Source organism: Rattus norvegicus, chromosome 15, assembly GCF_036323735.1.
Source record: "Rattus norvegicus strain BN/NHsdMcwi chromosome 15, GRCr8, whole genome shotgun sequence".
NCBI classification, from domain to species: Eukaryota; Metazoa; Chordata; class Mammalia; order Rodentia; family Muridae; genus Rattus; species Rattus norvegicus.
In genome coordinates, this window is record NC_086033.1 from 53,393,178 (window position 1) to 53,465,266 (window position 72,089).

The following is a 72,089-nucleotide window of genomic DNA, read 5'->3' on the forward strand; positions in this document are numbered from 1 at the left end:
TGGATTCCAGGAGCCTAAGGCAAGGAGTCTCTGAGTGCAAGGTCATCTGGGACAAAGTAAGTCCCAGATCCAGGCGTGGTGGTATCTGGGACACAACTTCTGCTGGAGACCTACATAAGGACATTGGAAGAAGAAAGACCTTCTCTCTTTCTCTCTCTCTCTCTCTCTCTCTCTCTCTCTCTCTCTCTCTCTCTCTCTCTCTCTCTCTCTCTCTGCTTGCCACTGCTAGATCCTTGGACTGCCATTCATAGCTGTTGCTGATTATTGTTGGGGAGTTGGACTACAATCTGTAAGTCATCAACAAATTCCCTTATATAGAGAGACTACCTATAAGTTCTGTGACTCTAGAAAACCCTGATTAATACAGAAGTTGGTACTTGGAATGGAGTAACCTGTGACAATCTGACCACATTTTGGGGAGGACTATGGAAGGACTTTGGAACTTTGAGCTAGAAGAGCCACTGGGATGTCAAGAGCTCTGTGACATGTTCTATAGGAGCTTGAAAGATAATTTTGATAATGTGGAGGCCTGGCTTGTGAAATTTCATAGGGAAGATTAAAGACTCTTATCAGAGCTGTTATTTTAATTGTGATGATTCTGTGGTTTTTGTTAGCTTGGGCTGGAGAATCAGCTGTGATTAACAAGATACCAGAGCTACCAAACTGAGATGTTTGCATTACTAGGACTACTGATGCTGGTCAGTTAGAGCTAAGGAATTAAGAAGAGACCAGCATCATTGAGGTGACATCTTCTGGGAAGTGCTTTCTGAGAGTCTACAAAGGGCAGAGCTGGAGAAGTGACCCAAGCCCTTGGAAGAGCCCAGAAGATCATGAGAGGATCCCAGACATTGGACAGTTAGAGATTGATTTCACTTTTGATTGTGACTATGCCCTGATATTTTCACCCTTGAAGTAGGAAAGTATTTTAGTGGAGCTCACAGTTAAGAGACTTTGAATTTTAAAAAGATTTTAAATTTTAAAAGATATTGGATATTTTAAAGGGAATGAACTTTTAATATATACAGACTGTGGGACTCTTAAAGTTATTTAGATGTTGGGGATGAATAAGAAAGTAAGGGTTGAGGCTTAATAGTGATGTGTCTGTGTGCCAGGTTGACAAGGGGTCAATTGTACTGACTGGTTTTGTGTGTCAACTTGACACAAGCTGGAGTTATCAAAGAGAAAGGAGCTTCAGTTAAGGAAATGCCTCCATGAGACCCAACTGTAAGGCATTTTCTCAACTAGTGATCAAGAGGGGAGGACCCAGCCCATTGTGGGTGGTGCTGTCCCTGGGCTGGTTGTCTTGGGTTCTATAAGAGAGAAAGCTGAGCAAGTCAGGGGAAGCAAGTCAGTAAGTAACATCTCTCCATGGCCTCTGCATTGGCTCCTGTTTCCTGCCCTGTGTAATTTCCAGTTCTGAATTCCTTTGCTGATGAACAGCAAATGTGAATGTGTAAGCTGAATAAACCCTTTCCTCCCCAACTTGCTTCTCGGTCATGATGTTTGTGCAGGGATAGAAATCCTGACTAAGACACTACCCTTGCCCCAAAAATCTCATTTGTGTAGTTAGTTATAATAGTTATATTATTTTGTGTTGCTATACTTTCTCTATATTTGTACAAATGATTCCACTAAATGTTCTTTCATTTGAACCTATCGCCTGTCTCCTACTTTAAGACTGGGTAGGATCAGAGTTTATGAACCACATAGAAGAAACTTTATCTCTAGAGATTCAGGTGGGAAAAGTTTTAAGAAGTGGCACTGTTTGGTTTCATTTAAATTGCCTTCCTTTAGTTTTTCTTATGGTCTCCCAGGCATGTTCTTATGGAGATATGTACGCAAGTAGCTCCCACAAAACAAAAGGCTGTGATCAAGAAAACAAAACAGGTGGAGATCAAGTACCCAAATAGATGATGATAACATCTGCTTCTCAGAGACAGCTTCCAGACAAGCACAGGGTTGCATAAATATAGAAGGCAGCAGTTGGAGGGCTGCTTCTCTGGCTCATTTGCTAGAGAAGACTATAAACCAGATAATATTGCCATTATGACCAATTTCTCATGATTGTACTCTCAATTGATGTGGCTCAGGGGAAACTAACATTGTATATATTTATGCTAGTGAAAGTAATTGTTAATTTATGTAATGTTCAGAACTAAAACAGTTCCTTAAGGTATACTGATAAAGGACATAGTTTATACATAGCTGGTGTGTTAGTCAAAATCTGGGGAACAAAATTAAACAACTCTAGAAAAAAGAAACCTTAGCAGTTGGTGTTGTGGTAGTTGAGGAATTCAGGTACTTTTAGAGATAATGAATTTCCACATGAGACCCCTGCAAAGCACATTCAGTCACCTACAATCTAGAGCACAGAATGGATTAGGTAAGATCAGTCTAGTTCACTCCCAAAGCTTCTACTCCAGGCTCACAAACACATTCTGGAATTCCTTCTTAGAAGATGAGAAAACAACAAACTATAAACAGATGCCAACTCTGTCCTGATCCTTTGTGTGTATGTGTGTGTGTGTGTGTGTGTGTGTGTGTGTGTATTTGCACACATGTGCATGTGTATTATCTGTGGGAGTGAGTATGAATGTGTGTTTGTGTTTCTGGGTTTGTTTGTTTTTTCTTATTCCTCTCTCATGCATTACATTTTGATTGCAGTTTTCACATCACTTCACTCTTCTCAGTCCTCCCCACTACCTCCTGTCTCCCTGAGATCTACTATACTTCTGTTTCTCTTCAAAAATAAACAGATTTCCCAGGGGTATCAACCAAACTCAGCATAACAAGTCACAATAAGACTAGGCCCAAACCCTCATACCCAGGCTGGACAAGGCAACCCAAAAGGAGGAAAAGGATTCCAAGAGTAGGCAAAAGAGTCGGAGCCATCCCCCACTCCCATTGTTGGGAGTCCCACAAGACCAATGCAGAGGACCAACTCAAACCCATACAGGTTCTGTGATTGTGCCAGTTCATTCTCTGTGAGCCCCTAGGAGTCTTAGTTAGTTGATTCTATGATTTGGGTTCTTATGGTGTCCTAAAACTTGAGACCCTACAATCCCCTCTCCCTATCTTCTGCAGGGTCCCCCTGGTTCTGCCTGTGGTTTGGCTGTGGCTATCTGCATCTTCTCCCAGCAGTTGCTGGATGATGGCCTCTCTGGTGACAACTGGACAAGAAACTGATCTATGAGTATAGCACAATATTATTAGTAATCATTTCAGTGATTTTTTTCCCTAAGTCCTTTTTAGTTCCATCCTTGGTCTTTGATCTGTCCAGTATCTAGTTCTTGGCTGTCTAGGTGGTATCAGGTCTATCCCTCTTGTTGTGTTAGTCTCAAGTTGGACCAGTTATTGGTTGGCCAATCCCACAAATTCTGTACCCTCAATACTCTAGCACATCTTGCAGGCAGGACAGATTTTAGCTTCAAGGTTTAACTACAATCTGATGCCTAGTTCTACAAAAATGTTTTCATTCATTGAGATAGAGTCTTACTATGTAGGTGTGGGTTTGGCCTAGAATTGACTTTGCAGATAAGGCTGGACTTGAACTCCCCAATCATCCTTTCTGTGCCTCTCCCAAGTGCTCTGATAACAGGCATGATCTATCAGCCCCAGTGGTAAATAGATTTCTTTTCTCTCAAGACAGGGTTCCTGGCTGTCCTGGAACTCACTCTGTAGACAAGGATGGCCTCAGAGATCTGCCTGCTCTGCCTTTGAGTGCTGGGATTAAAGTCATGGGCCACCCCCTGGCTACCAAATAGATTTTTATTCACCTAGATGCAAGTTGCATACATATATTGTCTGTAATTGTCATTTACTCCATAGCATTAGATCTGATCATTTACAGTAGCAATTGTAGGCTTCTAAACCCTAAAATATGTGCTACCTGATCACTCACACAAAAAGAAACATTTTATGACTCACTCATAATCTCAGCCATTAACAGGAATTTTTTCTGGCCCTCTAAAAAGTGTAATGAAACGAGATCCAGCAATGTGGCTCAGTCGTTAGAGATGTTAGTTGTCAAGTTTGGTAACATGAGCTTGGTCCACAGTACCCTCATGGTATGGGGAGAAAGTCAACTCCTACATGTTGTCCTCTGACAAATGTATATCCTAGAACCTGTGTTTCCTACCAAAACAATATTCTGAAGAAAAAATTATGAATTGACATTCATTTTCTTCTTTCTCTTAAACTCTGTAGAGATAATCTTTATAGGACAAGACTGAACTCAATAATAATAGAGTGGGAAAGGAAGAACTCAAGACAGCACTCAGAAGACCCAAGCCCATCTAGCAAAATTGTTTTATATTTAGATAGTAGTCTCTCTATGCTCTAAACTACAACCATGAAGAATCCACACTATTATCATTGCAAACACTTCTGTGTATTAAAAATAAAATAATGATAATTGCCCATGTTTTAAAAAAAATCACTGATAACAATTAGATAATCCTTTTCATACTACTCTTTTCTAGAGCAATCTAATTAAATTCATAGTTTTGGTCTAGTGATATGCTAATCAAAAATGAACATTTTTCTTTGGCCTAGTGATCTAAAGCAATAGATAGCATATGGACAAAAATTACTGTTAAAAGTCATAGAAAAAGTCTTGCATTGTAATAACATTCAAATACAAAATTTAGGATATAAAAGTTAATGTTACATACTTTTTAAAAGATACATGTATAACCTCATAAAGGTGTGTATAAAAAAATAAAAGTATGTAATTCCAGAATAATATATCTGTGGCTGGAAAATAAGTAGTGTATCTTTGATTTGAAATGTTTGGGACTAAGAATGCTTAGATTTCAGATATAATATTTTGAATAATTGCATATGGTGTCCTAAATTTCTTCTAACTTATATGTTTATTGATAAAATCATTTCTTGAGAAACTAGTGTCTTGTTAAAAAAGTTTTTATCTAGGCCTATGTCTTGAATATATACAAGTTTATACTCAGCAAGTTCAGAGTTTCATGTCTTACATATCAATTTCTTTGATCTGTTTGAAGTTGGTTTTGGGGCAGAGTAAGTAATACAAATCTGATTTTATTCTTGTACATGTAGCTATCTGACTTTTCGAGCACCATTCGCTGAAAATGCTGGGGTTTTTCTTTCTTCTCCAGGGTATATATTTGACAACTTTATCAAGATCAAAGAGCTGTAGTTGCATGGACTTATCTCTGGGTCTTCAATTTTATTTCATTGATTGTGCCATGCTGTTTCTACTTCTATGTCTCTATAGTATAAGTCGAATTGCAGTGTGATAATGACTCAAGTACTACTCTTTCTGCTCAGAATTGCACTGGAGAAAAAAACTAATCTTAAACAGTGCTGAGAAACCTAGATCTCAACATGTAAAAGAATGAAACTAGATCATTATCTCATATGCTGCATTAGAAAATCAACTCGATCCCAAATTGACCAAGGATCTCAATATGAGATCAGAAACTCTGAAAATAAGAATAACATAAGTCAAATCACTCATTCCAGAAAAGCAGGTAGGCTGGCTATAGATCCTTACCTCTCTATCATCTCCAGATTTAATCCTTTGACTGAGGCTCACAGCAGAACGCCTGCTGGAGTTCTCTCTACCTCCTATTTCCAGTGAATCACATAGATCTTCCCCTTCCAACCTCTTAACAACCACCTTTGCTTTGTCCCATCCTTCAACTCCACCAGGCAATCCTCAGGAACCCACAGGCTGCTCTGACCAGGAAACCCACACTAACTACAAATCTTTATCTCTTTCCATACCTATATGTCCAATGTCCCAGGATTATCCCTAGCTCTATAACTTCTGCTGAATCTTCTTTCCATTCTATGTCCAGAGGACTAACTAAGCAGGTCATAGATTGGACACTCTGTATTCCATCCCTCTGGGAAACACCTTACCCACCCAGGCCTTCCCCATTCTTAAATGTTAGGTCCCTATACCTGGAAACTCATTTTACCTGGAGCCCTAGTAGCAACACTTATTAGGACCCTAGAAGAATTCCTGTTAAAACACACCTACTACCACCTGCCAAAAACCAGAGAAGAAACAGAAATCAAGCAGCAAAAAATACACCCATCAAAGACAAGATTAGATACAAGCATGTAGAATGTCAATTTCCCCAATCCCTATTCGTAGATGCCATCAAGTAAAACAAAAACAAAAAATAAACAATAACAGCCAGGACTATATGGCTCCAATAGAGTCCAGTAATCTTATTACAGCAAGTCATGAATGTGCAACACAGCTGAAACACAAGAAAAAGACATTAAATCTGCCTTTAAAATTGGGATAGAAGTCCTTAAGTCCCTTAGAGAAATATAAGAAAACACAAAGGAAAGAAAGAATCAAAACACTTCAAGACATGAAAGCAGAAATGGAATCAATAAAAAAACCTAAACTGAGGGAAATCTGGAAATGAAAAATTTAGGGCCCAAACAGGAACCACAGAAGCAAGATTTACCAACAGACTATAGGAGATAGTCTGTTAGGCATTGAAGACACCAAAGAAAAAAATAAAGACATTGATTTATAAAGTCGAATCTATACAATTTCTAATGCAAAAACATCCAGGAGAACTGGTACACTATGAAAAGATCATATAAAGAATAACAGGAATAAAGGAACGAAAGAAACCCAGGTCAAAGGTACAGAAAAATATTTTCAACATAATCATAAAAGAAAATTTCACTAACCTAAAGAAGAGGATGCCTATAAAAGTCTGAGAAGCATACAGAACACCAAGGAGACTGCAGCACAGAACAAAAGCACTGTAAGTATAGAACAAGGAAAAACTAAAAGCTGAACGGGATAGAACTACACCTGATCACTCAGTGGAGACTCTAAAGGCAGAAATGGCCTGGGCAAATGTTCTCCAGACTCTAAGATATCCAGCAAAACTTTTAATTACAACATATCTAGAAAACAAAGCACTCCAGGATAAAAAACAAATTTAGGAAATATCTATTAACAAATTCAGCCACATAGAAGGGGCTGGAAGGTAAACTAAAATCTAAAGAGGTTAACTAAATCCAAGAGAACACAGGGAACAGATAATCTCAGAACTGGAAACTTCAAAGTCAAAAGAACACACACACACACACACACACACACACACACACACACACACACACAAATAAAAGAGAGAGTTGAGACAGAAACACAGACAGAGGCATATAACAATAACAAGAATCAACAATATTATCATCTCAACATCAATGATCACAATTTCAATATATAATGAAACAGACTAACATAATAAATGTGAAAACAGGATCCATCTTTCTGCTGCATCTAAGATATACACTTTAACATTAAGAACAGTCATCACCTCAGGATAAGGGGTTGGAATAAAGATACTCCAAGCAATTCTAATATCTGACAAAACAGACTTTAAATCAAAAGGGATACTACACATTCAACAAAGGAAAAGACCATCAAGAGGACATTTCAATTCTTAACATATATGTCCCAGACACAAAGACACCCAAGTTTGTCAAAGAAATACTACTAAAATTAAACAAGAAATACTGGAACAAATTGATATTATAAATCAAATGGACATAACAGGTATTTACAGAACATTCTACCCAAACACAGTAGAATATTCCTTCTCAGCACTTTATAGAACTTTGTCCAAATTTGACTGCATACTCAGAAATTTAAAAAGTATTAAGAGATACAAGAAAATTGAAATATCTCCCTGCGTCTTATCTCACCACCAGAGATTAAGGCTGAACATTTACAACATGATTCCTTCCAATGACTGAGCAATGATTCTCTCCAATGAGAGAGAATAGGACTGGATGCCCTCCTAGCTAGGGGACTAGGGGAGAAAAGAGAGAGAGTGGAAACCTGAGGAGAGAGTCCAGGAGACACGATGAGTAAACACATGGAGCAGAGAGAGCCAGATACCTAGTGAAAGTGCAAGTATTTCAGGAATTTTGCCTGGGAGGTAGGCAGATTATTTTAGAAAACTAGAATAGATTAATAACTGCTCAGTTGTTGTGCCAAAAGTTATAAATAAATATAATAGTCCAGTCTCAATTATTTGGAAGCTAACCAGATTAAGACAGAAACTTCTACCTTACTTATAAAATTGCTTTTAACAGAGGCCTAAAAGTGAAAAGATGATGAACTGAAATAAAATAAAACAGTTAATTGAATATCTGAAAAAACTCCAAAGTCTTCCAAACATATGGAAACCTAGTAGTGTAGAAGCTTCTTAAATATATATACTCATACACAGACACAAAGCACTTTGAAATAAAAAATTAAACAGAGAATAACTACACGAGATATATTCTAAAAATTTTTCTAAAGGGGATTTAGAAAGCTGAAATGAAAGCAAACTCAACAGTAAAAGTTTCTGGGGGTTGTAGTATAAGTCAAAGGTCTCTGTAGAGCTGAGTACAAGAAATAATAAAATCATGCAATATGGAAACCTGCTACTGTAGAAGCTTTTGAAAATATATACATATACACTTACAGATATACACATACATTGCATCACACACACACACACACACAGAGGGAGAGGGAGGGGGAGAGAGAGAGAAAGAGAGAGAGAGAGAGAGAGAGAGAGAGAGAGAGAGAGAGAGAGAGAGAGAGATTAAATGAAGTTACTTTATAAAGGTGGAAGAAAAGCTCTCCTAAACACCATAGTGTAACAAGTAATAAAAGCTCAATGCCAGACATGCTTTCTTCTTTTGAAGCTGTTGACAAGTAGAGTCTCAGAACCTCCAAATATCATAGAGGATTGTCATTGGTACTGTTTAAGCTCCAGAACTTCATGGGAAAGCACTAGTGATGAAGGTATTATGTACTTGAATCATAGAATATAGGGAAACTTTGCTAGCACTAACTCAAATGTCCCATCCCTATTAGGTACTTAGTGTTCACAGTATGTGATGTATGCTACTAGGACAGAAAAGTAATTATTAGCCTTCCCTCGCTGTGAACCATGAAAGCTATAGTAACTTAATCATCCCAGAAAGATATACTTACTGGTACAATAGTGGTGTGAATGTTATGGGGTTAACCAACAATTTTCTACTTGGATATAAGGCCTACTACACATGGCAGATTGAATGACTAGCATTTTTAACAGGTCTACAAACCCTGTGGCTAGGTAGGTCATAGGCACAGGAAAACCTACTATGATTATTCTGCAAAGTGAACATAGTATTATACCAGCTTCTAATGACTTATTGTTATACCTATAGATTAATATGCTATGATCAGAGAAGCTTCTTTTTATAATATATGGTGATTATCAGAGACCTATAATTGGTCAACATGCCTAGAATAGAGAATCTCAGCCCTAAGGAGGACAGCACTCATCAGAGATCGTCATGGATGAGGGTAAGAAAGCTGTTAAGAGCCAGAGGGAGTGGCCAACTAAAGTGAGACAATGTTTTTCAGACATAACAGGGAATTTTACACATGTGAACTCCATAATAGCATGTAACAGCTTGCACACGACCTGAATAAGATCAAACTAGAAAAAAAATTCCCAGGATAGAGAAATCGTGACAAAATAACTGTTGAGAGGAAGAGATCACGTTTTCTTAAAGATAAGGCCTCATGCACATAGTAGTACGTGGGTTCAGTGGGTTTGAAAATAAAAAGAATGCACAAAATTGAGAGGAATAGTGAGGTGTGGCTAGGGCAAGATTTGTAGAGGACGGAATGACATATGGGATTCTCAAACACTAAAAACTAACAAAAGCCATTATTATTGTAACTTTGGCCTATAGTTCCCATTTCAATTAAATACAATTTTAAATGTATCTGCATTCAAAGTGATCAATATTATTGATATAATGTGTGATGTCACTAACAAGCAGAATGAAGTCAAAACTGCACACAGGTAGAATTTTCTAGGTGTTTTTCTAAGTTCTATTGTTAAAGTCAAATTTAGGATGTTAAATTTAATCTCTATGCAAATTACAAAGAAATTATCTAAAGGGTTGAGAGGGGAATTAAAAAGATCCATCATAAAAACTTAAGTAAAAAGGAGGCCATACAAAAGAAACAGGGTCAAGACAAATTCCATGATAAATAAGAAAATCTGCTGAAGTTAGACTTTCTTCATATGTAATTACTTCAAATGTAAACAGTTATACAATAGAAAGAGATTAGGAGAACAGTATGCTATTTATAGGAGACTAATCTTAGCTCCAAAGACAGACAGACAGACACACACATACACACACACACACACACACACACACACACACACACACTCACACATACACTCACACACACACAAACACAAACACTAAAAGTAATTGAAAATTAAAAAATAAAAAAGCTACTCCATGCAAATAACTTAAAGAGATCTGGGGTAACTACCCTAATATAAAACAGACTATAAGTCCATTGGGATGACAAAGGAAGAAGAAGGACATTATATAAAAAGGAAAGTTTTAATATTGCAACATAATGTCACTGAGTAAGCATTTATGCACCAGTAACAGGATGTGAAAAATCCAGGATCCCCCAGGGAACATTAGATGGTAGAACTATAGAAGAGAAAACACTGCGACAATTCCTCAAGTGGGTAGTCTCAGGAAACTACCATCCAGCACAGAACTGTTACTCAGCAAATATTCCAGAGAATTGAACTTAAGAGTCTCACAGATATTTATATCTCAATCTTGAAAGCAATATTTTTCATAATAGCTAAGAAGCTGAACTGGGCCAAGACTCTATCAATAAATGCACTGAATAGATAATTTTAAGCCATTTAAAGAAAGAAATTTTGATATACACTGCATGGATGGATCTTAAAAATTAGACTAAATAAAATGAGCCAGGACCAGCAAGGCATATATACCTGTTTCTACTTACATAAATAACCTACACTGAACAAATTCAGAGGGCAAGAGAAAGTAAAGAAGCCATAGAGTTGGAAAGGCAGAGCAAAGTTTGGGCATTAAGTAGAGCATTTTGGTTGAACACAATAAATAACATATTCTGCATGTAGATAGTAATGATGATTACCCAACATTGTAAATATTAATGCCACCAAATTATTCACCCGTGGATGGTTAAAATGTTATATGGTATGATATTTATATTTTATCACAATAAAATTTCTCTGGAGATCTGCAGTAGGAGAGATGGCATAGCAGTCTATGCAAACTCATGACATAGGAAATGAAAACCTGCCGTGGTTTAAGGAACAGTTATATTCCTAGAAAAGTAAGTCTCCCTTTACCATTCCTGTCCCGGTTTTGGCAGCATGATGTGAAAACCAATCTTAATATAAATCCATCCACAACACAGCGACTGTGCTGCAGACTCTATGCTGCAAAGAGCTAATAATGTCTGTATACAGACTTAAAGTCAGAGCACACTCAGGGTAAGCTGATTGGCTATTGATACAAAAATCTATTTTGAATTAGAATGGAAACATCCCATTCCTGGGCAAATTCCCAGGAGGCAGAAGTTTGGTGGAATATCAATGGAAAAGAGAATGTGGTAAAGCCATTAGGGCTGTATTTTGAGTTGAAGTTTGCCTCTCACCTCTGCATATTTACTACCACGCCTACAGCACTCAACACAGTATTCATAACATTCATATACTTAGATAATAACTGTCATGTGAAGAAATGATTGACAGTGGCAGCTGGGGAGACAGCTCTCTTCAGACATGAGTCTGTGCTCAAGCCTCTAGCACATACACAAAGACAACAAACACTATTGTGCATGTCTGTAAAACCAGCATTGAGGGACAGAGATAGAGACAGACAACTTAGACAAAATGGTGAGTGTCCAATTCAGTCAGAATCTCTGTATCAAGATAAGGCAGAGGGATTTAGGAAGATATCTGACATTCTTCTCTGGGTTCATCACATGAATGGGCATGCACATCCACACATATACATACAACACACACATGGGCACGCATACATATACACACACATGCACAAACACCTCAAACACAAAGAAATCATTCATAGTGACTTTCTAACAGCAATCATAATTAAAGTGCTTATTGATCAAGTATGTTTCTTTCATGTGCAGCATCTAATATACACACATGTATACACATACTCAATATGTTTATATAAAATACATATCTTTATATATAATGTATTTACAACATATAAATAAATAAATTTATATTTAGGATACACACACACACACACTCTCTCTCTCTCTCTCTCTCTCTCTCTCACTTAAATAAATCACCAGTGGAACTTAGAATTGTCCTAGATATAACATTAGGGTGAACCACTCTGGAAAATGTCAAAATTGATTGGTTAAAATCAATAGTAACAAGACTTTGGTCTTTATGTAAGTAACATCAGTACTCACCTGTCAATTACTACTTGCATTAATCTGTCATGTGATTCTTTTATATATTTAAACTTTAATAATTTTGTTTTAGCATTGATTAAAATAAATCTTTAAACAGCATTTAAACAAAGGTATTAATCTGTGATTATATGTTATATTAATGCAATAATAATAAGTATTTAAGATCCTGGAAGAGAGAAGAGGGATTTGGGGAAAGTTTCTACAATGAGTAAATAGGGGGTTGGGGATTTAGCTCAGTGGTAGAGCGCTTGCCTAGGAAGCGCAAGGCCCTGGGTTCGGTCCCCAGCTCTGGGAAAAAAAGAACCAAAAAAAAAAAAAAAAAAGAGCCGTGTGCTCTACAATGAGTAAATATAATTCTACTCTTAGAACTGAAGTAAAGCTCAACTATGAGGCTGCACATTTTAATATATAGCATTACCATTATTCCTGCTTTATCTTTAATCTATGTTGTGAACTTTAAGAGAGAAAAGTTTTAAACTAAATCAGAATTCAGCAGGCTCCTGTGTACAGTAGGTTAGTTCACACAAACAAGCTCATACATTGGCAAGCTGACATTTACAAATAAAGATAGCATCGAAACAGGGTAGTGCATAGACAGCCATGTCAACACTGCTAAATTATTCATCTACTGTTCTCCAGACTGAACACTATCAGGTAATGATCTGTAATTATTAATAAATAATTTAAGTTTTAATAGCTCTGAAATGAAATGCTTAATTACATCACAACATAATTAATGAAATTTGCTGCAAACTTAAAATGAGAAATTCTTTCTGCAATCCTTCTTGTTAATACTTTTTGCCCTAAATAAGGGTAACTTAATGGATAAATAGAGTGATCAAACTCTGTGGGATGTGTCTATGTGCTTGTATGTGTATTATGGTATGTCTACTTTGGTATGGTGTGTGCATGTGTGTTGCTTTGCAATTCTTGCAGTTCAAAGTATTGTAGAAAACAATGTATAGGCTTGGCCAACTCCTCTCTGACAATAACCCTAGCTACGACTTCCCTCAGATAGCACAATAATTTGTTCAGAAAATACATAAGTATATTAATATATGAATGCGCATAGTGAGAAGGCATAAAAAAGGAAAGGTTGTTAAACATAACTTGCAAAGATTTTTGGTCCTGTTTAATTTATGGTCTCCTTAGGCAACAATTTCATAGGATGCAAAATATATTCAGATCTGTAAACTCGTTGGTGAAACTGGAAATGGCATAAATCAGGGTTATAAAATGAAGATCAATGCATTAGTTACCTTTCTTGCTATGACAGAATACCTGGCACCAGAAAGTTCAGACTGTAGGTATTTATTTGGGCTCACAAGTTTATGGATACAGTCTATCATGGTGGAGAAGGCAGGACATTTGGGACAGCTCCATTCTTAATGACAGGAGTAGAGGAAGCAGCAGTTCCTTGTACCTTAGTTGAACCAGACTATGACTTTCAAGGCTCATCTTAATGATCCATTTCTGCCAGGTAGGTTTCATGATCCAAAGGCTCTAAAATATTTCAAAACTATGTCATTGGGACCTAGAATTTAAACACCCGGTTAGAACATTTCAGATCAAATCCAAGCATCAGGGAGTACTCATCATTGTAACATAGATCAATACTCTCTCAAACCTCACCAGAGAAGCTTCTATTTATAGTAGATGATTATTAATACAGTAATCCACAACTGGCCAAGGCGCAAAGAATAAAAGACCACAGATCACTCTTCTCTAAATGAATATCATGTATCCCCAAGCTTCAGGGATCATTGAAAAAAAGGTGTAAGAGCCACAGACAATGGATTACTACAAGGAAACACCTATGAACACAGTGGGATATCAAATGTACATACAAATGCACAGTGATTATAGCAATATACAAAAGAGCTGTGAAAGACCAAGCCAGACCAAATCCCAGCATGGAGAGGGGTGCCAGCCATACAATCATTTCCTGTAATAGGGGAGACGCTAGTAAGTCAACCACGTTCATGTGGAAGACCATATATCCCAAGAATATTTTTTGACAACACAAATTGGTCATCAGGGGTTTTTCAAAAGGAATATAACTTGGGTAGGTAGGAACAGTGAGTGGACCTGGGAAAAGCTGCAGAGAGTGGAGGGGAGTGCTGTGTGGATAGGATCAAAACACATTGTAAGAAACTCCCAATGCCCAAAGAACTAATTAAAAAATGTAAAACCAAAGGTGAAGCTTTGTGAAGCTCAGTACCTCTTGGGGCCATCTAGTTTCCTGATCCATTAGATTTGTCATAATAGGTCTCATTTTGTGTCATAGAATTCTGCATATGCTTATTGTCTCTAGACTTCTAGGCTTTATCAACCTTCCTTTGAGAGTCCAAGCTTCCTTATCTTGGTTATTTTGTGGGCCCAGTGCAAACCAAATCTTGTGATATGTTTTGAAGGAGGCCTAGTACAGGGCCATAAGAAGATTCAGGCTTAGATGGAATGTACTAGACATGGCGGCACTCCTGGAGTGGTGAGTGGGAAGAGAAACAGAAGCATCCAAGCAGAGACAGAGCAAGGACTCAATAGGTAGGGATGAAGTAAAGCTGGTACAAAGGACAAGAGAGGTGGCAGAAAACCTGAGTGCCACCTGTATCTACTAAGGTCTGTATTAAATGAGATTCAGTTTAAGGTATAGACATGTCAGTCATCCTGTGAAAGAAATACTATTGCTGTCATTAACTTCATTTCAGAGAGAGAGAGAGAGAGAGAGAGAGAGAGAGAGAGAGAGAGAGAGAGAGAGCACAGCACCACAAGGAGAAGATATGTAGAGAAACCATGTGGAAGGACTAAGAGGAGTCTCCATGAGGACATATGTAGAGAGAATAGGGCAAGGCAGGACTCAGATTGAAGGTAAAGAACCATGTGGTGTGGGATAGTAAACCATGCTGGGAAGCTTGGTAAGGTAGAGCAGGTCTGAGTCCCCAGAAACTCGGGGTATACAACTGACATGATAGGCAACCTCCTGCTCCCTGCCAGGTTCCTGGCCTGAAGCACAAGCCACACTTACACATAAGGAAATGTGAACTGTGATCATATAGGCCCAGAACAGAATTCTCCATGCTAATGAAGTGCCTAGAGGCCCTGAGGGTTTAGCCAATAATCATCCACCCTCAGACATTCCTCCCTGTGAAAGATACTTAATCTCAGGTCCAACCTGAGAAGTTGGTAGGCATCCATTTTCCACAAGGAACAACCAATATACAGTTTGGAACCAAGGACTGTCTCATCTATGACCACCATGGAGGAGCATGGAGAATACCTTGACCTACAGAGCCACTGCCTAACAATGGCCAAGCTAAGGACAATCACCACTGAGCTAAACCAGAGCTACCAGACCTGGCCCCTGGCTAGCTGCAGTCTTCAGCTCGAGGGCCCCACTGGTTCCAGTCTTGTTGCTGGCCTGTGGATCCCTGTCACTTCGTTTCTGACTTCTCTGTGTGATTCTCCAACTGCAACTGGAGGCCTGGAAGTCAGGAAATACCAGCTTTGGTTTTCCTATACCACAGACTGTGTTTTCCCACCCCTGGAGCAGTGTCTCAGAGCTTCCCTAAGCCCAACAGCCACCTGGCTGTGTTGGGATAAGCACAGACAAGAGCTCCCTGTGTTTTGACTCCCCAGTGGCTGTGCCCAGTGGCAGAGCAGAGCATGGCCCCACAATGTGGCTGGGAAATAGACAGCCTTAGAGGGTTGGAAATAATTCAGACCATGCTCAGCTTAGTGACTACAACTTTTTATTAAAAATGCCAGATCTCTGTGTCTGTATTCAGAAGCTAAAATGGGGTAGCATAGCTATAGAAACGACCAGTAGTTATTTGAGAACAAGGAGGCATAGAAAATCACTCGAGTTACTTTTAAGAGACACAGAGATAATGAAACTAAGGCACAGCACAGTTACATAATTTGCTCAGGGACATCTAGACAGTCTGCAGTAGGAGTAAGACAAATCTAAGACGGAAAGCATCATCCATTCTGTCACCTTTAACTTCTAAGATATATAGCCCTACTTTACCCACAAGGAAGTAGAAGTGGACATTAGAAATTCTAGAAAACTTTTACAAGGCCAAATACTATGCAACTGTACTAAAAAATGTCTTGACCCCAGTTCTTCCTTTTGCTGGTCACATTCTCTAATTCTTTTTGTGGCAGCAGAGAAGACTATACTTACCTATCATGTACCTTCAGGCTTGGGCTAGCTGAGCCTGGGATTAACTGATGGGATATGTCTTAGGGTTTCTATTGCTGGAACCAAACATCATGACCAAAAAGCAAGTTGGAGAGAATAGGATTATTAGGCTTACACTTACAGATCATTAGAGGAAATCGGGACAGAAACTTAAGCAGGGCAGGTACCTAGAGACAGGAGCTGATGCAGAGGCCATGGTGAGGTGCTGCTTACTGGCTTGCTTTCCCTGGCTTGCGCAGGCTGCTTTCTTATAGAACACAGGACTTCCAGTCCAGGAATGGCACCACCATTCCTGGTGAGGACTGAGTCCTCCCCCATTGATCACTAGTCGAGAAAATGTCCTACAGCTGGATCTCATGGAGGTATTTCCTTACCTGAGGTCCTTCCTCTGAAATGTCTATAGCTGTGCCATTTTGACACAAAAAAGCAACCAATGCAGGATGCGAGTGAGTATGACATGGGCAGAAGACTAAAGATACTTCTGTGATTGCGCTTATTTCCTGAATGTCTTTTCCTTGAGTAGATTCTTGAGAGTTGGGGCAATTGGTGAAAGTTTTAAAGAACTACTAGAGAGAGTCACCTGAAGCAATCCTCTCCCTACAGCCTGAGTCACTCAGCAAGTTGAGCTGTGGTGACCTTCGGATCTGTAGCTCAAACAGAACTACCAGCTGATCCACAGAACAGTGAGGGTGAAACACTAGCTTACAGTTGTTTGTAACTGAGATTGCCTGGCTGTTGCATAGCATTCTTGTGACGACAACATCTGACTAATACTGCTCCACTATTTCACCTTCAGGCATTCTAAGAGCTAGACACTCAGTTTCTTTCAATATTACTTAGAGTGTTGTGTGAACGCAGCTTCAAGACAAGTTCTCAAGTGCTTACTCCAACCAGATGGCTCCCCTCAGGCACTGCAGCATAGAAATTCTGGATCACTTTCAGCACAGCTGTGATGTAAATCCATCTTTTGGACTCATAATTCCAGAGTTCAGCCACTGAAGTAGAGGGTCCATCAAATATGAATGAGCTTCTGCCCGAGTCTTCTGGTAAAAGTCCTGCGGTGGCTGGGAGCAGTGGCCTCTACCTTCAGCGTCATTCATTCTGCCTTTGAGGTGCACATCACTGTTTTCTTGACTTACTATTTCACTGAGAATCAGTTTGGCTCCACATCATTACTCACATTTCCTCATCTAGCTCAGAAATATACATAATTTAATTTGAGATCACTGTCCCATGATTTGATTAGAGGTAATTAACCTATTACTCTTCCTCAGTACCACTGAAGAGAGTTTCTTATTAGGTAAGATTTTTTGCTTGTGTATCTGTTTTCGGTTTGGACTTTCTTCCATCTTCATTAGAGGCTAAAATATTAAATACAGAGAGTCCAGTGCATATCCAGCTACTATGTAAAACTACAGAACAGATTTTGCAAACTTCATATGCTCTAAAGCATTTAGTGTCAGAGACCACAAGGGTTTAAGACCATCCAGGACACTTTTACACATTGTTAGAAACCCAGAAGACCTGTCATAATGGGAAGAAATCAAGAACCAAGAGTAAAAGAGGTTGAGTTTACAATCCAGGAAATGGGAGACGGGAATGGGGGGTAAGGTTGATGCCCAGGAAAACAACACTAGGAGCTCTGCCATATTCCATAGTGGCCTGGTGAGAGGAGATGGCTCTGACCATTTCCAAGGTGAAGTGAAGGTGAAACCACAATGTGGTAAGAATCTTGCCATCCTACTGTTTTCAAACTGTCCACTTCACCCAGGTTGCTGACTGAGGTTGATATGAATGAGCCAGACTATCTTAAGTGGTGCCTTCCTGTCCCATCTGGTCACATCCAGTCTAAATACCCCATTGCTTTCATTATGGCCAGGATTATTTTCTCACATTCCACTGCCCTTTTATATTGATATTTATAATGTAGTGCTCAATCATTTTAATTCAAGCTTTTAGTGCTAAAAGGTAAAGGGGCTATTGGATTTCTCTTCCTCTGTAGCAGTCAGAAGCACATTTCCCTTCCTCTTCTTTCCATTCATCAATAAATTATTACTACTATTATTATAATGAAAAGAAAAAAATGGGTCCAGTATTTTGTCTAATTTAAGATGGACCTTTGACATGTGGCATACATTAGAAGGGGGTTTATTTACTATCTCTAGTTTGTATCAAATAAAGCTACTGGAAGGGAGATAGGGTTTTTCTATAAAATCCTAAGTATGAATTGACTTAGAATTCATTCCCATCATTTTTGAAGATGCAAGTGTAACTAATGTGGAAATTGTTTCCAATTATTGCAATTACTTACACAAACATTAAATCCTTTACTTGTCCTGTAAGAGTGATCATTGAAAAGTTCTGATCCTAACACCTGTTTCAAAATAAGGAATCTTTAAACTTACGAAAGAAGGCTATTTGGTGATCAGGAGTCTTGACCCATATTTCACAAGGGCTCCACATTTGTTGGTGGTATGATGGTTAATGTCAAGGGGATTGGGTTTTGGTAGCTATCAAGTGAATTAGGTTTGGTGTCTCTCAAGTTGATTGGGTTAATAAGATTATATTTCTGTGTGTGTCTTGGGGCATCTTCCGGAGAAGGATAGATAATGAAGGCTGTGATCTGATCAATGGTTTAATGTATTGATGGATTCATACAATGAAGGAGTGGTTGGGAGGTGAAAGATGTAGTCTATGATAGCGAGTTAAAATAGGCCAGCCCCAGATGTTGGTTCTTAATGTTCTTTCTTAATGTCCTTCTCTCTGCATCCTGGCTGCCTTGAGTTGAACTGCATTACTGCACCATATCCATATTTCTGTAATAAATTAATATCTCCAAAAACATGAGCTAAAACACACCTGTCTTCCTTGAAGTTGTTTCTGTCAGACCTTTGGTCACTGGCTCAACAGTAACTAATGGTGGAGAATGCCTTGTAGGGAAGTAGTATGATGCTTAGGGGCATGAAGTAGGCAGGGAAGAAGTCTCAGTTTCTGTCCCACTTGTGCTGGTCACTAGCAGACAAATGTAACCATCCTTTCTCATTCTCATGTTCTAAAAATGGCAAAATGACACATACCTAATAAGTTTTCTGTGAGGTTTAAAATAACTTGGCTAAAATTTCAAATATTCTTGGCATATTGTAAAATTGCAATAGACCTGAATTGCTTGAGTATACCATGTACTATATCCAAAGAAGGGGCCTAGAATGTTAGAGAGGAAGAAAAAAACATGACTTATAGGAAATGGATTTTTGTTTTTTACATAATTGATTTGTTTATATCCAAGAAAATATGAAAAAGCAACAGAATAGCTAATATGTATCTAGAATTTTTTTAAAAAGAGATGAAAGCTGTCCTCCTGGTTGCAGAGGCCAGAATTAATGCACACAGGTTTGTCCAAGGGATACAGTGTTCAAACATTTCAAGAGTCCTCCTTTAGTTGTGAAATTTAATTCAACCAATAACACACACCTTGCTGTGACCTGCATCCCTTGTAAGAGCCACCATTTATTAACAGGGCTTCTATTTACGACTTTCATATTTACTCATACCACATGGAGTTTTCTGCTCCCTATTACTATTTATTCTGTCTCTGTTACAATGATTTCTAGTTATCCTGAACTTAATACCCAATCCAAATCTCTGAATGCTTCTGCCCATGCTCCTCCTCCTCCTCCTCCTCCATCTCCTCCTCCTCCTCCTCCTCCTCCTCCTCCTTCTTCTCTCTCTCTCTCTCTCTCTCTCTCTCTCTCTCTCTCTCTCTCTCTCTCTCTCTTTCATGGTTCCTAGGCCTTTCTATCTTGGCTTGCTTTTAGCCCTGTGCACTTCCGAACAGGTGTGAACAATTTAAGGAAAAGTTTGGGCCTGGTCCCTTCTCTGCTTCCCTAAAATGAAGCACAGATGACTAGTGGTTAAAGTCATAGTTCCACCCTTTGCTTTACATTTACTGACCCCTGATCTAGTGATGTTTCTTGGGCCATGTTCTGTGAAATGAGCTAGATCAAGCTCTTATACCTGGTATGGATTTTGGACACTAGATTCCTGCCTTCCTTCCTATAACGACCCAGTTTGTTTCTTGAGCCAACTTTTTACCTCTATCAGAGGCCTTACTCCTAGTACTTTTGTATTCTGCAACTTGTTAAACTTGGCAGATCTATCCCTCAGTTTCCTGTGTACTAACACATCCATCCTTCTCACTTACAGCCTATGTCAGTATTCTGTGTGGGCAGATACCTCATGCCTGAGGCTCACATTTATGCCCACCTTCTCATAAACCACACAAGAAGTAACTAGAGAGGAAGACAGTAAGAAATGCTGAATTATTTATTCTTCCTTAAGGAACTACCTCTTTAAAGAAAGGCATAATTAGATGACCTTTATCAATAACCTTTCCATATATTCTGGGATGCTTACATATACTCCGTATTTAAGTTGCACGGTTTGATTTGAGGATCTCCTTTATCAGGACTACTGTGATTATTAAGTTATAAAATCAAAGTAAAATAGCTTTTACCAAGGTAGAAGAAATTCAGAGCATGCTAAATTATCTTCCTTATGTCTTTGTGTGAATTTTAAGAACTACCTCTTGCATAAATGAACTAGAAAATAGCAACTGAAATGAACCAGAGCCAATGGTCAGAAGGCAGACTCAATTCAACATTGGAAGATGTTCCCAAACCAAAACTTGTGCCTAGAAGAAGAAGCTATCATAATCTAACGAATTGGCCTGTTAGAAAGACACCAGAAGGGACCAGCCAATCACCTGTCAGCGGTGCTGTGGCAGTCAACTTTTTTTTTGAGTGTATCCTTGGTATGTTTTTGAAAAGAAAACAAATCTGGGTCATGAGAAATCAAGACGCATCTAACAAGAATCCTCAGAGCCATAACTTCTGTATACCCATCCATATTAATTAATTTGTGTTGCTAGGACAAAAAATACCTGACACATGCAGCTTAAGGAAGGAAGGAGTTATTTTAATGCAAGACTTGAGGGGTCCTTCATGTTCTAGTGATCACAAATACAGAAGTTTGAGGACCCCAGTACAATGCACCTCCAGTCAAGATGCAAAGGAAGATGATTGCTGGTGCTCAAACACTTCCTCTTGTTCATTCAGGATGGTGCTGCCCACACTGAGGGAAGATCTTCATTCCATTAAGCTAATCTAGAAATCTCACAACCATGCCTAAAGATTTGTTTCCACGGTGACCAACAAACATAACCAGTATTCCATCTCATTTACTTATCTTAAACTTTTAATTGCAGCCCAGCCAACCTACCTATTCTCTAAAACCTGTGATTTTTTTTTTGTCTTCTGCTTTATCCACACTATTTGATATGCCTCTTCTCTTGCTGTCCACCAGTCTTAATCTATGAATAATTTAATTTCTAGCTATATCAATCTCCTTGGTGAGGTCTTAAATTATATGCACCTCATACTTTTTAATTTGCTTTGTTCGGGACGTTGGTCACCTCCTCGCTCCATTTCAGAGTTAGACCCTAACATCTGGTGTGATAATATTAAGAAAATGAGACATTTATTGAGGTGGTTGATTATGAGTGTTTCAGTTTTGAATGGAGTTTATGCTCTTATGAAAGTGATTCACCAAGTTTGCTTTTCCTCTTTACTCTGTAAGGATGTAACTAGGTGTCATATTGGACACCGAGAACATCACTGGACACCAAATCTGCTGGTACCTTCACTTTGTGGTTGCAGCCTCTGGAACTGTAATAAAACTTTGTTATTTGTGAATGACTCATTCTAAGATGTTATGTTGAAACTTACAAATGAATTGACTGGAACTATAACAAAAAATGTTTTTATTCTATCATTGACATTCACCAATATCATGTCGAGAAGTGGTTTTTTTTTTTTTTTTTTTTTTTTTTTTTTTTTTTTTTTTTTTGGGAGCCGGGGACCGAACCCAGGGCCTTGCGCTTCCTAGGTAAGCGCTCTACCACTGAGCTAAATCCCCAGCCCGAGAAGTGGTTTTGAAACCACTCATCACCACCTCCAATTTCCTCTCACCAACATAGTCCCTTGTCACAATTATTGCAGTACTCCTTAGCAGTTGCCTGGTTTTCCTTTTTCATGTGATCAAGAAAAATATATGGAGTAATATTTGCAAGACTTTAAAAAGTAGTGACACTTTCCCCTTCTCAAAATTCCATCATTGTTTATTTTCCTGGAGTAAAAGTCAAAATCTTCTGGGTTGAATTGACAACTTCATAATACCTGGTCATATTTGAGGCATCTTTTCTATTTCTCTCCCCTGTTTTAACCTTACCATCCTACTAGCATAACATCTCTTAAAACCTGTGTTAGCCATTCCTGTTGGGAGTAACAGGCTTACCTTCTAATCGACTTCTTTTTTGCTGCCTTCTGTTGAATATTATGCCCTGCTCCTAAATTTCTATGTTGAAACCTGAATCCTGAATGTGATGGTCTTTGGCGGTAGGGTCTTTGGAAAGGTTTAAAGTCCTAAGCATGAAGCTCTCAAGAATGGAATCAATGCCATCCAAAGAAAGAAAATGAAGTCGACGGTGCTCATGCATGGCTGAATCCAACACTATGGAGGTTGAGGAAGGAGACTTGCATAACACGGGGAACTTCAGTTCACAGAAAAGGAAGAGAGGGAAAAGAAAGGAAGGGGAAAGAGGCCTGGATTTTCAATCTTGTTAGCAGCCTATAAGAAGTTCTTTATCTACAGACATCTAATTGACTAGTGTCTTAAGCCTAGACTTTCCAGGGTCCAGACATGTGAGAAATGTCTGTCATTTAAACCATTCAGTCTATGGTATCATCATCATCACCACCATCACTTTCTTCATCATCATCATCATCATCATCATCATCATCATCACCATCACCACCACCACCACCACCACCACCACCACCACCACCACCACCACCACCACCACCACCACTATCATCACTACAACTGATAAAAAACCATGTGGCCATATTAAAAATTGTCTATTTCCTTCCTATATTACATGATTGACTTACATATTACAAAGTTTTATGGATCAAAGCCAAGTCTTTAAGTAGTTTATAAGCTTCTAAATGATATGAATTCTTCCCTATTAATCTTCTATCATGTATCACAATTTTTCAAAATTACCAGAAATGTTGTGAGATATATTGCTAAGATGGCCTCATGTGAGTAAAATGGTGTGGAATCGTTGACTCAATTAGGAAAGATTTCCTCTTCAGGGACATTTCTATGAAATCTGTTCCATCTCAGCAAAAGAGAATTTATTCAAAGACTACATTTTAGTACAGTTCTGTCCTGGATTATGAGACATAAGTTTGTAAATCACTTTTTCCCTGGAAAATGGGAGATTGTTGGATTCCCTAGAGAAGTGGTTTTCAACCTTTTTAGGGCTGTGACTCTTTAATATACTTCCTCATATTGTGATAACCCCTAAATATAAATATAAAATTATTTTATTGCTACTTTATAACTTTTAATTATGTTAGTCATGAATAACAAGTAAATATTTAATATGCAAGATATTTCACATGCCACCCATAAACGGGTCAAGACCCACAAATTGAGAACTACTGCTCTAGAGTCCTGTATCTTCTTCTTCTGTCTCAAAAAAGACACATTATAGGAACAATTTCAGCTGAAAAGGTAAAGAAAATGCCTGTAGGGAAAGGACCATTATATTAAATAACATCTCTTTATTGTAATAAAATACCTGAACCCAATAGCTTATAAAGAAAGAGTTTATTTAGCCAATTGTTTTGAAGTCTTCAGGCCATAATTAAGTAGTCTCATTGCTGTGGGCCTCTGGTGAGAATGAATGGAAACACATGTCATAAGAACCCCCTAGATTAATGACCAGGAGGGTGGTCATAAAGAGAAACTAAGACACTAAAACTTCTTTAAAGTCATGCACCCTGTGGCCTAAGGATCCTCTGTGGAGCCATCTCCAAAAGATCCTCAGGACTCCCTCCCAACAGCATCTTTTAACACCAGCACATAGGTAGACATTTTAGAAGCTGCTACTTCTAACTGTAGGAGGAGTGTGTTTTCTAAATGGTTCATTCTTGACATTCATTTATATTGAACTCTCAAATCAAACCCAAATGCCTGGGGCAAGGGATTGGAGCTTCATTTATGAATATTAGTTACATGGAGGCTAGAAGAGAGAGATGAAAGAACCATTTTTGTCTCTGGAAACATGACCTTGTTCCCTAGGAAGGGAACACCGTTGTCCTGCCCAAAAGGGCCCGTTCAACCACAGAGAGGGAGGCAGTAGACCTCTGTGGACCAAGCTCAGTGTAAGAATGCAATGAAGCTATTTCACACTCTGCCCTGTCCTCTGCCCCCAGAAATTCCCTTTCCATTCCTTTTTGTCTTCTCAAAGTCCAGGGATTCAGTCAACCTCTTGGTCATCAGGAAATAGACAAGGCTTAGAGTAGGAAAGGTTGGAGAGAGAGCTTGTTTGGCACAGTGCTCGCTGCATAGGCATGAAGACCTGAGTTCAGATGCACAGTACACACCCAAAAATCTGAGCACTGTGCTATTCACTTGTAAGCTCTGTAATGGATGGGCAGAGATAAGAGGTGCTCGGGGACTTGTTGACCTGCCATTCTAGCCAAATCAGCACACAGTTCAGTGAGAGACCTTGTCTTAAAAAAATGTGCTGGAGACTGAGAAAGATGCTCACAATCAAACCCTCATTTCTATACACATATTTGCATGTTTATTTACACACACACACACACACACACACACACACACATGCACACGCACACACACAAACACACACAGAGAGATTAACTACTACAGCAAGTGTTTGTACCATACAGGAGCTCTGTTTAAGTGTCATTTTTAATGACATAGTATTGAGTAAACATGAGCAGAATACTAAACGTGACACAAGCAGACGCATCACAAGAATCAGAGCAACTACAACCATGTTGGAAAATTTCCAACCCTGCTTGCTATGTTTTTGAACAGTGTCTATTCACCACAGACTGTGTAAGATAAAGTCCCAAGACCTCTGACATTGTTCTGTCACTGTCTAGCTGAGTGGCTCTATGTAGTCTGAGTCTAAACTTGTGATTTAAAAAGTCAAGCACCACTGTTTAAATGGTCGATCTTTACATTTATAAAACATAATAGAATGCACCAAATTAAAAACAATTCATGCTTTGACCCTCACCCTGTGAATTTCTGTGACTTCCCATCCTTGCTGCTGTCACCCTCACTCAGCTCCTGGCTGGGATCAAGGTTTTCATCCAACTCTTGCATCTCAGCCTGGTCCTGGCTTCCCAGTTACTAAGCACCAGTTTAGGGAGCCCTGGATTCCCGCATGTCCTGCTGAAGGTTACAATTTCTCCGGGAGTACATTCCATACCACTCTATTTCAAAACCTCACTTTGTGTTATTTGTATTTCCTTATTTGATTCTCTTATCCACTAGACTGTGAGATCCTCAAGGACAGAGACTATGTTTTATTCATCTTTGTGTTTCTTGCCGTGCTTATCATGATGCTGAGCCAGATAGGCCTCAGTAAATGTGGGTTGAATGCCTGTCTGTCAGAAAACTCACCACATGCACACAGCCAGCCTTGCAGCCAGCTCCTAAACCTTCCTCCTCTCTCTCAGCTCAGGCTTGCCATGAGACAGATAGGATAAGGTCTGCACAAAAGCAACAAAGTGCTTAAATCAATGACTCTCATAGAGGGGCCTGAGTAAAATCTTTGTTGACAAATTGAATGCCTAAAAGGAGATTTCACAGCCTATCCCTGTCTAGCACAGACACTTCTGAAAAATGCAATCCTTCATAGTTGTCTCCCACTAGCACCTACATATTATCCATGGTCAGACTCACAGGGTCTGAGCCAGCTGATCTTAAAGAGCTAATCTCTGTCACAGACCACCCATATCACAAGATAGCCAGAACAGTTGGCACCTTGGCTCTCCTGGTTAACTATAGGATGGTCCCTTAGTAGGACCACAGTGAGCTTCATTCTGAGAACTAATTCATGACTATCTATAGATGGCTATTAATTGAGCATAAAGAACTAATGGGCTATGGCTGGGTTATGCCTCCAGACTTAACCTCCAATTCAACAGTAGCAGGAGAAGGTTTAACAGGTATGTAGGTCATGAAGTCTCTACCCTTAAAGTTGACCAATGATAAAGGGGCCTGAGGCTGTAGGTTTGACTCTACCCATCCATCTTTTCTCATCTCTTTGCTTTCTAATACAACCTTAGAAAGTGAAACCATCACTAGATGTAGGTCCCTTGAATGGGAACTTTTCAGTATCCAGAAAAATACATTTATGCATTGCACTTCTATATGTTATAATTATGCCCTTCAGTCATCCATTTCAGGAATCCTCTTATAGCAGCATAAAATGAATAAAGAGAGGCTCCAAATCTCCCCAAAGACTCCCCAAACTTCTCTAAGCCACACCTCTTATGTCTTTTCATCTCTTAGTAATTAAGTGCCAACCAGTCCCTGCTCACTTCCTTAGATTTTTGCCATCATTTCTTCCACTTATCCCCTCTCTCCAGAGAAAAGAGTAAGGGAAAACAGAAGCTGCCGTGGAGAAGCGGGAGAAACAAATGCCTTGCATACTTTATAAATGCTGTAGCTTGGCCTTGATCAAAGCAAAGAGATGCAGAGTGCTTTTAATAATTCTCGGGTGCTTATGGAACATGGGAATGTGTTTAATTCTATATCATCTTGTTCCATTCCTTGAATAACTGCAAGGGCTGGGTGACCATTTCTGTTTTGCATTTGCAAGTGGCAACCTGATCTGTAGAGAGTTTATCACTTAAAGTGAGGCTAATGGTGAAAGATAAAGCTTGAGATTCAAATACTGACTGCACAGCGTCAACCTATGCATAGCTTTCTGTCTACAATGCCCTCTGCTCCATCCAGCACCACAATTCAGGACAGCATAGTCCTGCTTCTAGTTGCCAGTCATTCTTGAGAGACTTCTGTTGGTTGAAAGACTTCTGAGACAGCATTCATTTTTTTCTTTGCTCCTCCCAGACTTTGTGATAAACATTTTCCAGTAGCCACTAAGTTCACTCTCCTAAGATCTTTACTTCAGAATATGGCTCTTTACCTCTGCTGTCACTCTTCTTCCCAAACTGTGTTTTGTTTTGGGCCCTCACACCCTGGGTGGGGGGGTGTGATATCTTCTCCCAGAAAATCTTGAACGATGTACACCATTAATTCTGATATATTTATGTGTGTGTGTATGTGTATGTGTATATATATACATATATATATATATATATATGATCTCCCCCTCAAAAAAGACAAAAAGCAGATAAAAAGTCAGAATTACAGGTGGGAGGGGAAAAGAGGGGACAAGACAGGAGGATAAATTCATGTTGGTAAGCTTTGCTTTTCCCTTGGTAGGAAAACAGTAATCTGGCTTTCCCATTACATGAGCCTCTGATTTTTATCCATAAAGCTGTTCTATCCTATTCTTTCCAGAGTGGAAAAAAGACATTGCAAAGCCACACACCCTGCCAGCTTGGGATGCAGAAATGATAGGGGACGATCCCAGCAACTCAGCGGGAGGAGTGCATGTCAGTGGAATGCAATCAGGCAATGTCAAGTCCAGCAAGGAAAACTCGAGTTAACAACGCCCCTCTGCTTGTGAAAATTGTAGTGGCTGGAAAAGGAAAATGTATTTGAGAATACAGCCAGTAATAAAGTGCCTTCACTGGGAGGCAAGTTATGAGAAGAGAGACATCGTAAGCTAGATAATAACATTTGAGGTCCAAGGGTCTTTCTGACAGAGACAAGGAAACTCAAGGTTGGGGAACATCACTGGAGCGAGAGTGCTGTAATGAGAGAGTACCCGGGCATGGGTGGGCTTGGAATAGAAGCCATCCTTCTTGGACTTCATTGGGTGTGTTATGCAAATCTTATACCCTGCCTGCATCAGACTCAAATTCAAATTCTATAAAATAATGAAAAGAAAAGTTTGCCTTGAAGGGTAGCTTGATGGTAAATTGAGATGATATCCAAAGGGTTCCTGTTAATTATAACTGTTACATAGGTGAGCCCTTATTTTCTGTTTCGGCCTAATGTCATTTCTTTACACAAACCACTCCATAGATAAGATTGCAAAATAGAGACAAGGAAATAAAGAAGTCCTGAAGTTTAAACTCAAATGTAAATTTTCCAAACAGAAATTCTGTTTTGGGAACGTGGTAGAGAATCTCCTAATATCCAAGTGATAGCTGTGCTATGGGTATTCTGGCAGTAGAAAGGTGAAAGCCTAATCTAAGACAGAAGGTCTTTTACCTTGAGTCCTCAAGTCTCCTTTAGGACTGACTCATGGCTGTTACACATTACTATTTCTGTGAAAATCTTTCACTCTGCATTTGTTAGCCAAAGGTATTTTAATCATGGGTAGTGGCTGCCAATCTCAGAACATGGAGGAATGGGATGATAGAGAATACCCGAGTCTCTCTACCGTATGATGTTGGAGTAATTAAGGAACCTGAGACCATTGCTTGAGACCCAGCTTTGAGGCTTACAAGCTAGGAGATGTTGAAATAACTTAGCAGACTTCCCCAAAGTTCCTCAAAAATTATGGGAAGAACTGTATGTCCCATTTCCTGAGACTCACATAAATAAATCACGTGTGTCAGAGCTGACAATTGAGTACAAAGGGGTCACATACGTAGTATAGCTGAGAAAGGTCTAGGGGAAGACTGTTGGTGTACATATGTACTTTAGCATGCGACTTGCCTTAATATTGGTTCTGCAAGCTTCTCAGGAATTTCACATCTTAGGTGACCTTAGTAACTCTTGCTTTGAACAGCGAGTGAAATACTCATTGAAAGGAATGAACTAGAGAATGGGAATAAAATTATTTTATTCTTCCTGAGTATCCTGTAGTGCACTTGGGCTTTGCTCATGTGTTGATAATGTATGCCTCACTTCTACAGTCTACTAGGCACTGTCCACAGTCGAATATCCTGTTTTATTACTCTAGTTGGCTCAACAACCTCTGCCCTTGTCTCTTCACAGCCATAAGAAGCACAGATGTTGCAGGATCCCAGGGTGGCTGGGTTCTCCTGTGAGAGCGACTGACCAGACATTTGCCCTGTACTCAATTCCCCAGGCCATAAGCTGTCTGGAGCAGAAGGCTGCCCTTCCCAGGAAGGAGATGGCAGCTGTAACAGGTGTTAATAAATGCAGATCCATGGCCGGCGGCTGGCATGGATCATTTTATTAGGCAATCATATATTTTCATTAGCGATGGTGATGAAGCGCTTAGGCTTTTATGGGGTGTTTTAATGTTTCATTTTGCCACCAGACTTTATTACCATGCCAGTCGATTGCCTGCTGGGGCAGGCCATGTCTACTCTTTTCTCTGTGCAGAAACATTCCAACATTTCCTTTCTCCCAAGCTGCAGCCGGAAGATAACTTCCCATCTGCTTAAGGAGACAATGGGACCATTAAAGGCCATGAAGTCAATGACAGCCCCAGCTCATAATTTTTATGTCCTTGTTGTAACCCAGTGCCCCCCAGAATGTTATCCTGGGGTTAATGGCTTAGGAGAAGCAGGACTGATCAGACAGCTGCACAGTGGACACCTGGCCCTTGCTATGAGAATTGACTAAAAGTATTTGAAGAATAGGAGGTGGATTCTTTCTCTAGCACCCACAGGAACGACGGTTAGGATGATTGTGCTAAAGGCAGCTGGACATTATCTAATTACTATGGCCCCTCTCATGTGGCACACAAGGGTGCAGAGACCAAAATTTCACAGTTCCTTGTTCAATGTCATACAGAGAGTGGGAACTTAAAGCTTCTAATCTCAGAGCAGAATTTGATCACTAGGCTATAATGGCTTCACTACCAGGCAACATCTAAAGGATAAGCTTCTAGAGACTGAATAGAAGCAGTCTTCACTGCGGAACACCAGAGAAGACTTTGGTGACCCAATTCATCATCTATCTCTAGTCTTGAAGGTATAGAAATTGATCTGGAGAGAGAGAGAGAGAGAGAGAGAGAGAGAGAGAGAGAGAGAGAGAGAGAGCGCTTATCTAAGCTATCAAAGCATCTAGGATCATTTGCCAGTCAAATAACCATCATTTGATCACTAGGGAGTCCACTACTATCCAGGATGCCAGGAAGAACATGGTCTCAGGGCTTGAGCTAGAGATCAATGCTGGCGTCTTTGCACCACAAGATCCCATGTCCAATCCATAGCACTTCCAAAATGGGGTTTTAATTTCCACTAATTACATGCAATTACTAGTGTGATGTTATCCAAAACCCCTTGCAAGATGTATTTGCAGCAGTGTTGTAGGTTATGGATGAAATGAGGGTTTTCTTGGCAATGCAGTAAATTGAAAGAGTCAAAGCTTTATAATCAGAAAAGCAAGGTTCAAATATTGAACTCACAATCAACAAAATGGTTTGGGTCTCTGTTTCCTAAACTGCAAAATGGGAATAAAATCCTTTCACATTGTAAAGAGAAATCATGCAGGTGATAACATGCAAGATGCTTTGCCACTGGCGTAACAGCCATAAAATATGAGGTATTTAACATAATTACCATAATCATATAGAGAGAAGAACAACATTAGGACTGTAGTGAATATGACTTTCAAATTCTCTACATAATCACTAGTTTCCTTGAGTTTAAATTACCCAGGAAAATCTATATTGGACATAAGGAGGAGATAAGAGCCAATTGGCTTTGTAATCACTGTAGCTATGGATACACAAATCCTCACAACATTAAAAGGGTTAAAAATAAGTTAACAAAGGTCAGAGTAAGAAAGAAGGTTGGTTTTCTGAAAGGAATTTGAGGCAAAGGCATAATGATGAAACTCGTGATGCCACTTTGTTCCCTTAAATATTTAGTACAGTCCTTTGTATGTGTTTGGTGACCAGTAAATGTGTGTGCAGCATGAACTGAAGAGAACCAGTGGACCATTAAAATGTCCCTGTCTTTTTGTAAGCACAAGAACTATAAGAATAAAGGGTTGAGAAGATTTGGGGACAGTCTATGTTCTCCTCTGCAGCCAAGGGTCCCAATTGCTATTAGGATCCAGAGGGGATAAACAGTGCACCCAGCTATAGCTCTTATGTCCATGTGTCTTTCTGAAGTATCCCAAGAGAGTTAGATTCATGAAATAACCTTGAGGTATTCTATGTCAAGTTCTGGAATGTAGGAAAAAGGAATCTTAAAACAAACTCCCGGGGCTAACAGATGACTCTAACATACACACATATATATCTTATATATCATATGTATTATCTCATATATATCATATAAAATATTTATGTATATATGTGATAAAACTATGTAGAAATGCAAAGTGTCATCTAACCCAAAAATTAGGTACATAACCGCAAACAAGACAAGACTTTCTGCATTGGAACAGAAAGGACCACACTGAATGTATATTGTACACAGGGCTCAATGATAATTTTAAATGTTTATTTATATTTTATGTATGAGTATTTTGCTTACATGTATGTATGTATACCATGGACATGTCTGGAGCCCATAGTTTAGTAGAGATTTTTAGATGCCCTGGTACTGAGGTTGGAGTCATTTATGAACCAAGATATGGATGTCGTGAACTAAACCCAGATCCTCTGCAACAGCAGTAAGTGTTCTTATCTCCTGAGCTATCTCTCCAGCAAATCTATGACACTTTTAATCTCAGATCTACTACTCTATTTGCTCTTATTTCAGTGTATGATTATGTAATTTCTTTTGAAGAAGGATTGGTTTCTTTGGCTATGATCAGATCTACCTGCCATCTGAAGGCATAGCCTACAGGTGTCCATTTAATCTTTAACAATCTTCTATCCATATTCCCATTGCTTGTCTCTAGAACAGTGAGTGTTGCTACTCCTCTCTCTTTGGTATTCAGCTATCGCCTTTCAGCCTTCTAGTGGCCTTGCTCCAGCCTCTTATTGTTCCAATTTTGGTGCATTTCAAAAAGCTTCTGTCCCTTCTAAAGAGTATAAGTCCAAAACTCTATGGAGGCACTCTAATGTTGCTAAGCAGAAAGAGAGTCCACCTCTCCAGACTGTTGGTAACTCCATTGTCTTACTGCTATATTTTGCTTTCCCCAATGAAGGCTTAACATATGGACATCCACACGAGGTCTACCAGATTAGTCAGTCAAGTAGACTTCAATTTGTTCTTTTAGTTTCATCTTTTCCCAATTTGTGCATACAGAGAAGTGAAATTGGATTTCGGGAGAGGGAAAACCATTGCCCATTAATTCTTTCAGAAAACAGGAGTAGAACCTGATCTGGGAAAGGAACCAACCAGTAGTGCTGATAGAGAAGTGTTGGTAAGGTTAAGAAAGAAACAAAAGAGCTATGCGTGAGAGAGCAATGAGAATATATTATGCAGATGCATGAAATTATCAAAAATAATCAATGCAAAAGTGGCAGTTAAATAGAAAGGCTACTTTTTAATCTCAGCACTTGGGAATCTGAGACAGGAAAAATGATACATTTTTGGATATTCTGGTCTATATAATGATACCTTGTCTCAAAAACTATGGTCAATGTGTGCTCCACGGAGATGGAGCATACTTTAGAACATACTTGTTTTCTTCTATTTTAGATAAGTAGACAAAGACTTCTCTCTCTAGGAAAGATAGACAGGCAATGTGGGTCCAGTCTTCATTTTGGATGAACTGCATCCTTATCTGCCAATATGTTCATGATGTTCATAGAGAAACATATAAGTTGAGTGATATGGTAACTGACAAAAGTAGTTTGCATGGAAGATGGCTCTGTGCACTTGAGAGCTTCACATTGGTGATAAAAGGTAGAAATGACAACATTATTAAGTTTTCACCTCATTGGCATCTGATACTAAGAGAGCCACCAGAGGAACTTAGACCTATTGGGAACTCAAAAGGAGGGATGCTACATGCTCTGCTGTGTTTTGTGTCTTCCTATGTATCACTGGCAATCAATGTCAGTTTGTCTAAGGTAGGGAAGAGAGTATAACTAAATACCAGAGACACCGGATTTTAAGAGATGAGGTGTTTACTTGGCTCATGATGCTGAGACTGGACATTATATGAGCATAGCTGAAACATCTGATGAGGGCTCTCATGCGTCATCAGAGCATGGTAGAAGGCATCACGTGGCAAGGCAGAATAAGCATGAAAACAGAGGTTCCTGTTTCCTCTAAATTTAAACTCACCAGTGACATCAAGGTATCTCTTCTGGTTTGAGTGAGATATGGCCCCTGCTGGCTTATTTATTTGTACATTTGGCTCCCACCTGGTAAGACTGCTGGGAAATCATAGAAGCTTTTGAGGTGGGCCAGGTTGAATGAAATTGGAAGATGGGATACTTATGGGTAAGGACCCCACCAAAGATCTAGACTTACTGATTATCAGAGATTCGAGAAAGCCATACCTCATTCACCACCACACAGAGCTAAGCCAGCCCATGACATAGCATGACTATAAGGATATACTATTTCTTCTCAAATAAGCCAGAGTAAACCTTTCCTCCTCATGTTGGTACTTTTAGGTATTTGATTATACCAATGAAGAAAGGTAACTAATATAGGACCCCTACTTAATTACCTCAGGTAAGCCTACCTCTCTTCCCAAAACTTGCTTCGCAATACCATTATCACAGCCTTTTGAGGACTACGGTGCCGATGGTTTAATTGTGGGAGAGAAATATTCAAATGACGGCAGATGACTTCTCTAATGAATGTGTCCCTTCCATTATACCACATCCAGTCAGCAGCCTGGCCTCAGGCAGGTGCCCTTCCCTCTCTAGACATGCACACTCAAAACCGCTCTTTCATGCTCTACTGACAATTTTTATTTGAAATACGTTGTGCTTCTACAATATTTTTTATTCAGTGTTAAATCAGGCCTTCCTTTAGTCCTTTCCTACTAACAGTGTTTTACCTGAAAGAGCCCCGCCCGCCCTGTCATTGATGTGAACACTGTGCTTCTGGCTGTAGTATGTAGATTGTGGTATTTGTGGTCCAGTAGCTACACTTTTTAGTGCACTGTTAAAACTACAAATCCCAAGGCTGTACCTGCTATGCAGATAACAGAAACGAACAAAGAACGGGGTGTAAAGCTGTGAGGTATGGACATGTACAGAACACAGGTCCTTTGAAAACGAATGTGCCATCAGAAGATATTTAGAATAATTGTTTTTCATCATGCACATAAGCATATTAAACATATTCAGTCTCTATATTTGCAACACCTGAGATAAAGTGTCTGGCACATTTTTTAGCCAAAGGGCACCACTGGCTCCCATCCCCATTTGTTTTCAGAATCGGTGTCCCTTGGTGACAAATTGTAAAAATGATTATATATTGTAAAAGTTAGAAAAAATTATGTAAAAATATTCCTGAATCGATGTAAACAAAAAGTGGAATAAACCACAAATTTCAATAATTCAGAGAAAGAAGAAAGTAATTCTAATTACGAGATCAAAAAGCTGTGTCACATGAATATGACTTGTGCAAACAGAGGTCTGTGTGACTCCATTAACTTCCAAGGACACTTAGTTGCCAGAACATATCAAAGTTTTATTTTCACTATCTTTTTGTCTGTCTTCTAGGAACTGTAGATCTAGATAACATTTGGATCTGATGTAACCTTGCTACTCAGAGATAATCCACGTGCTAATAATTTCATTTTGTGTTTCTGTTTCTATGGGTCTTGAAATGCAGTAACTTTGTTTCTCAGTTATACATTGAAATACATTCACCTACATTGCTCAAGTATCAGCCAGTATTACTTTGCCAATGTTCACATTAACATATGTTTATCCATATGTTAATTAGCACAGTCACCTTTTACCAAATCAAATAGTTGCCAGATATTCCAAAACTCTGTAGATCCACATGGTTTTATTTACTCCCTTAATTGTCAGATAAACCTTTAAACTGCAACTATATTTCATTGAAAAAGCGTTGTAGTAGCTCGCAGAATTTTATGTTTCTCAGTACTCTAGCTCACCCTGTATAAATGGTCAAACTCCCAGAGTATTGCACTAAAATGTCCAGCGGAGATGGAGTAACCAGTTCCCAGGAGTCTGAGGCTGTCTAATCTGTGGATACAGCCGCCTGTGTACTCTGGAGTTGTAAATAACCCAGTGAATCGTGCAATAGGGTTACTTTGAGCTAGAAGTTGTCCTTCAAATAACTCAGATGACTCAAATGGCTTCTCTCACACTCCTGGTAGATCCTCTTATGACTTTCAGATGCTGGCACACTTTAGTTATCTCAAAATACCCTCGCTGTGCATCTGTAGTTTAGATTGGGTGACAAAAAAGGCCATTGAATAGGAGAGTGTAAAACATTGCACATTGCTGACTACGTGGAGATGTATGAATATCCGGGCACTCTCTGAGACTATCTCGCCCAGATAAATAATGTGGAATAGTAATAGCAGTGATCTTTTGCAGTGCCTAATCCTGGGCATGCTCTGTCCTGAGTACTTTAGGCTCAAGATCTCATTTAATCTCACAATAATCCTGTGAGATAACAACCATTATCTCCACTTCAAACACTGAAATTGGAGCTTACTAAAGTTAAATAACTTGCCCAAGGTCATGCAACTCGGAAGTGGAGATTGTAAGATTAAATCAATTGTTCTGGCCACAAAGTGTGAATCTTAACCACTGTATGAGGCAAATGCACATCTCTAAATCCTTGAAGAACTGGCTAAAAAGTCACTTAGCCTGGAGTAATCTAGACCCTAGAGATAACTATTGGATTCTTTGGCTTTAAAAAATATCCAATATCTAAGCCACTGTGGCCTCTGATGGGCTGAGACTGACATCTAGTAAGACTTCAGGAGTTGTGCTGAGACATAATTACAGACATAATTACGTTTGGAGAAACACACCACTGGGTAATTTTATTGTTGGGAAAACATAGAATATACTCATGCAAATCAAGGTTGCTACTACCCTGCTTTCATGGAGCTACCACCATAGAGATTGTAGATCACTGGCCAAGACATTGCTACATAGAATTCTGATGACTGTGTACTTCTTACATTTTCACTGCTTATCCACTCATTGTATGTGGTACTGGGCTATATAAAGACATTTTAACATAAGTGCTGTTCAGTCTCTCAGACCAATAAATTGACCTATGAGTTAAGAAATGAGTTTCAATGATATTAGTGATGATTATTGTTATCTATTAGGTACATGGTATTATGACACATGTCTCTCTCTGTGTGTAAGTGTGAATATGTCTGTGGTCATATTTTCCCAATAATTCAAAATGAACAGCTATAGAGAAGATGATGTTTTTATAGAGACATAAGAATATAATGCTACAAGAAATCAGAACTGCCACATAAGACAGAAATATGTAATAAAGATACACACTTTACTCTTAAAGATCATAAAGTCTAGATTAAAATATAAGAAGTAAATCCATAATAATAATGGTCTTGCATTAGTGAGTTAGAGGTCATAATTTGAAAATGCCATCAGATGTGCCAAACTGGACACAGAAAAGCCCATGAGGCCTTAATCTTACACAAAGAACCATGGGCAACTGAGAAAAGTTGGGAGTGGAAGAGGTGGTCTTTATCCAGGGAAGAACACACCAATTAGTTGTCCAGTGCAAAAGAGTCAGCCCTGAAAACATACATGCAAGTAACATTATACAGACTGACCATGCTATATTTTAGGGCTATGTGAGTGCAATACCATTTAGTGAAAAAGGAGGGCATGAATTTGAACAAGAGTAGAGAGAGATGTATGGGAGGGCATGGAGGGAATAAAGGAGAGAAATGTTGCAATTATAATCTGAAAAATTAAAAATAAAAAGAAGTTAGAGGTCAATAAACAATTATTTTAAGTGTATACAAAGTATAGATGAGTAACTAAAGTTACTCTGATCCTTAATTGTATTTTGAAGTTTTTAAATAAACCATTTCAGTGAAGTATATTATAAATTAAAAGGCAACTGTAAGTAGAAATTTTGACAGAACTTTGACAGAAATTGTGACCATAGAACTTCCCATATAAGGAAATAGATGAACTCCAGAAATCTAGAACCTCGTCAGAACCCCTCCCAGTCTCTTAGCCCTCTCTCTACAATACTGCTAGCTACATTTAGGAGTAGTGTTTTTCTTTTTAAACTCTCTATTCATAAAACCTGGATTGTGCATCATTTTTATTTGAATTGTTTTTCCTCAATTTTTTGTAATTCACCCACTTTACCCCATTCTCACCAATCTTTAATGGCTTCATAATTTTTGATTTTACATTTTGTTAAGTTATATGACTTTTGAACAAAATTAACCCATTTCCTCATTAATATTTGGGAGTGTTTATACTGTTATGTGATTTACATGTCAATCATGTAAATGGCATAAATCATGGCATACATTGTTACTTCCCTTTTAATGCTGAGTAATAGTCTATGGCATGGATACGCAGCTACATCCATATAGAGTTTAAGAAGACACAGGAGACGTAAAGAGATTGTGTAGTGTCCCAAACATTTTTTATTACTGTCTTTTTAGGTCTGTATCTGCCAAAATTCAAAGGCAGGTTTCAGGCTAAGGAGACAGATCAGTGAGGAAAATGCTTACTCTGTGTATTTGAAGACCTGCATGTGGATTCTCAAGATTCCATGTAAAACTGAACACAGGAAAAACATTCAGTAATTCCAGCACTCCTAGGGAGAGGTGGGAAATGGAGACTAGAGAATATCAGGAAGATCACATGCCAAGTAGCCTGGTATATACAGTAGGGAATGACAAGAGAGCTCATCTCAAAAATGCAGGAGGGGAAGATGAACACTACAGGTTGTTCTCTGACCACCACATATATGCAGTGGAACATGGCAAAATGCATTCATACACATGATCACACACATGAGATTTATTATATATTGCAGTAAATTTTATTTTCATAAAAGAAAACAAAATTAATGCAAGAAATCTCCTGTAATAAAGCAGAGACATTGACTACTTCGAATGAATATTAGTTATAACCTAAGTTTTCCCAAGATTCACAGTCTGAGGTCTGATAAAAGCACAGTATGTACTTCACTGGCTCTCTTTCCACATACCACTTATTATAAACCTCGGTTTATAGGGAATCCCAGGGTCCTCTTGAGCACATCTACAAGGTATGTGTGCAACATCATACTGATAGCAATGGAGACTTTATAGCGGACTCGCCAAATTTAGCACATAATGCATTTCCCCGTCACTTAACTCTCTGCTTCAGGATTCAATATCTATAGAACCCAAGCTTAGATTAGAAGGGTGTGTCCTTCCCACTACTCTTAAATCGAAAGGCACAAATGCTGATATCAAATTGTCTTACAGAATTTTCTATAGGGCTGTGGTATACATGCTGTTTCACTATCCTGTCTAATGACTTGAAGTATGGTGCATCTATGGCACTCACTGTAAGTTCAGCGACCAGGCTTTCTTTGTCCTAGAAGATGGCTCTACTACCAGAAACAAAGTAGTCCTCTGATGATACTTTTTCTTTTTGGTAGACCCATGTAACTAGAGATGCCTAAATATAAGGTAAGGCTTACTTCACATAAGCATGTGTCCATGTTCATGCATACATGCTGAGAGGGGGGGGGGAGAGAGAGAGAGAGAGAGAGAGAGAGAGAGAGAGAGAGAGAGAGAGAGAGAGAGGAGATTAGGTCTCTTCTTGACCAACCCTAGAATTTATCTGTACTATTATTAGTCTCTCCCGGAAACCTATAGAACCAATGCAAACACTAGACAGGTTATCTCTTAAAATGGCTCAGTCAAGAGCATTCAACATAGATGGGGTGTTGTTGTTTGGTTTTGGTTTTTAGGGTACTTGCTGGCAGCTTGGCCAGCTAGCTATGATGAATACCGAGAGCATGATGTGGGGTGGCTTTCAGTGGGAGCTTATCAAACAGACTCAAGGAAATCTGAGCTTGTAAAATGGGACAGCAGTTGAGTCTCTCTAGCAGCAACAGATCAGAATCTGTTTATGTTTTTGACATCTTTGCTCCTTGACTTTGATTTTGCTTTCTACTGGTTTGAGTTGACATTTAGAATGTTCTGCCCATCTAGGGCTGTGAACTCAACAATACTTATCTACAGATTATCCTCATTTCACTTACAAAGACATCTTTTCCTACATGGACCATGAATTGTAGTTGGCTATTCCTGAAGTTACTGGCCAAATGTATTTTCTATGCCTAGATTTTACATACTTTCTAGAACCAAGAGGTGTCTTTGAATGCTGCGATGAGAGCAGCAATTCCACAACTATTCCCATGTTGAGCTCCACAGAACATTTTGCCTTCATAGAATTATACTTGATAGCATGTCCTTTTATTATATCTTTTTCCAGTTCAGACTTCAAAGAGCTAGAGGGTTTTCTTTTAGTTCTCAGAGTTAACCTAATGGTTTCCAATGCATTACCCCATTTATCCTTTACCACCTTGTAAGGAAAGGCATGCTGTCCACAGTTTGTTTTGATTTAGAGGTATGAAACTAAAAATGGTTAAGGATCTCTGCCAAGTTCATTGATTGTCAGAATCTGGATGAAAGTCTTAGGATCTGTTATCCATATCTGTCTTTTTAAAAATAAAACATGGTTTACAAACAACTTAAAGAGTAGGGCTTACACATATATTTCACTTGACATGTATGCTATTTTGGTGAATTTGAGTCAATATTTCAAGACTTGGGGATCATGAAGAAATCTGGGTTTCTACTTTTCTTTTTTAAAGATATGATGATTGCTGGTGTTGTGTTCCTGCTTGATAATGACTGGATAGAACATGGGTTCTGATATGTCACTGTGCCCATTACACATCACCATGCCCTTGACATCAACATTGAGCATCAGTTGCCACTTATCATGGTATTCTGGGGAATTTTAGGACAAAAAATATTCAAGAGAAAATATTTCTGTTATTCATGACTCTATTGGAATTGGGGAAATGATAAGAGATCTGAGGGGGACGTCATGATTGCAGGAAAATAGAGAAACCTATGCCTTTATATAGACAAAGTTACTTGCACATTACTTAACAAAGTGTTCTCAGCCAGGCTTCAGGGCAGTTGCAGGAAAGCCATACCCAGTCACTGTATCTCCTGGCTTTTTCTACATGGGTGGTTTTATAAACCTTACACCCTTGTTCAAAATCATCAAAAGCTTACTATGGCTTTCAGAAAAAAAGTCTGACCTTTTCAACTTGGTGTTAAAGAATCCAAGCCAACACCTTCTTTATAGACCTGTTAGCTGCAAGTTCTCATCGCCTCACTGCATTGCAGTTGAGTTCATTCAAACTAATGCATGATGACCGCATACTTGCAAAGAAAGAGACAATATATCTGACTTAAGGAGGAAATGAGGGCAGGATGTTTGTCAGAATCTTCTAACTACTGTTTAAGATAATCAAACTTCAAACTCCAGGGAAGGACTGAGTGGCCTCTGAATCTCTCCACTCAGTCTACTGCTCTTTCTGTGACCCTCATAGCACTTGAGTCATCATTTCCTTGTTGTGGGTAATTTCACACACTTGCTACACCATGCCCCCAGTTCCAATCATCCAAGCATCCTCTTGTCTTTCTATCATTGCTCTGGTCTTCTATCTCATTACCCTTCCCAGACTCACTGAGCCTAGGGTATACCTCCTAGCACCTCAATGTTGAGAACATATCGGTTGGGATTTGAACTGCCTTTCGTCACTCCCTTTCTCAATACAATTTGAGGCTATTATGGGAAGCAATGGAGGTGTTATACATTCTGGCTCCGTGGAAGTTGAAAATAGACTATGAACCCAATAAAAATGGATTACCTTATAAATTATGCTCATCAAAAATCTCCAAGGACATAAACAGCTCCATTCCTAATTGAGACAGTAGATTTTCTACAGGTTTTTTTTCCTCAGGCCAAATAGAGATAATAACTTATTGGGCTATTCTAAAAATAACTCTCCGAACCTTAGCATCTATTTTACATACATATGGTGGGTAGCCATATTGAGCCCCTTCCATCTGCTTGATAACCAGAATGCTACTGATGCAGAATTGAAATTATTTCTATTGTATAGTCTAAGCACTACACTTTGTTCTGCTATAGATGAAATGTGAGTCTCCAAACCCCTACCCAGACAAATCTGCTTTAAGCACTAACATTCTCTACCCAGGACCTTGCGCTTCCTAGGCAAGCGCTCTACCACTGAGCTAAATCCCCAAGCCCGAGCACTAACATTCTAAATTAAGAATGTTACATGGCTGTATGTACTATACATGTGGAATGGCAGTTTATGCAACCAGAGATGTGAAAAATTAGGTCCAGAAAATCTGTGCTCCTGTAGAAGTCTTCATGGATTGCTCCCACAGAAAGATTTTCTCCCACGATGGTTAATCACATACCAAAAGCAAAGGACTCAGTGATAGAGAGATGGCTAAGTTATGATAGCATACTGCTCTTTTAAATGACTTGGGTTTGATTCTCAGAAACCATGCCAAATGGGTCATAACTACCTGTGACTCCAGATCCAGAGGGAGAACTCCTGACTTCTGCAGGCACCTGAGTACAAATGTCCCTTTCTATACACACACACACACACACACACACACACACACACACACAAACACACACACACACACACACACACACTTTAAAATATTAAAGGCAAGTAATGTGCCTCAGGGCTGCTTTAAAAGATCGATCACTTTATATCCTAAAGGGATTTGGAAAATGATGTATACTGTTCAAAAATGTCCTTCTCTGTACTCACTGCTGATCCAAGCACCAGAAGCCACATACAGTGAGCTGTAAATAACAGACTAAGGAAGAGATTTGAAAAATGAGAGGCCATGTCTACAAGGTCCAAAAAACCCAAATTGCTAGCCTTCTTTGGGAGTTAATTTAAATCATGAATCTCAGACTGTTAACAGTCCCTGGTCCTTTATTTACAAAATGATCAAAATTGGACAAAACATTATTCAGATTCAGGCATGAAAAGGTACCTTTAAAGTGGGAGTGGCTTCCATGATCTAAATGTGTCTCCTACAAGTCATTTGTGTTCCCCAGACAACAATGGCAATAGATAGAAGCTGGTTAGATCAGGTAGTTAAAACATTCATGAATGGAGTCAGTACCCTGATAAAAGAGGCCTAGGGACTGTGTTTGCCCCTTCTACAATGTGAGGATTTAGAAGGTGCTTTCTGTAAGACAAGACATGAGGCCTCATGAGAAATCAATCCCAAACTCCAGAATTGCCAAGGATAAACCTTTTGTGTTTATCCCGTAATAAAGCACCACTGGTACAGACTAAGTAGACTAATATGGTGACAGAGGTGGTATGTCATGATGTCTTTCATCGATTCACTGGCATTACTACATAACATCTCAAAGGGCAGAATATATGGAGATAAAGCACAGAACAAGAAAGGCCTATTGTTCCATCACATTATTAGTATTTGTGCTAGTCTGGGGTCTGCAGAGGTCTAGACCAGGTAGAAAATATGTATGTATGTATGTATGTATGTATGTATGTATGTATGTATGTATGTATGTTTGTATGTATCACCCAACTTGATCTTTGGCTTCTAACTGTAGGGTCTTAGCAGTCTAACAATGGCTATCTTCAAGGTAGAGAATCTGAGAACACAGCAGTTGCTCAGCCCATGGCCCTGGACCCCACTGCAGTCCACTAGTACTGAAGGGACAGAAGGTTTCTGGTGGATTGCTGGTCATGTGTCTACATTGGGAAGCTGCAGAAACTTGATTGTGATATTCTGGAAGAATTTCAACAATGGCAGTGGCAGCAGCAAGAAGCTAAGACAAGCAGGCAAACTAGCACTAATTCCTTGAACAGTCCTAGGTGGTTTTCTGTCAACTTGACACAAGGTACTGTCATCAGAAAAGAGGGAGTCACAGTTGAGGAAATATCTCTGTAAGATCCATCTATAAGGAATTTTCTCAATTAATAGTCAGTGGGGAAGGGCTCAGTCCATTATGGATGTTGCTATCCCTGGGAAAGTGGTCCTAGATTCTCTAAGCAAGTAGGTTGAGCAAGCCATGGGATGCAAGCCAGTAAGCAACATCCCTCCATGGCTTCTGTATCACGTCTTGCCTCTGGGTCCCTTCCCTGTTTGAGTTCCTGCTCTGACTTCCTTCAGTAATGAACAATAGCATGAAAGTATAAGCTGAATAAAATCTTTTCCATCCAACTTGACTTTTGGTCATGGTATTTTGTTGAGGCAATAAAAACTAACAAAGAGAGATGCCTACTAGAAGATACTGCTTGGGAAGGTCTTCACCTCCCCCACGCACGTCCCTGAGCATAGTTTGATGGTTGGCTGCAAACATCTGCATTTGCATTAGCACTTTCTAGAAATGCATCCTCAGACCCAGATACTTGCCACTTCATTGCTTCCAGATTCCATCTCGCTGACAATCAAGATTATCCATCACAGGGTTAAAGGATGATCTGACCCTGTGCTGCTAGAAGCTACAAATGCAGTAACTTGTAACTATGTGCATATAAAGGACCTACAACCACTAGAATGGTGGTCCAGAAAAGCCCTGGAACTTGTCCAGTGTGGGAGTTGGCCTCTAGAGATAAGGTGGCACATTGTACTTATTTCTAGACAGTGAAGAGTGAGTCTTTACTTCAAAGTCAGACAAAAAATGTTTCTGAAAGAGTTCAGTATTTCTCATACTCTGCTCTTGCAACCTAGATGACCTCAAGATTGTGCAACAGCACCTGGAAGAATTCCTGATGGGCTGAGTCTGAGTTACCATGTGAAGCAGCTATAACATCATGTATACTTGGCAAGGGTGACTGAAGCATTTCTATTGTTTGATCAATTAAAAATACCTGGATACCTATTCCTGCTACAAAGTCCTGTCTCTCTGAATGACGACAATGAGCCATGAAGCCATGAGGAAAACTTTTCAATGGGCACAAACCTTGTGCTTTGTGTTCCTTACCCATTCCCTGGATCTTTAATAATTCATTCATTCATTCATTCTCTGATTCAGGAAAGCTCAAGTGTGCTAAGAATCTGCTATCTGCTATAAGTCCAGGTATACATATGCAAATACAGAAGGTTGGACACTTGCCCCCACCCGTTTGCCAGGGGCCAAGAAGAGAAGGCATGCATGAAAGGAAAGGAATACAAAGAAGGGAAGCTATGAAGACCACAAAAGATTGCTCAGGCAGAATTAAGCATCAGTGAAGTTTTCTTTGGGGTGGTGTCTAAATAGCAGTGATAACAAAGAACCCAGAGAAGCAAGAATGCCCCATTCTCTTACATTTTACTTGTAAAGGGAACCATGGGCCACTAGGTTACATGTAAGAAACTCTTTCTTTGAAAGAACACTAGGCTATCCCCTCTCCAGCAGGCATTTTTTTATTATTTTCTTTTATTAATCATTCCATTTGTTTATATCTTAAATGATATCCCCCTTCTTGGCTACCCCTCTACAACCACCCATCCCATCTACCCTCTTCTTTGTCTCTGTGAGGGAGCTTCCCCACCTCCCCATCCACTCCTGCCTCAGTGCTCCAGCATCTCCCTATGCTGGGGCATCAAACCTCCACAGGATCAAGGGCTTCCCCTCCCACTAATGTCAGACAAGGCCATCCTCTGCTACATATGTATCTGGAGCCATGGATATCCCTCCCTGTATACTCCTTGGTTAGTGGTCTAGTCCCTGGGAACACTGGATGGTTTGGCCAGCCTACATTGTTCTTTCTATGGGGTTGCAATCCCCCTCTGCTCCTCCACTCCTTCTACCACCTCCCCCACGAGTGTCCCTGAGCATAGTCTGATGATTGGCTGCAAGCATCTGCATTTGCATTGGTGAGGTCCAGCAGGCTTTTTGAAGTGGCCATGTTCTAGGCATCCTAAATGCCACACCTCAGAAATCACTAGCAGCCTCTCACTTCCTCACCAGTGGTTCTTTGGCAAAGGTCTGAGAGGAGAAAGCTTCAAGGAAGTCTCTGAACGTAATCAGACATGCTGTCTCCTGGTGCGGTGTCCTGCTTGTTAACTTATTGTGGAGACTCATTAATCCAGTGTAAGAATGTAATTAAAAATAATCTCCTCTCCTTTGAGTAGTGGAGAGGGAATGAGGTACAGAATGGAGCAGAAATAGCTAGGCTGATTAACACAGAGAGAGCATGGTGATAACAACTCACCTTTTTCTCTATTGGAGATGCCCCAGGATTTGCTGGGGAACAATTTTCCTTTGCTTGCACTTGTGGCTTTCTAGCTTTTTAACTGATCGATTGCCGCTCTCATCACTTATGTGAGATGCTGATGTTGAATCCATAGCCAGCTCCTACCAGATAGAGTAGAAAATTATGGTCCAGATATATGTGAGACACACCTGGGTTAGTGAATTTTCTTGCTTCTGTGACAAATACATGGTGGAACAACTTAAGCGAAGTAAGGTAGTTTTGGGCTCAGGGTTTAATGGGACATGTTTCATCATCCTAAGACATTATGGTGGGCAGAGTATGTAGGAGCTGATAACATGGAGCTAGCAGGTAAGAAAAGAGGCCTTAGCCACAGAAAGGACCAGCTTATAAACTTCAGTGCCATCCCTACCCTCAGCGATTTATTTTCTCTAGCTTGGTCCCACTTCCTAAAGGTTCTACAACCTTCCAAATCAGCAAGTCTAAATGGATCCCAGCATAGAAATATATGAGCTTATGGAAACACAGTTGACACTCAAATTGTACTTGTGAAGAAAATCACCTCAGAACCCCCAAGTTCCAGTCTCATGACCCACTCCATTTCACTAATCTAGGACCAAGGGATCCATTATGACCCTAGTGGACCAGTAGGGTGGGTATATGGAGCCTAAGTCCTTATCCATGGCAAGAACATACAGACGCAGGATCATGAACAAATGCTTATGGATAACCAGACTTCAGAGCTGAGGAGATGTACTTTGAATCCTGTCTCCACTATTAGCTAGTCATGTCACCTGGGACAATCAATAAAGATTTATGGGACTCAGGTGAACTGCTCATTAGTAAAATGGACTTAGAATATTCTTTATTCATTCAATAAATATTGATGAGGAAAAGAAAGACTATTTTAGATGCTGGGGGTGTAGCAATGTACAAAATAACTTTTCTCCCCTTCAGAACTTTGACAGTGGAACCAGGATGAAGATGAGTACTGCTTATTATAAAGAAGTCTTTAAGGACAAAATAAGATAACACCTAGTAGAGAATAAAGAAATTTTCATCTATTTGAGTGGTACCAGTTCCACTCACAAGGCTTTTCCCAAAACAAGTGATAAGCTAAATTCACTGTTGACTCTCTATATTATCCGTTTCTTCCTTCATGAGCTAGTCTTCTCTTCATCCTGTGCCAGTTCCTGTAAGTACTCATTCCCTTCCAAAGAAGACGAGGGCTTGGTGATAATGTCAAGCAACTCCCAGAAACAGTGATGTCATTAGGGACTCTCCTAATGAAACATGAAAAACTTGATGGAACTGTGAGTTCTCAGTAGAGGTGGAAGGGACAAGAAATCTACTTTGGATCTTTCCATCACCTGATGGAAAGTGGCATCTGGTGCTCCAAGGGAGGTGCTCCAACACAACCCATCAGAATCACAATCAAGTTGGACATGAGGCCTAGTTGCATCATTGGAATCTTTTATAGGAAAGGATTGATAGGACCAGAAGACACCCCTCTCCCAGGATTACTGCACTTCCTACACTAATCCTACTTGAATCCATACAGGGTTGGTTTAACAAAGTAGAGTTCCAGAAGACTGCTGTGGGACACCATTCCCCTCTAGTTTCCCTGCCTGTTAAAAAACAAAAACAAAACTGAGTTTTAATGTTCTACCCAACTTTAGAGAAAGGTAAAGTCACAAAGTCAAATGACAGGCCACAGAAAGATCCTCGTGTTCAATGTGCCCTGGACTTACAGATTCACTGGAGATGAACAAACCTTCCCCCAAAGCTAAAGGATAGCTTTGTGCATGTCATAGAGGAAAGATGATACCATCAGTGGCTAGAACTCTATAGTATAAACAAGTATAAACTATACTACAGACAATCCTGAGAAAGGGTACCAAATGCAATGGACTGTCCCCCATGAATTCAGAAAAGCAAACTATATCTTCCTGATTAATTATGTCAAGAGAAAGCAGAAAGGGAGAAATCACAAGTTATTCCAGAGACAAAAGCCCCTCAGTCAGCATCCAGATCCTAGCAAACTTCCATCGTCCATGAAGGACAATAGCTCCCTCAAGTTTCCCACACACAATATAATTTATTTCTGTTAAGTTCACTTATTTCTCCAGATACCTCAGGATACTCCATATTGTTCAACAATGAAGGGAAGAAGGCCCTTCCAACTCAAAGAACTAAGTTCTGCCAGAAGGCAAGAGGAATTGGGGAATAGAGGGAGGCAAAAGCTAGAGACTTAAAAGCTCTTGGCCATGTGATATCTGACAATTAGAGTAGGTGATTAAACTTCTGTGAGGCTTAAAGACTTTCCTTGCAAAAAGAAAATAACCAGAGCTGACCATAATTGGACACTCATGTGCCTGATTCCAACATAGAAGATCATACTGGATATATGGTCACAACAATCCCATGTGGAATATGTTATTGTTGTCTGTCTGTCTGTCTGTCTGTCTGTCTGTCTGTCTCTGTCTCTGTCTCTGTCTCTGTCTCTGTGTGTGTGTCTCTCTCTCTGTCTCTCTCTCTGTCTCTGTCTCTCTCTGTCTCTCTCTCTGTCTCTGTCTCTCTCTCTCTCCCTTTCTCTGTGTGTGTGTGTGTGCGTAGTGTGTGTGTCTGTGTATGTGTGTGTGTGTCTGTGTGTCTGTGTGTGTCTATGTGTGTTTTGGGAGGGTATATGTTTATGTGGATGTGGAGGTAGAGGTCTGTCAATTTTAGATGTCTTTTTTGGTCATTTTCCACTTGATATTTTTAAAAAGCATCTCTCCCTGAGATTGAACCTTACCAATTTTGGCTAATAAGCTTTGGGGGCCTGCCTATCACCTCTAGGTCTTCAGGTTTGTGCTGCAAGCTCTTTGCTACCTGGATTTACAAACTTGTTCAGGTTTTACATTGATTTTGGGGATCCAAGTTCAGGTAGTCATACTTGGACAAGTGCTTTGCTGACTCACTCTCCAGCCTTATTACTGTTACTCTTACTGACATTTTACAGAAGAGCAAAATGAGACTTCAAGGGATGGGGTAGCATCCCAAGGTTTCCTATTATGGACAAAATAAAAGACATCTGCTTCCAATATACTGTCTCACAGAGACTAAACAATATTTCCAGTGAGTAAGCCTTGTATATTTTGAAAGATGTAAAAATCAAAACAACTTTGCAGAAATATAGTGGATATGATTTTCCTTCAACCATGGAAGAAGGTTGAGGTAATAAATCAAAACAACTTGGCATCCTACTATGTGCCTAGCAATACTTCTGTTTGTTCTGCCATTGAACCATGATCATTTCAACAATAAGATACAGTAGATGTTCAAATTGTGTTCTATGTGTACATGTGAGTACAGCACTTGCATACGCATGTCAGATGTCAAAGTCAGATATCTTACTTAACAGCCATCTATCCTAATCTTTGACATAGCATCTCTCAGTGAACTTGAAGCCCATATTGGCTAGCCAGGAATATCTGGGATTTGTCTGTCCCCTCATCATTCAAGTTTTTACATGAATTCTGAGGATCTGAACTCATGTCTTCAGGTTTTTGCAGTAAGCTCTTTGCTACCTGAGACATCTCTAGAGTCCCAGGTGCTCATTTTATAGCTGGTATTCAGGGTCTGAATTAACCCTAGATAAAAAAAGAGACAGTGCAGAAATGCAAACCTAGGTCTAATAGTCCCAAACCGAGACCCACACTCTATATTGGTCATATTCTGTCATGCATTCAAGAAGAATCCTTTTTATTGTCTGGAAAGCCAGCAAGACAAGGAAAGCTTCCTGCAGGAGCTGAAGCTGAATTGTGCCCTGATATCTGTCTAGCTTGGGGCAGGGGCACTTTTTCCTACTAAATCCCTTCTTCAGTAAGGACCATGTCCATAAACTGCAAATGACTGTTTGGCTAAAGGCACTGCATGTTTGAAGGCACTGCTAGCAAACAGCTTAATTACAGCAGACAAGCCTCACTGTCCCTTCAATAGATAAATAGCCGTCACAGAAGGCATTAATTGGAATGGCTTAAATATCTGCTGTTTACAGTCACGGGGTCTGCAACTGTGTGAGTATCCAATGAGAAGGGCTGTCTGAATCCCTTCCCATCCTCATTTCCCACACCTCCCCATCCAGCCCCGACTAGTCGCCCCAGCCTACCTACCTCCCCTAGCTTCTTTTGGGAACTGCGCCAGATCAGCCGGGCTTTTTTTATATTTTTTCATGCCGCCTGATTTATCTGTTCTGCAGAGCTTTCATTTCGACTTGGAGAATGTTCAAAGTAAAGCTCACCCTGTTACAGACTTAATTGGACCATATTTCAGTCCCAGTGTATCTGTTCAGAGTGGCTTCCTTATCCCAGGTCCATAAACTTTTATTAAGTTATATATCAGCGAATATACATATATATCCCACTAACGTGTTTGGGATCTTTTTCTTCCTTTCTTTCTTTCATTTTTTTCCTCCTTTTCTTTATATTCCTCTTATTTTCACCCTAGGAGAAACAAGCCTCTTGTACCCAAGGGATTAGGACCGGAAGACATGCGTCACCCTATCTTTGTTTAAACCAGGAAGGACTGGACCACATTAACCTCAATTTAGCTCAGCCAATAGATGTCAGAGTTGAGATTCCTCTAATTTCCATTCAGCTTACTGGGTGTGTTTGATATGCTAATTCTCAAAATGTACTCAGCCCCTCCAAGAACTCTGCCTTTCAAATGCACAGCTCCTGGAGGGAAGGGAGTAGAGATAAGAAATGATTTTGTAAAAGAACACAGGTTTACAGGTGAACAGCAAAACTGCTTCCTCAATCCTGTTTGGCAATTTGAAATATCATTTAATATTAATATTCAATAGTACCACGCCACACAGGGAGAAAACATCTCGTTTCCCCATGGCCCTGATTTCTGTGTTTGATGGTCTGAAGGGAGGGCTCTAATTGGTGGACCTGAGTCTGATGTCAGGATTGTTTGAATTTGCTAAAATAAAAGTTCCCTCCCTTGAAAGTTACCCTGCATCTACTCATTTCTCTGGGTTGATACCAGATCCAAACCTGGGTTGTGCAGACTCAAAGTGGCAGAGGATCCTAGAGGAAGGCTCTCCCAAAGGTGATGCTGGCAAGCATTGACTATTGGAAATGAGAAGAATGCAAGAGGGATGGGTCTGTTAGAGGAGGAAAGAGCCGCACTTCCTAGTGCACAACAAAACACACGCAGATTAATTCTAGACTTGTGTCCACTGAATTTTAAAAGCTCATCAAAATTCTCAAAGCCAAGTGCAACCCATTTTAGCAGGGCCCTAACCTGCATATATCCATACATCAACCAGCTAATTTGGATCTGCTGCTCAACTTCAGACCCTGGGAGAGCGTTTTTTGTAACAGTAGGGTTGTCCTGTGTCTTTCCTTATCACATGGATATTGATCATCTTTTCTCATCTCATTCTTCATTCTTTTACTTGGGGAAAATAACACATTTGTATACAGATACACACACACACACACACACACACACACACACACTAGTATAGCTGGAGGATGCTTACATGATATTCCCTGAAGGAATAATTTCTGAAGAAATATGCTCCATTGAAAAGCAACCTCTATTTAGCCATCCTCCATAGTTTAATTATGGGACCTTAATTTAAAGTTTGTAGTGCAAAAGGAAATGCCCAGTACTAGGCTTGTCTTCCTTCTCCACTGTAAGTCCTGAGGCTTTAAACAAGTCATTTACTCCCATCCTGAGTTTATATGCAATGAATATAATTTTCTGGCCCTATGTGATAACATGAAGTTTACAGGTATTATATACAAACACATTCACTTCGGAGCCTGGACAATGGAAGGTCTAATCCCAATGATAACACTTTATTAGTAGTATCATTATCCCATTGTTCTTCTTATTATACTATTATTTTGCTATTACTATTACTACACCATGTTATTAATTTTACTATTGATGTTATTTTGTCATTTCTATTACTATACCAAAATATTAATTATACTATTGTTGTTATTGTTGCTATTCCTGCTTTTATACATTATATAACTATTTCGATGGCTTAATTCAATAACCAATGGTTATTTTTGAAGTTGAGTTAATGAAAAAATATCATCACTTCGTAAGGTATTCAAGACAGAGGATAGGGACAGAGTTTTGCCTACTCAGGAGCTCCTCTGTATATGAGGGGAGCTGAGAGTTAGACAAGAGAGCATCTTCATTAGTAAACAGAACACACAACAAAGTACTCTGAGCCAAATATGTGGAGACTGCTGGAGAGCAGAAAGTGGACTCTCTAACTGTGGCAAAATGAGGCAAGCATTGGGGCAGGCATTTGAGCTGCTGTTGTATTTCAGATGGGTTCTGATGAAAGTGTACATTGTTATCAGGCACGAGAGAAGAGAAATCACATTTGGAACAAAAGAAGTAATACATATGATAGTCTACCTGGGGTATGTAGTAAAGACAAGCTGGTTCAGTATGATAGGAAGATAAGGTGTGGAGGGATAAGTGGCTGAGATGTGAAACTGAAAATGTAATGTATTACTTATTAATTCCTCCATAATAAATCACCTCAAAAATTTAGTTTTTAAGATAAAACTGTCATCTCCTGAAGTCTCTGTGGTCAAGACTGCTGATCTACCATAGCTGGTGTCTCTGGTTCCTGTCCTTGTTTCTTACAAGGCTGCTGTAATAGCATCAGCCAGAACTGTAGTCATTTCCAGGATCCACTAGGGCATGATCTCCTCTGGGACTCACATGTGTGACCAGGAATAGGGTTCTTTTTCTCACTAAGCATTGACTTGACATTGTCCTCAGTTCCATGCCACATAGACCTTTTCACAGGGCCACTTGCAAGATGGCATCTGACTCTGATAAATGGAACAAGTAAGAAAGCAAGGCAAGAAAACAGCGGCAGGATAAAGGACAAAGCCCTTTCACATCTCACATATCATCTTCCACCATTTTATTTTGCTGTGCTTTGTATTTAAAGACTAATGCTGGGCCCCATCCATAGTCAGTTGGAAAAGACTATGCAGAATGTGACTACCAGGAGGCAGGGTCCTTGGAACCACTGCGCTAGTCTGCTTGCCGTACATAGGCTGGCAAGACTGTGGAGGCATCTGTATGTTTGTCTGGGAAACCTGTACTTTATGAGAAGTGGGAAATCATTAAAACTGGATGAGGGGTGGAGCATGGGGATGATTGATGGGATGAGATTTATACTTTAGATTAGCCTACTCCTTTCCCTAGGGAAACTGGAGTTCCCTTTAGGGTTCTCAGCCTCCTTAATGAAATAATTTAAGAATGGAGTAGAAAGGAGGCTTGAGAACAGTTTTATTAGAGTTTAAAAGAGAAATCATAAAACAAGCAAACTGTAAATCTTGGCACGTGCCTGGAGGAGGAAAGTAAAGAGGATGGAGAGGAGAAAGCTACGCTATTTAGTTAGGCACAGAGGGCAGCCTTTTATGGCAGTAAATGACTACATGGCAAAAAGGGAGGTAGAAGGAAGTTTCAGAGAAAGACGAAGGAATTCCAAAGGATAAGGGAAAACATGACTAGAACAGAAGTAAAAGGAAGAAGAGCAAAGATGTTTTTACTGAGTAATTTTAAAAAGTGCGCAGACTTAACAATGTCTAAGGATGTTAATGCTGAGAGGAAAAGTACATTCTTTCATTATGGTGACGACTCTCCAAGGTCTTTAGTGTGCTTTAAGGTGCACCTGCCTTCCTGGGGAGTGGTCTGTTGGCCAAGAGATTGATAAGTCCAACTGGATGTACTATTCTATGCTCTATGTGAATTGGTACGTGTTCACCTGTATCCCCAAGTTCTGCTCAAGGGCTCTAACAGAAGCTAGAGGACTGATCCAGTGGAAGAGACTCGAGTGAACAAGGCTAGCTTAGAACCCACAGCATCACTGTCTATCTCTCAGTCACTTCTTTCCCCGCTCCTTTACCCACACCTGGTGCTGTTCTTTCAAACCAGACATATCTTTGTCTCTGTCTGCCAAAGTCCATTGTATAGAGATGCAGCTGAGTTATTTCCCATAGCGCTGTCTTCACTCTCTGAGGTTGAGTTGCCATTCTACAATATGCCTGTTGCCTAGAGCTGCTGTAATCAATTATCCCAAACTCAGTGGCTTAGATGACAGAAATGTATTCTCTTATAATTCCACAGGGCAGGAGTCTGAAATCAAAGCGTCAGAAGGACCAGGCTCCCTTCCAAAATGAGAACCTTACCTACCTCTTTCAGCCCCTTGTAGCTCCAAGCACCCCTTGACCCAAGGTTACATCGATCTAGTATTTTCCTCAGTCTTCACATGGCAGCCTACCCAGTGTCTTTTATAAGGACATCTGTCATTAAAGCCAACCAGGACATCCAGGATGCTCTCATCCTCAAAGCCTTAATTTAAATGAATGTACAGATGGAATTTAGTTTGTTTAAGGCATTTGGTAAAGATACCAAACATATAACACAGGTTCAGGGTCAGAATGGGAACACTGATTTTGAACCCACTAGATATCCTCTGTGTTTTCTTGCGTTTCTGTGCTTACTTCCAATACAGCAAGTGATACAAACCCCTACTTATTTCCATTCCAAATGAGGCATCCATCTTCAGCAGGAACAATGCCTCCTGAGAAGGGGAGGATGGATTGGAGAGAGGAAAAGCAAAGCCCTTTTTGTAGTTAACAAATGTAAGCATATATAGAGGATGCTTGAGGTGTGAACATGTTATGGTGGGAAGACTATTAATGGTACAAAGTTTAAGATAGTTCTGGAATTGGAGCGTGGAATTAAAGTAAAAGTAAAATTGAAGAATCGATGAACTGGGAAACTGTTACACACACACACACACACACACACACACACACACACATGCTTGCAGGCATACATGCACACACGTGTGCACGCTTACTCCAGCAACACCAGCACAGAACTGAATACAGTATACAGCCTAGAAGAATTCATAACAGCAGATTTGTCCCTCCCTGCTTCTTTGTTTCGATTAAAGGAGACCTGAATGGCCTGTCCCACAGTAGACTCGAGTCAAGTTGGGCTTCAGTCTACAGTTAATCTTCATATGTCTGACTCTGCCCCTTACCCATGTGATACAGCGTTTTGAATTATGTACTTTAATAGGTGTCTATTTTACAGCCTAAAGTCACAACGTCTAACGATTTGAAATATCACTACGGCAGCCGTTGCTCCCTTCAGAACTCTACATATTTAAACAGAATTTCAGTTACCAGAAAAACTCATCTTTAGAGAGCAAAAGGGAGGGGTGGGGTGGGAAATCCACTGATTTAATGTTTTATCAAGAGGAAGGGAGTGTGGAGAGAGCTTGCTGAACATCAAACGATCTTAGGCGCGGTGAATTTAGCGAGGCACGGAGCGGTGTAAATTGGAAGATTTAAAAGCCTGAAGTTTAAACATCACTTTTGTTTTCCCAGGCCCTAGATATTAATAAGACTATTGTGCAAATTATAAGTCTTTCCTTTGTAGGAGATCAAACATTTGCATAAATAAGCAGAGATTGCATTCTCCCCAAGGTGAACTTCTCCAAGCCTTCTCAATGCTGGCACTCCAGGTAGAGTGAGTGACATTGCCTCATAGTGGATGCTCTGCCCTAACCCTGTGTGCTTGAGGCTCATGCCCTCCTGTTCCAGCATCCATTTTCCATGTTTCATCTGAAGGTAACTGAGTGGCCTAGTCCTTTCCCTGACCCCAGCTTTCCAATAACGCAGCCCCTCTAACGGCTCTGTCTTATTTCAGCCTCTCTACCCTCCAATCCTTTATCTGAAATTCTTTCCCTCTACTTGTTTATAAACTACCTTTTTATTAAGACAGTTCTCTGATCAGGAACCTGCAGCGGCTCCCTGGTGCTTGTCAAATGAAGACTGAGTTCTCAGCGGAGCTCTCAAGATGGGCACACTTCCTGGGTCACATCTTCCGTCCTTAGCTCCTGGTTACTTTCCTTATTCTCTAGCCTAGTCCAGGTCCTACCCCATTCTCCTCACCTGTGGCTCTCTTACCCTTGGGGCTTTGCTTCTACAGGTCCTCCACCAAAATCCACCCTCCTTCCCACCCATCTTATACTTTCTTTTCCTTCAATGGTCTTGGAGACCTTCTAGTCACATCTTTGGACTCTAGTTTACTCAAGAAAGGAAGGCTTATCAATTACTTTCTCACCTTTGGGGTCAAATAAATACCAGACAAGAAACAACCCAAGGAAGGAAAGAGGTGGTTGGAACACTCAGGGGTTGTCTTATATCTTGGTGAACCAAGAGGGAAAGAGATTAGTTTAGACCCAGGCCAGGCTGTAGCCTCTGAGGCCTGTTCCCCAGTGACCTACATTTCCAAGTTATACCTCTTATGGATACCAGAACTTCACAAGACAGTACCAACATCTGAAAACTGGGTGTTAAAATACATTGACCTGCAGGGGACATTTCCTCATTAAGCCATAACAGAAGGTTATCACTGTGCCTCACTTTGCTCATATGTATAACACAGAATGTTAAGCAGGAACCTTCTTAATGGTTGAGGAAGTGAAATGGTTCTGCATGTCTGTGTTCCTCAGAATTCCACACAAAAGGAGAAATGTTATGACTACTTTAGTTGCCTTAGCTCTCATTTAGTAAATACCTACCTACTATAGGTCACCCCATGTAAGAATTTATATCCGTTAATCCTCTCAAGCAGTTTCCTCAAGGTAGTGACATTTAATCTGGAAATGTGGGAGAGATGAGCATAATGGATTGGAAGCACACACGGCTTTATCCAACTCCAGCCCATCCTTTGCACTACACAGAGTTTAGGGGTCCTTAGAGATTTGATCTCCCTCTGTGCTACCATTGATAACTATGCATTTTAATCCTGTTTAGCAGATAACGTGTTCAGCGAGGTTAACAACTTACCCCGTGCAATGAGTGGGAGGTGCAGACCTGAAAACCAGAGTCTTATCTTTCTGATTCAAACCTCCTCTCTGTATTTTAGGCTTAGTGTCGACAGGTTGTCTGCACTGCTCTTTGCCTTTTTTCATCTGTTGAATAGGAAGAATATTTCTGTCCTGCCTCAGAATTGTTCTAAAATGGACATTGTGCCTTTTGAACACCCTCTCAAATACCATGTGCAAAATTTATTATAAATACTAATTACATAGAACCTGGAAATGCAGCCTCCATTCTTCACAAAGCCAGAAAGGAACAGCAGCCCCTGAGCCCTGTACACATCATTTTCAACTACTCACAACTTAGTGTGTCCTTGGCACAAAGGCATGAGAACTGCGGCACCTGCACCCATCACTGATAACCTTGGAAAGTTATCACAGGAAAGCAGACTCCGGGATGCTTGGAGTGTGGAATTGCATGTGTGTGCATGTGCATTAGCAAAACAGCCAGACATGTTCTCCTCTTGATTAGAGTTGCTAGTACATATAACATCATAAGACAATGCAATCCACTGGGAAAAGTCACATTCTGTCTGTTTAGACCCCAAAGACAAGCCACTGTGAGAATGTTTAAGGAATCTAGAAGAAATCGTGTGTCTCCCTGTCTCCTCCTCATCCCTCCTCTTTTTTGTTTATGGAGTCTCTGCGATAGGCACTTGTTTTAGGATTTTTACCTTCCTTTCCCTTCCTTTCCACTGACAGAATCAGTAGAGGGCACTGGAAAATACATGTGGTCTATTGCAGTGATTTTCTTAACTTTTATTTTCCAGCAAAAACAAAAAACCAAAATATGCTTTCCTCCCACATAAAAATCAAATGTGGAATCTTAACACATAAAACAGAGTAAGAATAATATTTTGGTATAGATTTTTATTTATGAGTATAAATATCTATCATCCACTTAATATAATCTATCTAGTGAGAAAGTTTTTGATGAGCATAGAAACTTGAGGTGAGGATTATAGATAACAAGTGTAGCCATCTGCATTAAGATTATTCAGCTTCGGGGTTGGGGATTTAGCTCAATGGTAGAGCGCTTGCCTAGCAAGCGCAAGGCCCTGGGTTCGGTCCCCAGCTCTGAAAAAAAAAAGAAAGAAAGAAAAAGAAAAAAGAGAGAAAGATTATTCAGCTTCTGCATTCTCTTTAGACTTCTTGGTATTAAAATCCTAATGCAAAGGAATATGAAGTAGGGTATGCATGGAACTGAATTAAAAGAACATAAAGTAAAATAAGACCCTAAGCAAAATGTTGACTACAATGACATTAATCACCAATTTGGCTTAATGATGATGATGGTGGTGGTGGTGGTGGTGGTGGTGGTGGTGGTGATGGTGATAGTGATGGTGGTGATGATGAAGAAGAAAATGATAAACAACTCAAATACTTACATAATACACTGTGAGAGATTCTAACCTGCAATGGGACAGAAGCATGTGAGTCTGGCAGCCCTGCTTTACATAGTCTCTTGAATCTATTTATGTGACTCATAAATATAGTGTATGTGGGTGAGAGTGTGTATGAATGCATGTGTTGCAAGATGAACCACTAAAGCATTTAAAAAATTATAAGAATTGAGAAATTAACATTAAGTTCTTGAATTAATTGTCTCAACTAATTGGATTCAATTAGTCAATTGAACCTTAAAATTATATACAAAGCATCATGACAAAGTATAGGGTTGCAACTGAAGTGGCCAAAGACCCCAGTCACCAAGAATAGGGTGCTCTAAAATCTATAAATCACTGAGGGCCACATTCAGTATAGGATGATGCTGTGGACTTCAAATAAAGGACCACTCCTCAACAAGATAGGATGGATGCCCTTGTTAGTCTTTCGACAACTCAGTTGTGTCACTTTTTCAAAAATCATCAATGCCCCATCCCCAGCACCCGGCAGTCTACATTACTAATTTTTCTACACCAAGATTAACCGCATGGCCTAGGCATTAACTCATACTGTGACCTCTACTGGCATCTCTCACTCCCTGAATTTATCTTATGTGGAGGCTTGAATAACATGGCCCCCAGAGTTTCAGATATTTGAATGCTTAGGTTCCCAGTTGGTATAACTGTTTGGCAAGATAAAGAGGTGTGGCCTTGTTGGAGGAGATGTATCAGTGGGAGATGGCATTGAGATTTCAAAAGTCAATGACATTTCAACTGAGCCCTCTCTCCCAGCTTCATGGGTGCTGCCTCAACATGTAGGTCTCAGCTAGTGCTCCAGTTCCATGCCTGCCTGCCTGCTGCCATGCTCCCTGACAGAATAATGTTTGTGGACTCACCCTTGAAACCTGCAGGCCCCATTAACGGCTTTGTCTTATATGAGTTGCCTTGGTCCTGGTGTCTCTTCACAGCAGCAGAAAAGTAATCAAAACCTCTTCTAATTTGTCTTCAATTTTTTTTTCTTGAAGCAACTTTTATGGTACTTCCTCTGAAAATTTCCCAGGACAACTAACTATACTAAAATGCCTGAGTGGAACACTAACACCCTGGCCATACCAATTTATGGCTACTATTAACAAAATGGCATAGACACTACTCTGATTTGGGAGTTTGTTGTGGCAGGATGTTCATAGGGACAAGAAAGGGTGGCTTCCAGACAACAGATGCAATGTGACCAGCTGCCTCAAATTCCTGCTGCCATGCATTTCCTGCTGTGGTGAACTGTATCCTTGAGCAGTCAGTCAAAATAAACGTTTCCTTCTTTAAGTAGCTTTTGTCAGAGACTTTGGCATGGCAAAGAGAAAAGTGACTCATATAAAATCTAAGCCAGATTTCTGGTCTGTCCTAACACTGTAGCCCAAAAGTCTGTTGAATTTAATCTAAAGGAATAGAAGCATAAAACAGTTAGCTGGTGATAGTATCTAGTCTGTCATCTACCTCCAGGCAAGAGCTGCCAACCATTAATCCTGGATAGCAAATGTTCCTTCTTTTAATGATCATTACAATTCTTTAGTCCTAATATTGTTCTTGAGCACAGATGTGCATTTCTCGGGGTGAGTTATTATTTCAGTGAAGGAAATAGGGCTCCATGACTCCAAATATCTAGCAAACTTTGCATATTCAACTATCTTCCAGGTATACTGAAGACTCAGAGGAGAGAGCTAGTGAACCCTGTTCTGTCAAGTTCTCTCAAACATAAATGTACAGTATACGACATTTTTCAGCTAACACCTATTAATAATTAATAATTAAGAAGCCATGGTCCAAAAGGGAATTTATGGTGGCTGTGTTATATTTTGATGTTTGAACATGTTTCTTCTCTGGGTTCAGTGGGGGAACTGAGAACTGTTTGTTTTCCTCATAGCAAAGGGGCTTGCTCTCCCATGCCTGGTTTCAGCAGCAGCAGATCCCCAGGGTCAATCCACTTTCTGGTATATGTAGGATATATGGAAGCAAATGCATTCCAGGATGGAATGAAAGCAAAAGTGAAAAGCAAAAATCAAACCCACGTGTTTAACAGTCTGGCTCTGGTGGAGGACTAAACCCCCTGGCATCTGTGCTCCACTGTCCCACCAAAAAGGTGAGATTTTTCTACCAGTTCTGGCAAAGTGAGACACAATTTCATATGACATTCTCCATCTAGTTCACACTTGCTTGATTACAGCAGGTACTTAAGCTGGGTTCCATGAAGATCAGAAGAATGTCTACACATGTATAAGTCATGGGACTTTCTAGAAAGCGCTTTATATAGGGCATATCTACCAATGCTAGACGACAGGTAGCTCATATGGATGCAAAATTTAGGTGTCTTCTGCTCCCCACAGCTAGTCCATCAGAAATTCAGAGGATTCAGCATTCAGAAATCAGTGGTTCTCCCCACTCCCATAATCCAAACCAGTGTTTTAGACTTGGGGAAATGAATTAATTATCATATAATACATACAGATTAGTAGCCATTTTTTTTAAAAATGGACTCCATGGTTGGGGGAGGGACCTTAGCTGAGTACGAGTTATTGATCTCCAAGCCTTTTTATGCAGGATGAGGACTTAGAGACTCTGGGAGATTGACTTTCTCAAGGTCACACTGTTACTCAATGGGAGAAGAAAGATGGGACCCCAGCCTTTGAGTCCCAGCTCTGCATTCGTGTGATCAAAGACACAGTTGGCTGGCTATGGGGGAGCCACATACATGCTGTATGTATCATTTGCATAACATATTACACTAAAGACAGCATCCCAACTGCGATTCTCAGCAAGAAAATAACAATTATTTAATCAGAGCTCTATTTATACGTTTATTGTGAAGGTTAAGTTAAGATTCACTGGATTGATTAAGGGTGCTGCTTACACATGAAAGTGTTTACTGAGCCGAGCTCCCTGGAGTGAGATTCAAACTAACTTGTGACATCCACAGCACATTTTCATGTTCTGAAAGCTATGAATATTTTCACGGAGACCCAGATCTTTTGCTCAAAGCAAACAAATGGTTATCCTTGAGGGTAAACTATAAACAGAATTGAGCTAAGACAGAGTCCTTCTCCTACCTTGCTAGTGGCATCTCATCTTGAGTTTGAGTCCTTAAGCCTAATGAATATAAATACACTGGAGATGCAAGCAAAATGCGTCTGTGTAATCAGAGCATTGTTTGTCCTACACGGCATTGTGTTAGAGCCTTAGAATAATCCTGCAGGGAAGCAAAAGTACATATAGTCTCTGTTTTGTGCCTTTAGAAGCTAGAAGTTCTCAGAGGTTCAAAGACTTGTTCAAGGTCTCCCAACTTGTTAATGAAGGAAAATGCTAAAATCAGTGTGGGGGCAGGGCCGGTTTCCTTGTTTCCATCATTTCTGCCGGTGGAGTATGTCACTTCTGAGAGGAGATTTAAGTTAGGAGCTATCTTTTGAGTTACTGTCTAGGAAACAGTTTTCACTTTTACAAAGCAGAAAGTGGAAGGGGCCCCTCCCAGGATCCCCTGTCAGTCACCTGAAGCTGCGCATCAGGGAGATATTCATCTAGAGGCAGTGGTATGATGAGGTGAGGGGGCTTAGGGTCCCCTCTCTGTATGCTGGATGGGAACTGAATAGAATAAACTCCACTTTCTCCTGGCTTTGGACCAGTCATTCCCAACCCAGTTGGCTCTCATCTTCTGTATGGATAAAACAAAGCAAGCAAGGGGAGTCATATTTACTTTGTGATATTTGTAGGATGGCCAAATGAGAAAGCACTCAGGTAGCCTAGCTCTCTTCTGGCCTTTGTAGTTTCATTTTTCTACTATACAGATGCACTGAGAAGTTTTTGGGACCCAATTCTGGTGTAGGTGGAGCATATTCACTTTCCTGAAGACTGCATACACCTTGGCAATACAAGATTTAGAAGTCCCTAGCAAGGATGCCATTGTTTTAATGGATTACAAGAAAAAGATCATTATATCCTTAAAGTACAAGCATTAGAGGCATTATCAGAAGTACAAGAGGCAAGTGGAGACAGTCCTGATACCCCCAAATCATCCAATCTGTCTCTTAGCTAAGTGACAGCAGGTCCCTGTCTCCACCCTCACCCAGCCAGCTGGTGGCGCTATAACAGTTTGACCACGCCCCTTCCAGTCTCACCTCCACCTTGATCAGTCTCTTCCCAGGTCTGTAGATCCCTTCCGCCCTATGCAGCTTACCTAACATTGGGCCCAGGTCAGGGGCTTGCTGGAGTGGTCCCGGCTGACTTCCACTTGTTTCCTTCCATCTCCCTCTGGAGAACAGAAGTTCCTTCAAGCAGACAAGCAATTTTCAGTGTGTTCACCACGTGGAGCTCTGTGGGCACAACACACACTGCTGCTGTAGGAGAGCAGGCAGCTCCCATAATAGACCTTATTTAAGTTGATTACCTCAGGAGATAATGGCTACTGACGACCTGGAATTGCTACCTTCCTTACACTTCTGAAGGCAAAGAGGGAAGTTTCATTTTTATTCCCTTAAAAATTAAAAAATTTTTTTCTTTTTTTAAAGCAGTTCCTTTGAGCACAGCAACACCTCCCCTGAGATTCTCATTTCAGATTAGCCTATCGGGTGTGCAGTTCAACCCAAGCCTATTTCAGCCAGGGCTGGTTTGATATCCTTGCCTTTCACAAGCTCTTCCCCCAAAGGCTGGGGTTCCCTGGTGCTTGCTCGCCCCTGGCTAGCGCTGTGTCCTTGAAGATAGCTCTATTATATCACCGGCTCATTTCAGTCTCCATCACGTCCGTTTTGGCTTCTTTTTCTCTCTCGTTTTTATTTTCCAGTCTGGTCCCATCTACTCTTCTCTCCCCCCTCTCCTCCTGCCCTATCCTTTTGTTTCTCATAAATTTCCAGTCTTTTCCTGACCCGTTCTCTACATCCTTCTAGCCCATGTCCCAGGCCTACTTCAGTGTCCCACTCAGCACTAGCAGTAGCCCACTTCAGACCCCAGTGGAAGCATGGAAAAGCTGTTAGGAATGTAGAAATGAGCTTTGATTTTTGTAGAGCAAAGAAAGTTGGCAAAATCACACAGGTCAGGTGGAGTTCTTAGCTCCCGGAAATCTAATTCTAGGAAGAAAGCAGGTGCAAAGATGGAGGAAAGCTCATGGGAGGCTGCTTGAGGCAGGCAGGTCTGCAGGGACAAAACCGGGATTCAGTGATGACAGCTGAATCAAAGGAGCCACAAAAGCAAAATGGAGATATTGGCAGCCACTGCCTGACTCTGGGGCAATAAGGAGGAAAACTCATCAGTCACAGACAAACCTGTTCTATAGCCAGTTCCACTGTGTAGATACAAAGGCACCAAAGAGAAAGTGAAATGTCAATCAATCTCTTAAAGGGGCCACTGGCTGCCTCTAAAATTCTGGTAAGTGGCAGAGGAAGGCAGGTGATGACCACTTCTCTGTGCATTCTTTAGGCCGTGAATGGAGACAGTGTCTCGCTAAACACATTACACCTCATGGGGCGTAAGAGAAATTCAATTAGGTTTGAATGAGAAAGGTAACTTGAATATCAATTAATTGTCTAATTGAAGATAATGGAGACCTGGGGCACCCTGCCAGGTTGATTCTCACACCCAAATCCAGAGATTTTCCCAGGGATTAAAGACGCAATTTAATTACACCTTCCTATTAGATTAGATGCTGATTGCATTAGGAGATTTGAGTTAATTACATAGTTAATTACACAGCCAATAACTCCTCTTCTCTAATAGTATGCTGACTGTGGGCTGGTGCCACAAATGTGCTCGCTTTCCCTAAATGGGAGCACTGGGAGCACAAGGTGTAAGAAGAGCCTTGAGCAAGGGGACTTGTGAATACTAATAGGGAATTACTCTCATTGGCCCTTGTTCTTGGTGAACAATAAATTATTCTAATAACATTTGCTATTGTATCCATTCATTATCTAAGGGTAATTAGGAAAGAAGAGTTTCCTAAGGTCTCCTGGGAGACACATAAAGGTTGTGCCCATAGGCTGTCTTCATCTACCAGTCCTCTCCACAGAAGCTTTCTTTCCCTATCTGATGGGTATATTTGGGCCTGGACTTGGCCCTGCCTGTCATCTTCAACTCTACACTAAACTGTAAGTTAAATTCTAGTTTTCTGATTTTCTGTTTGGGAAATGTGGAAGTCATGTAAGTGGAAGGAGGAAGCCTGGAGCTTTGTCCAATGATGTGGAGCAGTGTCTTAGGGCTGGAGTCCAGAATCAGGTTGATAGCTGTAGAATAGGGGAACCTCTCAACAAAACTTCTTTGTGGATCTTGCCTTAGTCAGCTTCTCTTGCTACTGCGAAAATCTATATATTGAATGACAAGGAAAGACACAACAAAAATACCAGAAATTTCTTTCTAATTTAGAAGGCTGAAAGTCCAGGATCTAGACACTGGAAGCTTCAGCATCTGGAAGAGGCTATTTATTTTGCCATTCATGGAACACTTCTTCATTTTGGTTTCTCCATGGTAGAAGAGACAGGAGCTCTAAAGGCTTGTGGTTATGGGCACTGGCATGTACACACTCACATACCTGTGCCCACACATGTGCATGTATATACATGATTTGATAGCTCAGAGGAGAAATAGGGTGTGAAAGGGCAAAGTGCTCTTACCACTGAACCATATCCTTAATCTTTCTATGTAGATTTAAAAATTAAAACACACAAACACTATTCACAAGGGCTGCAGCCTTACCATCTATCCCCTTCCCAAAGGCTTTGCCTCCTGAGAGCATGGTCAGGATAGATGTTTATCTAACAGCTTCAACTCAACATTGACTGGTTCGAGTTTTGGATATAGATTGAACTGATGGTCAACTCACCCAGCTGGCTGTAGGAATTACCAGGACTGAAACACTTATGAGCACCAAGACTTCCCAGGCCTATTATGTTATGTTACCCCTCGATGTAAGGGAAATCATATGTTGAAGGAATGATCTGTATACCTACTGAGCTGCCTTCCTTCACATAGCTACCAATGGTAACATCCCTAGCAAAAATGACACTGTTGGATCTGACTTGCCCTGGTCAACATCTGCTAGAGAATACTTTGTATGAGGAACCAGTGACCAGGCTGACTGCAGGTAAAGGAGAGAAAAAGCCTGGCAATATTCCCTTCTAGGTGAGGTATCTCGGAGGCACTCAAGTGTCACCATCTGACACTGATATAGTTCTCACTAATATGAGGAAAATGAAACACATAAGAATTTAAGTGATAAACAAGAACCAAGCTTGGTTTCCCAAAGAATACTTCTTCTCCACTGCCTCAACCCAAAACATGTTCTTGATGTAATGACAAATAACTTTCTCATAGCGTTCCCTACTCCTGAGCCTGACAGCACTGCTGTGCCATCTCTCATTAGGAACTCTTCTCCGAAGGCTTTGTCCAGTGAATTCCATTCCCTGACTATAACAAAGGTGTCTTATCTCCTCTGCTCCATAGTGTGATGCTTTGATTGTACACCTGGTTACCCAACAGTGAGTAAGACATCTGAGGACACTGGTCAAGCTTTATTTTCTCCATCTGTATATGGATGGACCTACTCAGTCAGTAAAATGAGCTGAATTTTCTATGTTGCCTTAAGTATTTGGAAATGTAGATGTTCTGTCATACAGGAAGTTTGGCGCGCCTGCTTTTTTTTTTTTTTTTTTTTTTTTTTTTTTTTTTTTTTTTTTTTTTTTTTTTTGCTCAGGTTTGGATAATGCCATCCTGGCCATTTCATATCAACTGCATGTGACGCCACATAGGTCTTGGCTGGTCACAGGACTTTCACACTCCTGTGGTCTTTGGATATCAATTATGTATGTGGAAGGAGTGATTCTATCACTTCACAGAGTTACCTTCCTTCACAGAGCTACAGATGGTAGCATCCCTGGTGAGAATGAGAGTGGGTCTGACCCATCCTGCTGCATCAAACCTTGGCAAGGGTTTGCTGGAAGACAAGAATTCCTCCATTCCCCATCAAGGTGCTCTGCCCTCCCCAAAGCCCCATAAAGCTTTACAACATAGGGTTGCTGTGTGTTCCCTGTTACCAAAAAGCTGCCAAGACATATGCCTTGTGTCTTCTCACCATCCTTTGGGAGCCTGTCCATGGAGTAAACCATGATGCTGAGAATTGTATCTTTAACTAACTTCTTCAATACCCCTTTAAGTGAACGATCTTGTTTTCCATTTCATAGAGTCTAGTTGGCTCAACGAAGATTCAGATTTAATAGTTAGCAAAAACTCGAAGTGTTCCACACAATACTTGCTTCGAATAGTCTCCTTCAAAGGACTAGCTTTCGAGTGGAGGCGGCTACTACCCCTGGGGACATAAAGAATGGTTGGGGATTTATTGGTTGTCACATATGCTTCCTGAGTTACTGTCATCAAATGGTGTAACTGCAGGGACATTAAATATTTTACAATGCAAGGGGTAGTACTACATTATGATTTGGCTCATCTAAAGCACCAGTGGGCACCTTGTTTTAAATCACAGCAAGGGAAGTATCAGATATTAACCACGGAACCATGAGGCAAACATGGGAGGGGTCCTTGCCCTAAGGACATGGAGTCAGATGAGACGTGGCTATTTATCCCATATCATCTGAAACCTGCTTCATTGCCATTCCTGACTTCCTCTAGGCCTGCCTTCCTCCCCACTAAGGTCCCTGGTCCTGAGTAATGGCAGGGTAGCATCTTCCCTGGCCACTATTCCTCCTAGAAAGCACATGATAAGGACAAGGAATCCAAGGAATTTGTGTTCATTTCTAGCCTGTTCTCTTTGTGACCCAGGCAGGTATCCCTTTAGGAGGGTGGCCTCACATTAGAGTGGTGGGATGAGTGATTGCTGTGGCTGGGTGAAGCTCAAGGATTCCATTTTTGGTCCCTTGAGGAGTCTGGATGTCTCGCTTAACCAAGATGGGCAGACAGCAGCTGCAAGCTGACTTCTCCCTAGGGAATCCTCAGTCATTGGAATGGGGGATCCACTGGAAAGGTTTGTATCTGAGGGAAGGCAGAGGAAGCTACTTTCAGTTGGCACTTCAAGGATGCTTGCAGAACTGTGGTAAAACAGTTGTGCAAGAGTCATGCAGCTGGCATACTCCTGTCTTCCTGGATCCTGTCCAGATGGTGAGGGGTGGGCTTCAAGTCCTCTCCTCTACAGGTGAACATTCGAGAGCACCTGACGAGATAATAGAAGAGAACACAAACTGCTTAGTATCCTTGGTTTCCGGCAATTGAAACTCAGTAGGCATGAATGGAATTCATTTACAGAATAACCTATTTGTCAGCAATGAGACGAGAAGCAAAATCAGAAAGCAGTCTGGAGGAAAGTGGGGTAGCAGAGACACAAGAACAGAAGAGTCACAAATACAAATGTTGCCTGGAGATGGGCAGGGCGCCAGGCTCCGCTGGACACTGGGTGTCATGGCTACATTGACATTCCATGTTCCAGAAGCCTTTGTGGCTGCTTTAGCTGCACCACTTTCCAGGACTCCTCTCCTGCTCTTTCTTTGTGAAGCAGTTCGTGGAACAGTCCTCAGAAGGTTCATGCGACCAGTCAAACACGAATCCAATGCCCACATCTTATTTCAAGGAAGTCCAGGAATATATCTGGTCTTCTTAGTTTGTGTATTAGAGGGCATGTCCTGTGTCTGTGTGGTAATGTGTCATGTGTTCATCCCTTTTTCATTTTCTTTCTTCCCTCTCCCTCTCCCTCTCCCTCTCCCTCTCCCTCTTCCTCTCCCTCTCCCTCTTCCTCTCCCTTTCCTCTCTACCTCTTTCTCCCCCTACCTCTATGTGTGTGTGTGTGGAGTGAGTGTGTTTGAGCTATTCTTGAATCATTGAACTCCCTAACTCCCTAACTCTCTCTGTCTCTCTCTGTGTATGTCTATAGTATATGTATGTTTGTGTGTATGTGAGAGGGGGGGGAGGAGAGAGAGAGAGACAGAGACAGAGACAGAGACAGAGAGAGGGAGAGAAATTATGTGTGTGTGTAAATAGGAGTATAGAAGCACGTACATCCAGAGACCAATGGTTAATAGCAGTCATTGTCAGTTTTTGACATCGAACCTGAAACACATCAGTTTGGTTATGCTGACTCAACAATGAACTCTAGGGATCCACCTGCTTCATCATTCCATCACTGGAGTTATAGACAGATGTCACCATGACTGGAATTTTAAGTGTGTGCTAGAGATCTGAGCTCAGGTCCCCATTTATGCATAGCAGGCACTGCACTGAGCCATTTTCCCAGCTTCTTCCCTTGGATTTTTGATTTTCTTCTATACCTTCCTAAGTGTTGGGACAGTAGGTATTCTGTTGCTGTAGTAGAATATATACTTTATAAAGAAAAAAAGGTTAATTCGTTCATTAGTTCTAATATCTGGGAGCCCATGACTGGGTTAGGCACATTTACTAAGGCCTCATTCTGCTTTAAGCCTTAATAGGAAACTGAAAAGCATGCAGATAGTTACACATGGGCCAAATTCCCAAGTAGCTAGTTTATCTATGCCTAAAAGAAAGTCTTATTCATGAAACCTTCCTCACCACACACACAAACACACACACATACTCTCTCTCTCTCTCTCTCTCTCTCTCTCTCTCTCTCTCTCTCTCACACACACACACACACACACACACACACACACACACACCTCCAGGATACCTCATTGCCCAACACTGCCTCCAAGAGGATTTAGTTTCTAGCACATGATTAATGTCGGAGACACACTCAGATCACAGCATATATGACAGCAGATGTTCCGAATATAGGGAAGGTATTCAGATGCCAAGACTCCAAGAAACATATCACAATACAAGCAGACTGTGGGATTTCTACTACAACAAATGCAATATTGTAGTATTAATAATTATGCAGAAATAGATTGGGAAGATAGGGGCTACGAAATGTTGTCCCTGAAGCTGAGATAATTAAGAAGGAAAGATTTTCTTATCCCACTTTGCAGGATCAAAGAAGACTTAAGCAAGCTAAAATCACTTTGCTGCCAAGATATTGTCATTTAGGGGCAAGTTGAAACTAGAGTTTACCTCATTCCTGACACCCTCCACCTTGCTAGGCTTCATTTTGTCTACTAGCCTATGTAGACAGACAGCATTCATGTCGTTCTGGACACTGGAAGCATTCCTGGAAACCCCATCTTGAAGCCTCAGGGACACATTTGTGCTCTGAGTCCAAGGCTCTCCCAACCCATTCTCTTATGAAGAAATAGCAAGTGGGTGACTGTGGTGATGCTGGTTTACAATGGGGTCATAACAGGTACCTAAGGAGACCTAAAAAATAATGCACAGGAATGTAATGGACTGTATTGTCATTTCTGATTCTCCACCACTCCCTGTGCTCCATCTTTTCTAGGTCTCCACTTACTTTATGTTGTCTCTACCTTAACCATAGAACATGTGCCACATAGCAAATGGCTTCAAGGAAAGTGATAGACAGTGGAAGAAGCCAGTGTAGTTGAGACATCCCTTAGTTCCATTTGCAGTTATAAAGATGCAAATGAGCAGTAGGTGTCTTTAGTCACAGTTTATGATGCATCAGTAACAGAACACAGTAAACCTAGGTTTTTCAATACTTGACCCTCAGAATTCAGCAATATAGAAATCATCATCTTCTTGAGATACGAATATACATTAACACACACATAGGCACACACACACACACACACACACACACACACACACTCACACACACACACATACAAAGGACAGCCAGGAAGAGTTGCATGCCTTTTGCATTTTCTGCTCTTCTGCTCTTGGTGCAAATCATTCAACCTCTCAGAATCCTTCTACACCACTGCATAGCTTTCTCTTCCTATCTTCAAACCGTCTTTGATGCTCTCTTCTTCATGTGGCCAAGGTCCAAAGCCTGTTAACTGTTAATTCTTCCGGTGTGTTTAACCAGTACTCAAAATTTTGGTTATGGAAGCTAGATTGATACTAGAAAAAAAATCCCACTGAGGTCCCTCACTCTTGGGTTTTCCAGAATTTTCCAGGAAGAAGAGTTCTGGGGAATTAACATGGGCATTAGAATGTCAGAAACTAAAGCTAGTGTCAGAGAAAAAGGTTAGGTGTGCATCAAGACAAAAGGGAGAAAAATGGGACAAACAGACAGACAGATAGAGGTTAGCCATGTGACAATTATGTAGAAACAAAGGAAACTTGTGGGTGACATCTCTGAATCACACGTACTCAGGAGCAGAGATGGAAAAAGGAGTGGGCTTGGTGATGTTGATGTCACATGGTACTCATCTGTAGCCAACAGCTCTGTGAAATATGAGTTTGGGAAGATTCCAGTACACACTGCAGCCCCCACATCACACCGAGCATGTCTAGCTAAGACAAGCTGAACGGGGACTGGCCTGGGATCAGAAAGACTCTTGACCAGCAAAAATCCCCTCCTTTTTCAATTCACTCATCTACAGCCATATTGAACCTTAGCATTGCATCTTCATGCACGATTTATTTCTCCTCTACCTCCTAAATGTTTCTGAGGCTCTGCATCCCTTGCTAATGGCTTTGACTTGGTTGATGTGGGAGATGGGACCATCGAGGGTACTATGGGATACCTGTGATCTCACTGTACTCCTTAGAGGAGCTGAGTTTCTCAGCACAGTGACTGGGAGCCACGGCTTTGGATAATACAGATTCTGGGTTGGATGCCCACAGAGGATGGAGCTGTGGTAGTGATCAGAGCTCCTGATGGCTGAGTCCACAACAGCACTCCGGGAGCTCTGAAGCATGAAAGGAACATGAGAAAAATCCTCCCAGGAAGCATTCTATCACCAAGAGACAACGCATTGATCATGGATTCTGAGCAGTTGATTGCTCAATTCTGGATGCAGTGGATACTTTAATAGATTCCTTCTCTGCTGGGAAGATTGAGATCCTAGATTCTGAATGCTGGCCACGGGGAAAAAAACAAACAATATATTCCTACTCAAAGAGGCCACAGAGCAAGCCCAGGCTGGCCTGGGACTGTTTGGCATCAGAATGATCCTCGACCAGAGGACACCCTCTTCTTTATGCTAACATCTGTTAACTACACAGGTACTGCCAATCTTAGTTTTGCGTTTCTGTACAATATTTATTTCTCATGTAACCTCTGTGTTTTGTGAGATCCTGTATCTGTTTTAAATGAGTTTAGTCTCTGAGTTGATGTGAGAAATAGCACAGATGAGGGTGAAGACGGCAGAAGGGAACATTAGGTAGGACTAGGGCTGAATACCCAACTGCCATTTCCATTTCTCTTTAGGGATAAAGCTCTTCATACAACTCACAAATCCTGAACAGGAAGAGAAATGCAAGCCCAATATTTGTGACATAGTTCTGGGGTCAGAGCAAGAAAGTTCTGGTAGAGCCACAGCAGAGTGATGGAGGACAGGATTTTTCCAGAGGATCATGGGAATAGTACCTTCTCATTTAGTAGCCAGCAGCTCTAAGGAGTAGAGAGGAAAGATAACTTGCCAAATGCTGAGCAGGAGTGTGAATACATCCAGACCTGACGTCTAGGTTCATGTACTTGCACTAAGCCTAAAACAAGTAGTTGAAACTCTTGGTTCTATACATTCATACATGGAAAAAAAGCATTTGTTTAGAAGTGTTCCTCTGAGTCCTCACTCCACATCTTGCTAGCTCCATCACCTTGGGAGAATGTATGCAGTGTTTCTTTGCTTCACATTCTATGATGTAGTGCAAAGAGTTCTATAACAGGACTGTCTGTTAAACTAACTGTCTCAATTATACAAAAAACATTGAGTGTTTTACATAATCATTATATTTAATACTACCTCCAAAATCCCATGTATTCAAATTTTAGTCCCTAATATGGTGATATTGGAGGGGGGATAGAAACTTCAAGAGCTAGAGCCAGTTAGGAAGCCTTTTGCTTATTAAGAGTGTACCCTTGTAGGAGATTGTAGGGTCCCAGACTCCCCCTCTTCTTTCTCTCTTGCCTCTGGCCATGCTGTGACTGACTTTGCTCCACTGTCATGAATTCTTCCTACCGCAGGCCTCTAAATGGTGAGGC

The 72,089-nt window shown here is 40.4% G+C and overlaps 1 long non-coding RNA gene across 2 annotated transcripts; it reads left to right on the forward strand.

Moving 5' to 3' along the window:
- The first annotated feature begins 14,634 nt into the window (after positions 1-14,634).
- LOC134481985 (uncharacterized) lies at positions 14,635-44,391 on the forward strand. Of its 2 annotated transcripts, none has more exons than XR_010057949.1 (2): positions 14,635-14,875; positions 44,241-44,391. It is a non-coding gene; the product is annotated as an uncharacterized LOC134481985 (long non-coding RNA). The 2 variants fall into 2 exon arrangements; XR_010057948.1 differs by having other exon boundaries at positions 14,660-14,950.
- The last annotated feature ends 27,698 nt before the right edge of the window (positions 44,392-72,089 follow it).